At 40.2% G+C, this 72089-nt stretch overlaps 1 protein-coding gene across 1 annotated transcript; it reads right to left on the bottom strand.

Moving 5' to 3' along the window:
- Positions 1-17848: 17848 nt before the first annotated feature.
- Positions 17849-59842, bottom strand: MTMR8 (myotubularin related protein 8). Its single transcript, XM_059678682.1, is given in 10 exon segments — positions 17849-17875; positions 21577-21627; positions 23109-23234; positions 34360-34442; positions 34445-34468; positions 37438-37570; positions 42664-42844; positions 44120-44283; positions 50154-50276; positions 59693-59842. Coding segments are annotated over 10 exon segments (1062 nt in total).
- Positions 59843-72089: the final 12247 nt, after the last annotated feature.

Raw genomic sequence — 72089 nt, 5'->3', positions numbered from 1 at the left:
TCCCTTTAGGATTATGAAGTGGCCTTTATTGTCTCTTGTGGTCTTCACTTTGAGGTCTATTTTGTCAGATATAAGTATTGCTAGCCCAGCTTTTCTTAAAATTTCCATTTGCCTGATAGATATTTTTCCATCCCTTCACTTTCAGTCTGTCTGAGTGTCTTATTCTGAGGTGGGTCTCCTGTAGACAGCATATATATGCGTCATGTTTCTTATCCATTCACTCACTCAATGTCTTTTGATTGGAGCATTTAATCCATTTACATTTAATGTTATTGATAAGTACTTGTTTATAGTCATTTCTGTACTTTATGCCTGTGTTCCTTCTTCTCGTTCTATTTCTTCTTTTTATAGCATTCCCTTTATCATTTATTGAATTGCTGACTCGGTAGTGATAAACTCCCTTAGCCGTTTTTGTCTGCAAAGCTCCTGATTTCCCCTTCAATTTTGACTGGTAGTCTTGTTGTATAGAGTATTCTTGGATTCAATCCTTTGCTTTTCATCACTTTGTGTACCTCTTTACATTCCCTTCTAGTTTGATGTGTTTCTGTTGAGAAATTATTTGATAATCTGATGGGGGATCCTTTGTAAGTAACTCTCTGTCTCTCTCTTGCAGCCTTTAAGATTCTCTCTTTTTTGTTAACATTTGCCATTGTAATTATGACGTGTCTTGGTGTGGGTCTTTTGGGATTCATCTTGCTTGGGACTCTGTACTTGTGTACTTTCCCCACCCCCCCCACCCCCCATATTCGGGAAGTTTTCTGTCATTATTTCTTCAAATAGATTCTCTAATACTTCCTGCTCTTCTTGTCCTTCTGGCAGCCCTATTATACGTATGTTACTTCATTTTGTGTTGTCCCAATGCTCCCTTAGGCTCTCCTCCTGCTTTTTAATTTTTTTTTCCAGTTGCTGTTCAGATTGAGCTTGTTTCTCTACCTTATCTTCTAACTCACTAATTCGGTCCTCCACTTCTTCTAGTCTACTGTTGAAACCTTCCATAACGTTTCTGATTGTAGCTATATCACTTTTGATTTCTTCCTGATTTTTGAATAAGTTGTTGATTTTCTCATCCCTCCGGTGTATGAACTGTACGACCATTACTCTGAATTCTTTTTCTGTCATGTTGCATTCCTCCACGTCCCCTATTTCCTTTCTTGGCAACTCCTCATTTTCTTTCCTCTGGGGATTATGTCGTCTCCCCATTCTATCACCAGAAGGTTCAAATGTTGAGTTGTGAGGGCCTGGGCCATGTTCAGTGGGAGCTTCAATGGGAGCTTCACACCACTCGAGTGTCACTGAAGAGCTCCGACACCAAGATGTGTGGCTGCTGTGGGTTGGTGGCAGCCATGCTCACCCAGGATCAGAGTCACGGGCACTCAGTGTGGCCCTGTGTGTGCACCTAGAACAGGGGTGGGCAAACTTTTTGACTCAAGGGCCACAATGGGTTCTTAAACTGGACTGGAGGGCCGGAACAAAAGCATGGATGGAGTGTTTGTGTGAACTAATATAAATTCAAAGTAAACATCATTACATAAAAGGGTACAGTCTTTTTTTTTTTAGTTTTATTCATTTCACGGCTGACCTAGAATCAGGGACCTCACCTATGCTGCGCCAAAACAAAGACTCCGCTGGCATGTGCCAAAAATCAGAGTTCCCTAACGCATCCCAGGAGTCAGAGTTCCCCAAGAATCGAGTATCATAGTCTCTGTTGCTGGGTGCAGCCTCGCGCTAAGAATCAGGGTCCTTGTGTATGCTTGCTCTAAGAATTTGAGTCACTAGCTCTTAGTGCGAATGCATTGGGAATCCGGGATCCCAGGTACACACCATGAGAAACAGAGTCAAGTCACTGGTGCTCAGTGCTGCCTCTCGCATGGAGAATCAGGGTTCCCCTTCTGCTTGGGGGACTGGGTTGCCCAGTAGCACTGTGTTGGCAGGAGGTCCACTCCTGTGCTGTGGAAAACAGACTTCCGTGTGCACTTGCCCAGAATTGAAGTCAGGTGGCACTGCCGCCCTGCGTGGGTGTGAGGTTTGGTTGCCCGATTGCATTGTGGGGGAACAGATTCCCAGTGTCCGCATGTCTAGGCTCAAATTCCTGTGGTGGCGTTGAGGCCCTGTGTGAAGGGTGGGTCTAGCAGTTCCTATGGTGCTGCCAAGAGCCTACGGGGAGGGGGATGGGCTCTGTGACTCACAGAAATTTGCAGCTGGGATGTCTGGATTCTTGGTGTCTGTGGGTCTGCAGCTGTGGTCACAGGTCTCTGTCCCCAGTGGCTGTAGGGTCCCGGTTTTCATCTGAGACCAGACTGGGTAGTGCTGAGGCCAGGATCCTAGTCTCAAGCAGCTCTGTTTTTCAAGATGGCATGGTCTGTGCACCTGCGCTGACCGCCCCCGGAATGTCCGCGGTGGCAGCATGGCTCCGCCGTCTAAGACTGCCCGGTTTGGCCACCCTTTGGAAGACCTGCAGGATCTAACTGTCCGTAGCTCATACACACACATACCACACACATCCACACACTCCTCTATCGCTCCTTCATTCTCTCACACTCTCTCCCTCCCTACCTTCCTGCTGGTTGCCATCTTCCAACTCCTCTTAGTTTCTATTTTTGAGAGTTAATTATTGCTATATAAAAATGACAATGATTTCTGGGTGTCAAATTTGTATACTGCTACACTTTCAAAATAATTTATTAAGTCTAGCAGTTTTCTGGTGGAGTCTTTAGGGTTTTCTATATCAATATGGTGTCATCTTTGAATTGTGACAGTTTTCCTTCCTCCTTTCCAATTTGGATGCCTTTTATTTTTCTCTTGTCTGGTTGCTGTGACTAAGACTTCCAGTATTATCTTAAATAGCAGTGGTGAAAGTGCACATCCCTGTCTGGTTCCTGATCTTAGGTGAAATGGTTATAGTTTTGGTCCATTGAGTATGATGTTGGCATTTATTATGTTGAGGTATGATCCCTCTATTCCCACTTTGCTGAAAGTTTTTATTAAAAATATGTTTTGTATTTTGTCAAATTCTTTTTCTTATCTATTGATATGTGGTTTTTGTCTTTCAATTTGTTTATGTGATGTATCATGTTTTTTTATTTGTGAATATTGTACCAGCCTTGCATCTCTTGGGTTTGTGTCTCTATGTCTTAGGTAGATCTACTATGACTCCCAGTCTCTAGTGCAGAACAATATCAGATGCTGTTTGTGACTGGCCCTGAGTACCCTGTTTGGAGCTATCAGCAATTGACAATTTTTGGCTCCCTCTGCTGGGGATGGGTGCCTTTGGAAAGGACTAAGATGTGTACCAAGGTTTTTCCTTTTCCTGGGTCCAAAGGAAGACCAGGCAAGAACTCAAAGCCTCCAGAGATCCACCTCTGCCTATAGTCTGTTATGCTCAGTCTTAATTAGCCTCAAGCTATTGATCACAGCAAGGCATAGACTCCACAGGGTGGGGCAATTGTTTCCCACCCCAGGCAAAAGCTGCCCAGATGGTAACAGTCTGCCTGACAAAGGTCCTCTGTAGTATGAGGGAATGACTCAGCTCAGGAAACCAGGGCAGCTGGCTTCCCAGCTCTATCCCTAGAGCCCCAACCCTGGGTTCTCCTCACACAGCTCTAGTTAACTCTGCCCTTCCTCTGCTCGAACTCAAGGTAAGTGGCTGCACACCAAATTTTGTGCATTGGCCCTTTAAGAGGGTGCCTGCATTTCCAGCTGTCTCTCTCTGGCAGATAGCAACCCTGCTGCTTTTCACAACCAGATATTATGTGGGCACCTTTCTAAGTTCTTGTGTTCTGGGCTGGGGATCCCAGCTTAGGGTTTAGACCCCAGAGTTCTAGTGGGTGCCACCCATGCTGTGATATCCCTCCTTAACTTCAGCTGCTGTCTATGGCAGCCTAGCCAGCCCTTTCACACCTCTACACTTCCTACCAGTCTCTATGCTATCTCCACTTTCTGTCCTTGGTTATCAGGGTTCTCTCCATATAGTCTTCAGTTGATTATTCAGGATGTTTTTTCTGTATTTTAATTGCAATTCCAGTTTAGTCCTGGGAGAGTGTCAGTGTAGCCTCCACTTTCTCCACCACTGTTTAGGAACTCTTCTCTAAAAGAATTTTAAAATCTTAAGATGGATTCTCTTCATCTGAATGCCCAAATGACTTGTGAGACCAGATATTACTAAAGTTAGAGTAAACACATATACATATATAAACACTCTTATTATAACTTACATTCCAAAAGGACTAAAGTTGTTAGGTATTCCTAAACCCAAGGAACTGTTAACTATAATAAAGGACATGCTCTATATCAGAACTAAGATATGTGATCTTGTTCCTACTTGCATTCACAAAATACAAAAACAACCTTATCTGCAAATGTAGGTTAAGTGGAGACATGGAGAGACTTATGTGAATCAGTGTGGCCAATTGCAAGTGAGGAGGGATCAGAGACATGAGTCTTTGAACAGTGATCACCTAGTGACTTTAGTGTATATATTCCACCCAACTAATGAGTCAAATGATGTTTTAGCTACAAAGAAGGAGCTTCGTACTCATCTGCCTTATGGACATATTAAGGGGTGGAAATGTTATCCACCGTCCTTGACCCTTTAAAAGAAGAAGAAAAAAAACATGATCACATACCCTAGCTGAGAAAGTATTGACAAAGAAAATATGCAACTCAGAGCATTTTTAAGGAAAAATTTTCCATCAGTGTAAAGAAGTCTTAAAAGAAAATATATAAGCCATACTACTTCGTGAAAAAGAGAACCAAGTTTGGACCTTATTGGAGCACATGGAATCTTAAATAACTAGAATGTTCATCATCCTAAACTGGCATATATCCCTTTGCTTAATTGGCCAGATGCATATTGTATTACCTTCTTTTCCATCCTGCTCTTGTCCCACATCCTCCACAACTGGGATTCTGGATTTGTTAGAGAGCCCTACATCACCCCTCACAGAATCCCAGTTGTGGAGGGGTGATGTAGGGCTCTCTAACAAATCCAAAGCCATGAAAATGATTGAAAGGCAACACAACTTTGGAAGAGAAAGAGGCTTTTAGTTCAGCACCAAAACTTTAGAAAACACCAAGAAATAGGACACTGAACTTAACATGGAAGCTGTTGGTTTCATACAGGCCAACTTCTGAACATGTTTTTGTTTAGTCCCAGAAAGTCACACGGGCCTAAATTAAACAACTGCCTGCAAAATACACTTGTCTTTTGTGATGAGAAGTTACAAATCAGAGCATATAACATACTTTTATTTGCACTGACATCTCAACAAGATGTGAACTGCTGTGACTGGTGACAAAACCAATGCCTCCTATTTAAGGGCAAAGACAGACTTAGTCTCTCAGCCAGGGAATCAGGGAAGATATATTCTGTATGGCTTGAAATTACTTTTTTTGCCTTGGATAAACTTCTATGATGTCATTAAATGCTTTGAAAATAGAAATGCCTTTAAAAGGACAACCCCATCCTAGCCAGTTTGGCTCAATGGATAGAACATCAGCCTGCAGACTGAAGGGTCCTGGGTTCAATTCCAATCAAGGGCACATACCCAGCCCTGGTCTGGGCATGTATGGGAGGCAACTAATTGATGTGTCTCTCACATTGATATTTCTCTCTCTATGTGTCTCTTCTCCTCTCTTCCCCTCTCTCCAAAAAATCAATGGAAAAATATCCTTGGGTGAGGATTAACAAACAAACAAAAAGACAACCCCAAATATTTTTTTTTCCTTTTCCTTTGTCTGGTATCGTCTAATAGCAAGCCATTTTTTTCACTATATATATATACTAGATGCCCAATGCACGAAATTCGTGCTAGGGGCTTGGCCCCCACAGCCTCAGCCAGCGCTCGCAGGCCCTTGCAGCCCCTCGCAGCCTCGGCCAGCCCTTGCAGTCCTGGCTTCATCCAGAGGGTCGTCCGGACGGTCATCCAGAAGGATGTCTGGACGGTCCTTCTGCTGTCTGGTCTAATTAGCATATTAGCTCTTTAGTATATCTATATCTATCTATCTATCTATCTATCTATCTATCTATCTATATATAAATAACCTCACAGGAAAAACTTTAAAGCTAAATTCATATCTACTTATTAATTGTTTTTTAATATTTCTATTGATTTCATATAGAACAAGGGAGAGAGAGAGATAGAAACATCAATAATGAGAGAGAATTATACATTGGCTGACTCCCACATGCCCCCTACTGGGGATCAAGCCAGTCCCAGGCATGTGCCCTGACTGGGAGTCGAACCATGAACTCCTGGTTCATGGGTTGAGGTTTAATCTCTGAGCCACACCTGCCGAGCTTATTGTTTGTTTTTAAATGTGTATATCAAAAGACAGATCTAGATTGAGCACTTACAAGGAAGCAACTAGATTTTGTTGGAATCATATCTTCCTGTATCATACATAGAATTCTGGGAAAAAGAAGTCTGAGAGTGGTGGAAAGATTAGGTACAACAGATATCACTAAACAATACACATTGGGAATTAAGAGAGAAATTGAAAACAATCTTCCCAGGTATAAACCAATCTGAAGTATAGTATATCCCCTTTGAGAGAAGCATTTTTATTAAAGATAATTTACATTTCCCTATACAACTCTGAAAAAAAGGCCACTTTATAAAATTCTCTCATAGAAAGATTTCTCATTCAGATGGCAAATAGACAGATGAAAAGATACTCATCACTAATCATCAGAGAAATGCAAATTAAAACCACAATGAGATATCATCTCACACCTATTAGAATGTCTATCATCAATAAATCAACAAACAAGTGTTGGTGAGGATGTGGAGAAAGAGAACCCTTGTGCACTGTTGGTGGGAATTCAGATAGGTACAGTCACTGTGGAAAACTGCCTTTTGACCTAGCTACTATCCCACTTATGGGAATATATCCTAAGAATCTTTAAACACTAATTCAAACAATATATGCACCACTATGTTCACTGAACCATTACTTACAATAACCAAGATTTGAGAGCAGCCTAAGTGCCCATCAGTAGATGAGTGGATAAAAAAAAAAGCTGTGCTATGTTTATATAATGGAATACTACTAGGCTGTCAAAAAGGAAATCTTATCTTTTGCAACAGCATGGATGGACCTGGAGAGTATTATGTTAAGTAAAATAAGCAACTCACAGAAAGATAAATACAAATATGATTTCAGTTATATGTGCAATCTAATGAACAAAATAAACTATCAAACAAAATGGAAAAAGACATAGATACAGAGACAGTTGTCAGATGCGAAAGGTGTTGTGGGGGCTGGTTAAATAGTGAAGGGATTAAGCAAAAGACAACAAAAAAGAACATTTCTCAGTGGTATATCAAAGCTCAATAGCATCAAGAAAAGGTGTGTTTCATAAAAGCCAGCAAGTAACAAAGATCTGATACCATTATTAAACTTCTCTTTCTGCTAAATTCAGGCCACATTAAATATTTACCAATTTGGTTTAAAAAGCACTTCTTTTTTTATGATGATGCAAAACATATTACATACAATTCTCCATCTGTTTTTTCCATTATAGTTCACATTCAATATTATTCTGTATTGGTTTCATGTGCACAACATTGTGGTTATACAATCATATGCTTTACAGAGTGGTCCCCCTAATATTTCAAGTACCTCTCCTGGCTCGTACATAGCTATTACAATATTATTATTTTTTTTCCTCCATTGACTTCTTTCCAGCCACTCCCACCCCACAGCACATGCCCTCACTCCCCTAGTGACTGTGTCCATTGATAATGCTTATATGCATGCATACAAGTCCATTGGTTGATCTCTTACCCCGCCCCCTCCTCCCCCTCTGCCCCCCCCCCCCCACTGCCTTCCCTCTGAGGTTTAACAGTCAGTTCGATGCTTCTCTGTCTCTGGATCTATTTTTGTTCATCGGTTTATGTTGTTCACTTTATTCCACAAATGAGTGAGATCATGTGGTATTTATCTTTCTCTGATTGGCTTATTTCGCTTAGCATAATGACTCAATTCTTTCTGGTTGGAAGAGGTAAAGATCTTACTTCAGTGAAGTGTGAGGTGTGTCTCATACGAAAGTGTCCATGCATGGTGACAGCCAATGACAACAGACTTGGTAGTTATTGAACACAATTTCTGGAGTGACTTTCCAAGGATACATGTGTTTAATACATGCACCATAAGCTTTATATTCTTGCCATTTTAGTTCCAAATAGAGTTTCAGTTTTTCTTTCATACAGCAAACCCTATCCCTGAACTTCTTTGAAAAGTCAGACTATTAGCTGTTACTTAACTTTGTTATTTAGAATTGTTTTATTATTACCATGAGGAATTTGTCATTCTATTAACTGATTTAATAATTAATTGCCGAAACTGGTTTGGCTCAGTGGATAGAGCGTCGGCCTGCGGACTGAAAGGTCCCAGGTTCGATTCCGGCCAAGGGCATGTACCTGGGTTGCGGGCACATCCCCAGTAAGAGATGTGCAGGAGGCAGCTGATCGATGTTTCTCTCTCATCGATGTTTCTAACTCTCTATCTCTCTCCCTTCCTCTCTGTAAAAAATCAATAAAATATATTAAAAAATAATTAATTAATTTGTGAAAAGGTGTCCATACATAATTTCTCCCACACGCATGGCCACAAACACAGACACAGAGCCTGCCTCATGCTTAGAATATAATAAGCAATAATTCCAGGCCTGTGAAACTTGTGTTGGAAACAGGCAGATGTCAGATTACTGGATGAGAAAGTGACAGGTGGTTAAATGCCTTCCTATTTAAGTGAAGCTGTCACATTAGAATGGAATTTCTACTCAGTGAACTGGAAGGGTAGGACAGGGGCAGAGAGAGTCACATTTCTTTTACAGTCTAGGTGCTATATGAGGCTATGAAATGAAAGCCATTAATAGATATTTTTTTCTAGTACACCCAACAACTTCTTTCTATAGTTTATTCTCTGTCACTAGGCTCCTGACTAAAGACAGCTACTAGGTTTTTATAGTGCATAAATATTTTGATCCTACTGAACTTTTTTTCCTCTCTCATATTTTCAAATTCAACTGTAAAACAGGGTGGTATTAATGAAAAATGTTGAAAAATAAAATGAAAAACAACCAAACAAGTGACCTCACAGACATTTAGGCTGAAATTGATTCCATGGGGTTAGTTTGTCAACAAAATAAGATAGTATTTTTAAATTTTAGTAATATCAGTGTTGTTCCTTACCAATTCTCAGTTTGGAACTATATTGAGAAGACCTTGGCACAACTGCTTAATTTTGTTTTAGATCTAAGAAATAAGGTTTGGTACTCTGTACTGTCCTTGCTCATGTCTGTAAAAATACATTTGAATAGATCCAGAGACAGAGAAGCATCAAACAGACTGTCAAACTTCAGAGGGAAGGCAGGGGAGGGGGTGAGATGTAAGAGATCAACCAAAGGACTTGTATGCATGCATATAAGCATAACCAATGGACACAGACACTAGCTGGGTGAGGGTATGTGCTGGGGGGTGGGGGTGGCCAGGGAGAGGTCAATTGGGGGAAAAGGATACATATGTAGTACTGTATGTAATACTTTAAACAATAAATAATTTTTAAAAAATACATCTGAGACTCTTAAAGTATTTATAGGACTTTGAAAATTACTAAGTTTTGCCATTTGCCTTTTTCCTTTCCCTGAAGAAAAAAATTAACACACTGTATTTATAATATCATTCTGGTTAACTGACTGTAAAATTCATATTGAGATATAATGCAAGACCCTGGGTATAAGTAAGACACAGAATAAACTTATTTGTGGCAGATGATTGGTACTGTCACCCTCTTTGACATCTTCCTTCACAAAGCCAGATTAGATGGAATAGTCAAATCAAAATTACTTGTAAAAATCACATTTTTTCCCCCTAAGTAAAAAGTCAAATGAGTTAACTGGAAAAAAAATCTCCTGATTTAGGTTATATAAGCCAATGAACAAATTGTGGAAATGTAAGGACCAGAGAAGATACAATAGAAAATCACCTTGCTTTAAAATGACAGGAACAAGGCAACTACTGAAAAGAGGTAAAAATGGTCCCTACTTATAAATGGAAAAAATTAAAATGAAGTAGTTCTTTTAAAACACAGAATTTAAAAGATATCAAGAAGAAGTAAGTAAAAAGGAGACATTTACACATAAAAAAGAGGGTCAAAAGTATTTAGTGTTCTTTCTCTAAAAAGGAAGGTTGTTTGGGTCTATAGTTTATCTGTGTATGGTTAAGTAATCAAGGAGCCATAATGTCTCTTCTCTTCAACTTCTAACACTTAAATCAAAAGGCCACTCCTTCTTACAGAGAAAAGTAACTAAAAGGCAAGCCATTAGAAATGTCTGTGTTAGAGCTTAGAAGACAGAACCGAGAGAGACAGAGCCTAGGCAAGGAACCTACGGGAGCGTTCTCTGGAGACGGAGGAGCTTCGCTGGAGAGAGCATGGCAGGGGATCCTGGACAAAGGCTGGCCTCAGAGCCTGGAGATGGAGCCTAGCGAGAGAACATGGCAAAAGATCCTGGACTGAACCTGACTACAGAAATATGGCAAGAGAACCTGACTAGAACCTGGTGACCGAACCTGGCTGGAGATCTCAGACAGAACCTGGCTGGAGAACCTAGCAAGACAACATGGACACAGAACCTGGCTGGAGATCCTAACCAGGACTTCGCTGGAGATCCAGACCAGAACTTGGCTGGAGATCCTGGCTATAGATCCTGGCTAGGCTGCTGATCAACTGAACGCTGTCTCCATATCATTGCTTCTTCGCCGACTCCGTCCTCGCATTTGGGGACCCCTGGACCTGCTGGGGTTGGACCCCGGCAGATTTCCACCAAGAACATATACATAAATGGAACTGAGCCTTGAAGCAGCTTTATTTACTGGAATCACAAATATTTGCCTTTTCTAAATAAAGCTCCAAGTGTTTTTAAATGAAAAAAAAAAAAAAGAAAAGAAATGTCTGTGTTGACAACTGAATCTGGTAATACCAGAGATGACTCTTTCACTAAGATATCTCATTTTTTTAGCATAAACCAGGCATACAGTATTTGGAATAGACATCTTGGGTGAGGACCTGGTTTCTGTTGACAATGGGAATTCTGAAAACGCTGACGATATATATTACATGACCCAAACTGCCAGAGGCGTACCCTACCCCAGCATGTGAAAGTGGATAAACCATGACTGATTATCCAATAAGAAAATGTATAGCAAGTGTATCAATCTCAGGAGGAAAAAATCTGGTTTTTAAACAAGAAACACATCCTTTACCCAAGGAGTATTTAGGCCAGTGGTTCTCAACGTTCCTAATGCCGTGACCCTTTAATACAGTTCCTCATGTTGTGGTGACCCCCCAACCATAAAATTATTTTTGTTGCTACTTCGTAGCTGTAATTTTGCTACTGTTATGAATCATAATCTAAATATCTGATATGCAGGATGTATTTACATTGTTACAAATTGAACATAATCAAAGCATAGTGATTAATCACAAAAGAATATGTAATTCTATATTGTGAAATATTTATTTCTAATTACAAATAAATGAAATTTTGTCTTGAAGCATGGTGTAGTATGGGTAACAGTCTTAATATAACAACAGTAAACTACATTGCTACATTTTGCAACAGTATGCGTAAAAAGCCAACGTCAGTGCGAAGGTTGAGATTTCTTCTTTCTCACCAGATCAGAAATCCTTGGGGCAGTCTTTGCAAGAGCACAGTGAAGATCATCTTCCACAACAAGTCTACTTCTATATTTAGACTTGATAACCAACAAGCTGGAGAACCCTGTTTCACAAAGATATGTTGCTGGAAATGGAAGAAGAAGGCACGACACAGTCTCAGACAGAACAGGATATGACTGCAAACACTTGATCCAGAATTTTGTAACTGGCATTGTAGAGAAATCAGTTCTCACTGCATCATTGTTAATAAGCTCAATGAACTCCTCTTATGCTGTCTCAGGAACATCTTTGACTGTGAATGGGCTTCTGGCAAGTGCAAATGGGGTGTCAGGTAGAGTTGGAAAGTACGATGAAATTTCGTCTGCAAGCATGTGCTAGTGTTCTTTCACAGAAATTATCATCATAATCCTTTTGTCTGGTTCAATGTCATGTTCCTCAAAGAAAGCAGAAAAGGTAGGCAACATGTAAATTTTATTTTCATCCAATTTTTTTTTTTTTTTTTTTTTTGCCAAAGCTGAAGTTTCATTTGGAATGATTGGACCTTTTCAGACAAATCGAGGCATGTTGCATTTGGTCCTTGCAGTGATAAATTTAATTCATTCAAGATGGAAAAGATGTCAACCAAGTAAGCTATTTTCTGCAGTTCACTTTTATCGCTGAAAAGTGCTTCAAACTGAGGTCTTGCTTTCTGATTAAAAAACGTTTTGAGTTCATCACAAAGCTCAAAAATACGTTTTAAAATTTTTCCTCTCGACAACCATCTCACTTCAGTGTGAAATAGCAGAGCATTGTTCGGCGCATCTAACTCGTTGCACAGTTGCAAAAACAGTCAACTGTTTAAAGTATTTGCCTTTACAAAATTGACACAACTTATGACGCTTTTCATTACTTCTTGTAACTCTTGTGGCAGCATCTTCATTGCTAATATTTGCTGATGAATCATACAGTGAGTTCCGATGACTTTTGGTGACTCATTCAGTACCAAACGTTGCAATCCAGATCGACATCTTAGCATAGCTGGAGCACCATCTGTGCAAACACCACAAACCTTTTCCCAAGAGATCTTATGCTCTTTCAGAAATGAACCAACTGTGTCAAATACATCACGTGCAGTAGTTTTCATTTCAAGAGGTTTGCAAAAAAGAAACTCATCTTTAAAGTCGCCATCATTAATATACCTCATGTAAACCAGTAACTCTGAACAGTTTGCTACGTCTGTAGATTCATCAAGCTGGATACTAAATATTGGAAGTGGAGCAGATTTAATTTCCTGGATTACCTGATCAAGAATATCAGCAGACATGTCATCTATTCTTCTGCGGACAGTGTCGTTAGAGAAGGAAATTGCACTCAATTTCGTAACAAATTCGTCTCCGATCATAACTCGAACAATGTCTTTGGCTGCTGCCAACAGTAAATCCTCAGCAATGGGGGGAAGTTTCATAGCTCTGGCAATTCTGAGTGCCACCAAATATGAAGCTTCAACGGCTGCTACATTTTTTTTTTTGCAGTACTTGCCACCAGTGTCAAGTCTGGCTTCCTTGAGTCCATCAGCTTTGCTTTTAAAATAGTTGGTATCTTTGCTGGCAAAGCTCAGATGCTTGCTATCAAAATGGCATTTTAGTTTGTTCAGCTTCATAGATTGGGCTGATAGAACTTTACAACAAATAACACATTGCGGTTTCTCAATTCCTGCTGTAATTATTGAGGTAAAACCATACTGTAAAAAAACCCTCACTATATTTTCTTTTCTTAACATTCTTCTCTACAAGATCCATTGCCACGGGATGGTTTGCTAATGAAAATAATATATAACAATAGCTTTAATAATACAAAGGTTATACATGGCATAGTTCAGTCAATACAGTTCATTGAAGTTTCCTATGATTTACCATTCTCTGTATTGTTTTTTTACACACCTGTTACTATCACAAGGGGGCAGTATTCACATCAACCACAGCTGAATATAAAAAGACCAATTAGCATCCAGATTAAGTTCCCATGGTACAGATTTTTTTTTTTTGCAGTAGTTGATGATTTTATAGTACATGATTTTACATTTACCCAGTAATTATAATTCATGAAGTGCTGTTTTACCTCCAATACTGCTGCTTTCAACACAGTAGCTGCTTTCTACACAGTAGCTGCTTTCAACACAGCAGCTGCTTTCTACACAGTAGCTGCTCTCTACACATGTGTGACTGGTCTGCATAAGTACATTATGGTGCCAACCCTGTCACATACACCTGTATTTGTACAGGGTGTATGTGATGGGGTTGGCACAATGATGTCATCACACCGGCTACTCGTATGTGGGCATATCTGCATGTGGGCAGACCCGCCTGGAGACGGATAGAGGAGCGGTGTCTCGGTTCCTAAGACCATCGAAAATATGTGTTTTCTGATGGTCTTAGGTGACCCCTGTAAAAAAAGGTCATTCAACCCCCAAAGGGGTCGCGACCAACAGGTTGAGAACTGCTGATCTGGAGGTTTATGTGGTGATGGATTGATGCATTATGGCATGCAGCATGATGACTTGGAAATTCCAGAGGAGGAAATTCTGAGTCTATCCAGTTGTTTTTTGGAGGGGGTCTTTGGATAAGTATAAGTCCTCTTTATGGGCCATGATAGCTAATGCTAAAACAAGAAGTCATAGCTGCCCTATATTTAATAGAAACTCATGAAAGACAAAAACTTGGAGTCAAGTGTTGCTTATTAATTTTGTAAGCGATACTCCATTTGCCCTAAATTGAAATTTTTATCAATAGTGATTCCTCTCTCCTCTAGACCAAACAAAACACCTGCAACCAGGCCCCCACTTAAATGTGAACTATGAGATGAATGAGAAGTTATACTGAATCATAAGAGACAGGGATAATTCAAATTGGATGATCTTTGGTAAATTAGTAGAGAAATTACAGTATTTCCTAGGGTTAGATTACAATCCTCGGAGGGCATCACTTCAAAGACAGCCTCCCCTTTGAATCCTACCCCTGATCTTCTCCTGTGGCAGGTAACCTCTCCACATAAAGATCTGGCAGTCACAGAAGGGATGGTTGCAGAAGCTGGCCACTTCTAGCAGACAATCATCCCTTTAACCATATTAACTATAATTTGGGCACCCCCCAAAAAAATCACTGGCTGGCTCTGTTGGACATAGTTGCCGAAATCTCCCTAATGCTAGGAATCACACTCATGCTATTAAGAGACCCCCCACAACCCTCTCCACCCAGGAGGTGATCAGGTTGGAAAGAGTAATTAAATTAATTAAAGGGTTAATTACTCACTAAACTACTAAAATTGTCTTAGTTCTGCAAAAATATGCTTCTGTCCTGTTTGTAACCATTCCTCAGCCCCACCAAGACCATCCCTTTTCCCATTACTGGCTTGGACTCCTACGGTCAGCAAGTACCTTATAGAAGAACCTTAAGGCTTTTACACTATTGTCGGGCACCACACAGTGGAAACCAATTACCTTCTATTGTTGGTGCAGGTGGTAAATATGGCACAATACTGTCCAAGGCAAGATACTGAAGGATTATGGCCTACTGAAGATGATTTAGTTAAAGAAGGGTACTGATTCCTATTCTCTCACCTTTCAACTCCCTGGTATGGCCTAGGCTATAAAGTTACTACTAATAGGTGGAGATAAGCTAGAGAGAGTTGAAAAAGCCTGTTCCTTTTGTTAGAACACCTCTACCAGATATCTTCACTTTAACATCCAAAGCAACATATATAAATATTTTGGAATTACAGACTTGACTAACATGTTCTATTCAGTAAAAATTTTGCAGGACAGTCAACCACAATTTTTACCTTCGCCTTTGAGGGTCAAAGCATATCTTTTCTTGGTTGCCTATGGGATATGTAAATAACTCTGTGAGCATACATATGCTTTGAAGACAGGACCTAGATGACAGTTCCACATACCAGTAGAAACTCACTTTTGCCATTGTATTGATGACATCTTCCTCAGTGGATCTGACCAGGACTCTCTTTCACAGGCCATCACAACTGGGAATAAACCCCTCATGGACAGGGGATGGGAAAATGCCATGCATAAGGTACAAGATTTCTTCCAATCTGTTAAATTTTCAGGCTACATTTGGAACTCAGAAGGGTAAACTGGTATCCCCAATCTGGTAAAAGACAAGCTCCTAGTACTTCAACCTCCCACATTAGTACCAAAGGTCCAACATTTGATAGGAATATTTGGATTCTGGCTCCAACACATTACTCACATACTATTGCATTTAACAGGTCAAAACCCTGAGAAATGCCTCTGACTCTTGCTCAGTGGGGACTGAATGTGGGGTGGTCAGTACTCACTGAACAATAAAAGTAATAGTTTTTCTTCATTAATGGAGTGAGCACAGAATATATGGGGGCCAGACAATTCAATTTGCCTTTATTAAAACCTTCAATTTCTACCCAAGTGCCCATCAGTAGATGAATGGATAAAAAAGCTGTGGGATATTTACAGAGTAGAATACTATGCAGCTGTAATAAAGAGGGCTCTCTTACTCTTTGGGACAGCATGGATGGACCTGGAAAATATTATGCTAAATTTGAAATAAGGCAATCTGAGAAAGAAAAATGTAACATGATCTCACTTATTTGTGGAAGCTAATGAACAGAATGAATTGACCAACAAAATAAGACTTGAAGCATGGAGGCATGGAACAGACTGACATACCTCAATGTAGGGTTGAGGGGATGAGAAGAGATAAACCAAAGAACTTATATACTTATAGTCATAGCCCATGGACATGGGCAATAGGGTAGTGAAGACATGGGGGGTAGGAGCTGGGAGGAGGGGGGAAAAGAGGGGGGAGGGGAGATATCTGTAATACTACCAACAATAAAAAGTATATTAAAAGTACTTCCATTTCTATATAGGAATAGACCAAAGTACCCAATGGGCTGACCTTCATGCAATACTCATAACAATAGAGCATGACCTTGACAAACATTTTCCTAAGGTCCACATTTTCAATAATTCCTGGATTGTGGATAGTGGGCTATTTGGTCAGGACTTCAGCAAAATCAAGTCTAAAAAATATAAGAAATTTGTGGTAAAGAGATGAGGAGAGAAAATTACCACATTGGCTCCCTCTCTGTGCATCCTGGTGCACCATACTTTGGCTCATGCCAAACAAGACATAGAGGAGGTACAATATAATGTCAATGCTGACTAAAAACCACCACATCAGGTAAACATCTCAAAGAACAAAGAGTCTGCAGAACTTAAGAATGAACCACTCTACCACTTTTATTGGTAAGCACATCATAGGTCAACGCATTTGGGTATTATTGGTTTTCAGAACTCGATTGTTATAGAAAAGTCAAACCAGCAGAGAGACATTTACACAAATCCAGTAGAGACTGTACCATATGGCAGAAATCAAGACACTGGGACTACTGCATGAGAGGAGAAAGTTATAGAGAAGGACCACACCACATCACAAATGACAAATAAATTTCATTGGGCCCCTCCCTGCAGTAGACAGGTACATTAAATATGCCTTAACAATAGTAGATACCTACAGAAGCCTTCTGTTGGGTTATCTATGCAAGGGTTACATGATGATGTTATTGAGTGGCTTATAAACAGCTTTTACGGACTTTGGAAATTCTATAATTACATAGTCAGATCAATGTGCACATTTCATCACAAAGCAAATATTGCCGGGACTGACCAGCAGACCCTGAGAAATGGATGAAAAGATTACTCTCACGCAGTTTCTGTGAAAGAGAAGGCTAAGGGTCTGTTTGGCTTTTGGAAGGAAAACAGACTCGATTGCCTACCTTGTTAGGCTTTTATCATAACAACAGCTTGAACTAAAATTAACCTCTAGATATAATCAGCAGGGTAAGTATCCTTGAGAAAGCACATGCTTCTACAAGGTCGGGTCTTTAAAAACTAAACATAGAGATTCTAGCAGAACACCCAGGGGACTGGACTTGTTTGGAAAAGTCAAGGCAGGGGCTGCTGCCTTTGGCAAGGTCCCCCCAGAGGCCCCTGACCTTTCAGAGAATCCTCCTTACAGACTTTCCAACCAATTCCCATGCTTCCCCACATCTCCCCCACTTTTGTTTTTCTAGCTGTAGAAGACAAAGGGAGGCAGTGAGCTTTCTGCTTTGGAAGGTCGGGGTCTGTGAAGCACGTTCACTGCTGGAGTTCTGATTTTGTACACTATAAGAACAACAAAGAGAATTACAATGACAGAAATGGTAAATCCAATCAGGTACTAATTGATTTTAGGAAACCATGTGGTGGGGTCTAACCACTATAAATGCTCTTTTACCTTATTCCAAGCAGCAGTCTGTTTTTCATGTTTATTGATAGCAAGTAAGGACTCTCTAATTTGCCTTTGCAGCATGTTTACTTCTTCAGTAAGGTTATTATGAAAGACTCCCTATAGATGCTTTTTAACATCAATCCACTGATGGTGACTACTGTTCCATTTTAAAGGAGTGACACATATGTGTTTGTGCTCCTAATCACAATTAAGCACTTGCTTGTATGTTATGGCATCCTGTCTTTCCCCCAGATATTCAATGGCTGCCTCTATTGCCTGTAGTCTAGCTAATATTTCTTTTTACCTATGTGCTGTTGTATTGTGAATTTTTTAGTTACATTATAGGCCAGATAGTCTATAAATGTGGCCATCTGCACAGTGATGCTGGCAGTAGTAAGAATAACAACAGCCAAGGTGATGGCTGCAATGAGTATTCCCCAAAATCTTTTGGGCCGTAATTGACTGAATGCTCTTTCTAAGACTTCAATAGCTGATGAGCCTTGCCATTTCCTGGTGAGATTAACACAGTGGTTCTCAACCTTCTGGCCCTTTAAATACAGTTCCTCATGTTGTGACCCAACCATAAAATTATTTTAATTGCTACTTATAACTGTAATGTTGCTACTGTTATGAATCGTAATGTAAATATCTGATATGCAAGATGGTCTTAGGCAGAGGTCCTCAAACTTTTTAAACAGGTTGGCAGTTCACTGTCCCTCAGACATTCCACACATGTGCACTGCGGGCCCGGGACAAGTCTGCTGGTAAGCAGGACAGGCAGTGGCGGCAAAAACACCCGGCGGGCCCGATAAATGTTTTCGGCAGGCCGCATGTGGCCCACAGGCTGTAGTTTGAGGACCCCTGGTCTTAGGTGACCCCTGTGAAAGGGTCATTTGACCTTCAATGGGGTCTCGACCCACAGGTTGAGAACCGCTGGATTAACAGGTATTAGGATTTCTGCTTGTCTTCTAAGTACCATAATAGTGCTTATGTTCAATGGTGGTAATACAGGATGAAAAATAAGCTCCCTCTCCAACCTGTACTAGAAAAGATAAACTATGGTTTATTAATAGACTAGAAGCCCAATGCACGAACTTGGTGCAAAAGTAGGCCTTCCTTTCCCTGGCTGCCGGCACTGGCTTCCTAGCATCTAGGCCCTGGGCTTCCCTCTGGTCACCAGCAGGCACCCGGGATCCGGGCTTCCAATAAACAAACACAGTGAAGTTGACGGATATAAAATCAATGTACAAAGTCCACTGCTTTCCTATATACTACCAATGAAACTTAGAAAGAAAAATGAAAAATAACAACACAATTTCTTTTGCAGTTGCAAGAAAAAATAAAATACATAGGAATAAAATTAACAAAGGACATGAATGACCTATATACTGAAAATTATAGGTTGCTATGCTCCGCGAAATAAGTCTGTCAGAAAAAGCTAAGAACCATATGATTGCACTGATATGTGGGATACAAAACTAAAACTCATAGACACTGACAATATTATGCTGGTTACCAGAGGGAAGGGGATGGGGGAGTGGTGGGAGCATAAAAGGGTCAAATATTTGGTGATGGAAGATGATATAACTTTGGGTGTGGACACAATGCAATATACAGATCATGTATAATAGAAATGTACACTTAAGACCTGAACCATACTATTAAACAGTGTCACCCCAATAAATTTAATAGAAAATGAAATAAAGTCTCCATACTCAGCTAGAATTGTTCCCCCATAAGTTTTATGTATGTCCTTAACACTTTTTCCCCATCAACCTTACAGCTCTTGCAAAATTTAAGCTATCTTCTCAAAATCCTAATCTATTTCACTCTGGTGTCTATAGTGTCACTGAAAAAAATCAAGGCCACCAAGTAAAAATAGCTAACTTCTGCCTTTGACAGTCACACACTTAATTCCTTCACTGCCTGTCCTTCCATCCAGTCTCCATGGAAGAGGTGATCTTAGTTATAGCTTTAGCTAACCTTTTCATTTGAATTATAGCTTTCACTCCCTCTTGTCTCCTAAGGAATCTTATTCTATCAAACACCCACTGTCTCTTTCAAATCCGCAACCTATATTCTTGAATGTTCTAAAATGCCACCAATTTTAAGAAGCCTTCTGTGCCCCAGAATGGGTTAAGTTATTTTTTTTTATGTTTCCCTTCATCTTAACACTTATCAAACTAAACTGTCATCATTGATTTTCTTCCTATAAAAGAAGAGACAGAGACCATATGTGATTCAACATAGTCTCCTTAAAACCTGGTGTATTGCCTGGCCCAATGTTTGTTGATGAAGGAAAAGTGAATGAATAGAAACAAATGTCTAGGAATGGCAAACAAATGAAATTAAGTGGATATACACCAATGGAAGAAAATAGGTCCTGAATTTTAACTTCTTTAAAGGTAAAGAATTTTATGGGCCTTTAGAACCAGCTCAGTGTCTATAGAACATTGTTAGGTATTTGGTAGATATTTCTTGATTGTTCTGATAACATAGTTAAAGCCTCAGTGAGGCTGTCTACCTTGTAGTAGACACTAGATTAATGTCAGCCCTTGCACCACCCCTTTCTAAAGAACAGAAATCTGCACCTTTCTTTATTTTTATAAAAGGTTAAAGAGTGAATTTTCTTAGATGTTATTCCCTCTGCCTGGATGCCCTCCTCAACCCACTGTTCTGTCTAGCAAATTCCTATTCATCCCCCAAAATTCATCTTCAAATGCTGCCTATTTCTGGATGCCTGTCCTGACTTCTTCAAGCATAATTAAGCAATTTTTCCTCATCATCTTTGATACCTTGTTCATCCCTGAAATATTTAACAATTTGATATAATTATTTATACACTTTAAAGGTAGATATAGTATTCTAGTCACTTTTGTAGCCCTAGTTCCCTAGCACAGTATCTGGAATACTTATTTCCTGATGAAAAGAGATATATGCCATGTTCAACTTACTGTTCCTTTATACACAAGACCTTATAGTGTTTTGATAAACCTAACCTGCCGGAAGCCGGTCCATCCTTGGTGCTTGACACAGTTGCTGCAGGAAAGAAACATCTGCACAGCATATGTTTCAAGGGACCTGGCGTATATAGCATACTGTTCTTAATATGTTTGCTCCCCTTAGCACTGTGTGTTTTAACCAAGGTCACCTCTCCAAGAAAGGTTGTTTCCCCAGGTAGGGATTTTTCCCTGAAGTCAGGGAGGGGATGAAACTCCTTAACTAAGTGCCAGGTGGGTAGTTAATCACTTTAACTACAAACAATCATGCTTAAGCTACATAATCTTTACTCCCTGGAATGGAGATAAGAAACGCCCTAACCTTTGTAATAGAAATTGACAGGATTAAAATCAACTGGTATAAATACGGATGTAACAAGACAATAAGCAGCAGAACCTCTCTGGAGATCCAGACCAGAACTTGGCTGGAGATCCTGGCTAGGCTGCTGATCAACTGAACACTGTCTCCATGTCCTTCCTTCTTCGCCGACTCCGTCTACGCCTTTGGGAACCCCTGGACCTGCTGGGGTTGGACCCCGGCACTAACCCTAATGACCTTTTCTTAGTCTCCTCACTTAAAATTAAGATATTTTTACCTTTGGGAAAAACTTGTGGCCCATGGATATCTATTCCCTTTCAATCAGGATCTTCATTTTTATACCAAAAAAAAAAAAAGTTTGCATTAGGAAAATCATAAAATAAACTAGCCATCCTATATAATAAAGAGGTAATATGCAAATTGACCATCACACCCTCACACAAGATGGCCACCCCATGTGGTCACAAGATGGCCAGCAGGGGAGGGCAGTTGTGGGTGATCAGGACAGCAGGGGAGGGCAGTTAGGGGCAACCAGGCCAGCAGGGGAGGGAGGGCAGTTGGGGGGACCAGGCCTGCAGAGGAGGGCAGTTGGGGACAACCAGGCAGCAGGGGAGGGCTTTTGGGGGGGACCAGGCCAGCAGAGGAGGGCAGTTAGGGGTGACCAGGCCAGCAGGGGAGGGCAGTTGGGGGGGACCAGGCCTGCAGGGGAGCAGTTATGCATCAATCAGGCTGGCAGGGGAGTGGTTAGGGGGTGATCAGGCTGGCAGGCAGAGGCAGTTAGGGGCAAACAGGCAGGCAGGCAAGTGAGTGGTTGGGAGCCAGCAGTCCTGGATTGTGAGAGGGATGTCTGACTGCCAATTGGGTTGTCTGTGGGATCAGGCCTAAACTGGCAGTCAGACATCCCCCGAGGGGTCCCAGATTGGAGAGGGTGCAGGGACACCCTCCCCTCTCCAGTGCATGAATTTTGTGCACCAGGCCTCTAGTACAGATAAATCAAAGCACTTTGCTAAAATGGACTTTATGCAAGTTTAGGTTGAACTGATAATAAATAAAGTTAATTACCCAAATGATAACTAAGTGACTTGTATTTCTTTTAAAGGCCTGTACATTCTTCCTTCAAATTTCAAATGCTCTCAGGAAAAATTATTCTGGATGTGTATCCAGTATCACATTTCTTTTGGCTTTTACATGATGCGTGACAAGCTATTTGAGCCATAGATAAATGCAATCTTGATAAACATGATATTAAATTCAACCTATAAAAAAACAGAACTCCAAAATTAGTACTTGGGATGATATTATATTCAACCTATGAAAACACAGGACTCCAAAGTTAGTACTTGAGTTTGTACCAAGATTTGTTCTTGGTACAAACCTATTTTCAGCCTTTTTTAAAAAAGCATTCTTAAAAACCTATTTTTTAGAAAAATCAATTAAGAAGCCTTAGATTCAGAACCAGAAAACAATCATGAATCTGACATCCAATCAGCTGATATGTGGAAGATGATGAACCCATCTAACAGCCTATTTAACAGTCATCCTCTCAGCTTTGCAAACTTTTTAGTCTTTCCTACCATTTATAGCAGCCTATTACATACAACTGACCTTCTGATAGGTAAACTATGTTGAATATACAACAGAAAGCATATAGACTGCAAATGCCTAATTTAGTAGGAAGAAGCAAAGCTGAAAAAGAGATTTTGTAGATTTGGAACTTCTTGTAGAAAACAAATTGGTTGAAAGTTCTTTCTTATTTATCCATAATCTGTCATTTATGCAAAGTAAAATATCAATTGTTTACTCTCTTACCATGAGACCTTTGAATGTCCTATAAAATGGATATAAGAGGATGCTGGCCACAGAGCAGACTTGTGCTGTGTGGTCCCACCCATCAGAACAGTGGACTAAGACATTGGCCTTTTCTACCTTCACTGCCTATGAAGACAAGAGATAAAAAGTAGCATAGATAACTTTCACATAGCATGCTGGGTTAATAAGTAGGCCAAATAGCATCACTATAGCACAGAAAACCTGGTTTTACTGGGCTACATTAATTTATTCTCATAATATTGGCATCCTCTGTAGGGAATGAAATATATATATAAAGGAGTGCAACAAAAGGAGAACTTACCTAATGGGAAAAGAAAATCAAAACCAACACATGATTTAGGATAAAAAGAAAAATAAGTAAGTTCTAAATGCACCAAACTTTTGAAGAAGAGAAGGATCAACTCTAAGAGAGAGGAGTGGGCAAGAGAAACATTCATGCCCCAAAACATGCATTCTAGAAGAGTTTTGCATTCCAAACCTAGATCTGACAAATAATTAACTCTGAAGTCTTTAGACACTTAGTTTTACTAACATAAATTCTTCCAACTTAAGATGGAGAGGTTTACCTGTTTTAGCACAGTTTCTGTGCAATCAGAATGACGTAAAATCTGGGCAGTTACTCAATCTGGGTAATTTTGGCAATGATAGATAATGAGCATTCACTCATTCATTCTAACACTTAATTATGTATCTCTCTGTGCCACTTCTGTGTTATGTATTAGAGATACAAAGATGAGACTCAGTTCTGCTTTAAGGAGCTCACAAACTAGAGTGGCCAAAGATAGATAAATACAATATAGTGAAAAAATGCTGCTATAGAGAAATGCGTAGTAATTATATCCTTTTGTAGGATTCAGGGAAGCTTGAACCTTAAAGAAAGAGTAGGATTTCCTCAGGTGATAAAAGAGAAGAAATTAATTTACTCACTCATTCACTCCTCCACACATCTAACCAATAATTACTCTGTGACTATACAAGAAACACTATGATGTGCACTGGGGATACAAAGGAGTCAAACACATGGACAACTACAAACCAATGGTAACTAAAACAATAACAGTCCATACCAAGTACAACAGGCACAAAATAACCAAAGAAGAAGAGACAACTAAAGTGGACTTGTCAGATGATAGGCTTTTGTCATATTGAAAAGGACATTCCAGGCAGAGTGCACAACATGACAGCATGTAGAAAGGCAAGGAGGTATGACATTGGTGAGAAATTCTAAGTAACTTGATTGAGGCTAGGTGTAGAGTGAGGAAGTGGGGAGAGACAGGCCTGCACAGGAGGGCAATGGTCAGACTAACAAGTGTGCATTTCATCTGGTGACAACAGGGAACCATTGAATTGTTAAAAAAAAAAAGGAGTTCCATGATAAGATGTGCTCACTGTGGTGGCAGTAAAGAGAATGGATTGGGTGGACATGAGTTTGGATTTAGGAAGACCAGTTAGAGAGCTACTAAAATTGTGAAAAGCAAAAAGGCCTGAAATAAGATAGTAGTATTGGGGCTAAAAAAGGAGAAGGGGGAAGTTAAGGATGATTCTGAAATGTGTGGATAACAGCACCATTAGTCTGAATAGTGAACAGAGAAGGAGAGACAAGTTTTAGTTTGTGTAGAGAGTTAAGATTTCAGTTTGGGCCATGGTGAGTCTCAAGCAGTTAAGGGACATCTAATGGAGAGTTCAGTGGATAATTGGATATGTGGGTCTAAAGTTCAGTAGTGGGCTGGAAACTGGGCCTGAGTGTAGATTTGATCATTATATAATTAGAGATGGTAGTGGAAACTGTGGGTATGGCTGGTGCTGTCTAGGCAGAGACCAAAGTAAGAAAAGGAAAGACCTGAAAAAGCAGTGACCTTTAAAGGGAAAGTAGAGGAAAGGGGGTTATACAGGAGTAAGCCTGTGAAAAATCAGCCTGAAAGATAGAAAGAGAACCATGAAGGAATAGTTTGGTTAAAGTCAGGACTAGGAAAGAAGAACAATGTTGGAGGGAGCACAATACCAGATATCAAGCTATACTACAAAGCCACTGTCCTCAAAACGGCCTGGTACTGGCACAAGAACAGACATATAGACCAGTGGAACAGAACAGAGAACCCAGAAATCAACACAAGCCATTATGCTCAATTAATATTTGACAAAGGAGGCAAGAGCATACAATGGAGTCAACACAGTCTCAATAAATGGTGTTGGGAAAATTGGACAGATACATGCAAAAAAATGAAACTAGACCACCAACTTACACCATACACAAAAATAAACTCAAAATGGATAAAGGACTTAAACATAAAATGGAAACCATAAAAATCTAAGAAAAAAGCCATAGACAGCAAAATATCAGACATTTGTCATAGCAATAACTTTACCAATACAGTTCTTAGGGAAATGGAAACTAAGGATAAAATAAACAAATGGGACTACATCAAAATAAAAAGCTTATGCACAGCAAAAGAAACCATCAACAAAACAACAAGAAAGCCCACTGCATGGGAGAACATATTTGCCAATGATATCTCCCCTAAGGGTTTAATCTCCAAAATTTACAGGGAATTCATACAACTCAACAAAAGGAAAATAAACAATCCAATCAAAAAATGGGCAAAGGACCTGAATAGACACTTGTCAAAAGAGGAGATACAGAAGGCCAAGAGACATATGAAAACATGCTCAAAGTCACTAATCATATGAGAGATAAAATCAAAACAACAATGAGGTACCATCTCACACCTGCCAGAATGACTATCATCAACAAATAAACTATCAACAATTGCTGGAGCGGATGGGGAGAAAAAGGAACCCTCCTTCACTGCTGGTGGGAATGCAGACTGGTGCAGCCACTGTGGAAAACAGTATGGTGTTTCCTCAAAAAATTAAAAATGGAACTGCCATTTGACCCAGTAATACCATTTCTAGGAATATATTCCAAGAAAACACAAACACCAATCAGAAAGGATATATGCACCCCTATGTTCATAGCAGCACAACTTACAATAGCTAAGATTTGGAAACAGCCTAAATGCCCATCAGCAGGTGAGTGGATTAGAAAACTGTGGTACATCTACACAATGGAATACTACACTGCTGTAAAAAAAGAAGAAATTTTTACCATTTGCAACAGCATAGATGGAACTGGAGAGCACTCTGCTAAGCAAAATAAGCCAGTCAGTGAAAGATAAATATCATATGATCTCACTCATTTGTGGACTATAAAGAACATTATAAACTGATGAACAAAAATAAATGCAGAGGCAAAGAAGCATCAAACAGACTGTCAAACTACAGTGGGAAGGCTAGGGAGGGTTGGGGGGTGATTAAGAGATCAACCAAAGGACTTTTATGCATGCATGTAAGCATAACCAATAGACACAAGACCCTGGGAGGGGGTGAGGGCATGTACTAGGGGGCAGTGGAGGCCGGGGGTAGGTCAATGGGGGCAAAAGGAGACATATGTATTACTATTTGTAATACTTTAAACAATAAAATAAAAAAGTAAAATCAGGACTGGAAAAGTGGTTCAAAGAGAAAGGGGCTCATACTGTCAAATGCAGCAAAGAGGTCAAAATAAGAACAAATATTAAGGAATGACCCTTAGATTTGACAGGTCGGGGTCATTAGTGACCCCAGCAAGAGTAGTAGTAATGGTATGAAAATAGGATCACAGTGAACTGAAGACTGAAGGGAGATCAGGAAATGCTAATAAGGAAGATCAACTACTTTCAAGAAAGTTTTAACCAAGAGGAAAGAGGACAAGAGGACAATAGCTAGAAGAGGATAAGAAAATGTAGAAGAAAGATTCCTTGAAGAAGGAGGGGATGGGATTTAGAAAACAGGTAAAGAGATAAATCTTACACAGAAGATATACCATTTCCTATGAGAGAGCAAGGAAGGAGACACAAAAAGAGTTGGTAAGTATAATAGTAGAAGATGAGAACTATCCTTCATTTTTTTTTCATGAAGAGACATGCTTACATGTTGCTTATGGAGAGGGGAGTAAGAGTGGAGTAGCCAGCATGAAAGGTAAAAATTAGGAATACCTGCTTGGTGGACAGCACTCAAACAGAGACACATAAAATGATTGCTAAATGGCTTTAAGACTACATAACTACAGCTAATATTATGGAGCATAAACCTGTGATAGTACCAATCAACATAGTTATGGGATCTATTTCTTTGTAGCAATGTTTAGTCATTAGGGTGTAAGCATCATCTATAATACTGGCAAACATGTAAAAAGATTGATGAGTCCAGCCAGTATTGTTCAGTGGTTGAGCATAGACCAGGAGGTCACAGTTAGATTTGTCATCAGGGCACATGCCTGGGTTGCGGGCTCAATCCCACAGTAGGGGGGCATGCAGGAGGCAGCCAATTAATAATTTTCTCTCATCATTGAAATTTCTATCTCTCTCCCTTTCCCTTCCTCTCTGAAATCAATAAAAAATATACATATTTTTAAATTAAATAAATACATAAATTGATGATAATCATTACTGGCAATGTGGAGAAATAGGTATTGTTGGTAGGAATGGAAACTGATGTGACCTATTTGGAAGGCAATTTGGCCATGTCTAGTTAAAGTTCGAAGTATTCATACTCTTTGACTCCGAAAATCCACTTCTAAGAATGTTTACGCATATATGTTCAAGGGAATTTTGTGCAAAAATGTCTGCATTTGTTAAAGAACTGGGAATAGCTGAATTGCCCATTATCAGGGAACTATGGCAAATTCACATAATGAAAGATGGTATAGTCTTTGAAAAGAATGTACTGACTAAACTGACCTGGAAAATGTCATTATACCTTAAGTATAAAATATCATATGCAGAACAATATGCACAGCATAATCCCATTTTTACAAAGTAGTAATAATAGTATGTAAGTCTGTATGTGTAAAAGCTCTAGAGCTGCACTGCCCAATATGGTAGTCACTAGACACAAGTGACTATTTAAATTAAAATTCACCAATATTAAATAAAATTTATAATTCAGTTTCTCAGTTTCACTAGCCAAATTTCCAGTATAAAATTTCCACATGTGGCCCTGCTGGCATGGCTCAGTGGTTGAGCATCAAGCTATGAACCAGGAGGTCACGGTTTGATTCCCGATCAGGGCACATGCCCGGGTGGTGGGCTTGATCCCCAGTGTGGGGCTTGCAGGAGGCAACCAATCAATGATTCTCTCTCATCATTGATGTTTCTATCTCTTTCCCTCTCCCTTTCTCTTTGAAATCAATAAGAATACCCTATATAATAAAGAGGGAATATGCTAATTGACCATCACACCCTCACAAGATGGCAGTGTCCACAGCCACAAGATGGCAGTGCCCACAGCCACAAGATGGCGATGCCCAGTCCCCTCAGCCCCACCGGGGGCCTTGGGTCCTCCTGCACCCCCTACTGACTGAGGCTCAGGCAAGCAGGGCTGGCCAAGGCGCAGTGAAGCCTCAGATGACAGCTACCAAACCGCCTGGGGTTGGCCTGAGGTGCAGGCAAGCCTTGGATGGAGGCTGCCTAGCCTCCCATGGCGGCCTGAGATGCAGGTAACCAGGGCCGGCTGAGGATTGTGCTGTCAGCAGTGGCAGCAGCAGAGGTGTGATGGGGGCACCGCCTTCCCCTGATCACTGGGTTGCCTCCTGCCCCTAAGGACTCCCAGACTGTGAGAGGGGGCAGGTGGGCTGAGGGACCCTCCACTCCAGTGCATGAATTTTCATGCACCAGGCCTCTAGTCAATATATATAAAAGCCTAAGCGACCAGCTGACCCACTGACCGTTCAACCAGCCTACCGGTAGCTATGACATGCACTGACCATTGGGGGCATACGCTCAACATAGGAGCTGCCAAGCTGCAGTGACATGGCAGCTGTGGTTCTCCGGTTCTCTGGTGATGCACCTGGAACTAGAGAAGAAGGAGCCTGACTCCAGTGTACGTCACCTGAGAACTGCCCTCTCACAATTCGGAACCCCTCAGAGGATGTCAGAGAACTGATTTCAGCCCGATCCCCACAGGTCAGGCCGAGGGACCCCACTGCGTGCATTGGTCCTCTAGCCCATTGGCTCCCCACTTCAGGTCTGGCTCCCCACCAGGCCTCTAGCCCATTGTAGAGGTTGTGGGTTTGGCCCTCACAGAAACTTTTTGTCTCCACTAGCTAAATGATGAGATGTGCAGAACCTACTGGCTGTGGCCTGACATCTGGCACCCACACCGGCCCATATGCTTAATATTTCTAGTGGAGGCAGCGAATTTTCCTGCTACCACTCTTGGATGGGAAACCTGCCCTGCCGCTGCTTCCCTCCTTGTGGGAAGACAGTAGCCCTAGTGGGCAACCTCCAGGGAGATAGGGAGGCGAAAGAGCAGCTCAGGTGGGAAGAAGGAGGTTCCCACTGCCAAAGGACTCTGCCTGGGAGAAAGGACCTAGGTGGGAGCCTGACATTGAGCAGGATCCTGCCCTAGGCCAATTAGATTCCAGGCTAAGTAAATCCTGCTTGCTAAATAATTGCATTTTGCAGCGAAATGCTCACAAGTTGTCAATTACTGCTAAACTTAGGGTAAAGTGAGATGAAAGAAACGAGACAGATACAGAGAGCAAGTGACATAATATTGGGAGAAGAGAGGAGGGAGCCGAATTCCAGGGTGCGTCACCCGAGAACTGCCCTCTCACAATCCGGGATCCCTTGGGAGATGTTGAAGAGCTGGTTTCAGCCCAATCCCTGCAGGCCAAGCTGAGGGACCCCACCAGTGCACAAATCCATGCACCAGGCCTATCTATCTATCTTATATATATAAATATATATAAATATATATAAATATATATAAATATATATAAATCTATATAAATCTATATAAATATATATAAATATATATAAATATATAAATATATATAAATATATATATAAATCTACACTAATAAAAGAGAAAAATGGTAATTGGCGTACGACAATAGCCTTTTCATTGGCTAATCAGGGCTATATGCAAGTTAACTGCCAACTAAGATTGGCAGTTAACTGCCAACAAGATGGCGGTTAATTTGCATATGTAGGCACAATCCAGGGAGGCGAAAAGGAAAGCAGGAAGAAGCCCCCTGCCACTGAGAGTGATCGGAAACCCAGGGGGGAGCTAAGAGCTGGGGGGCAGGACAAAGGCGGCCCTGGGGCCGCCTTTGCCCTGCCCCCCAGCCATGATCGGAGAATCAGGCGCCTTTGCCGCCCTGGCCAGTGATAGCAGGAAATAAGGGTGGAGCCAGCGATGGGAGCTGGACACTGTCGAAGCTGGCAGTCCCGGGAGCTAGGGGTCCCTTGCCTGGGCCTAAAGCGGAGCCCACGATCGCGGGGCCGCTGCAGCTGCGGGTCCCCGCTGCCCGAGCCGGACGCCTCAGCCAGAGGCATTAGGCCTGGGCAGGGGCGGAGCCTGCAACCACGGGGAGCTGGGGGTCCCCTGCCCAGGCCTGACACCTCTGCCGGAGGCCTCAGGCCTGGTCAAGGAGCCGATCCGGTGATTGGTGATCGGAGGGTGATGAGGGTCAACTCCTCTGGCCGAGGCATCAGGCCTGGGCGGGGGGCTGAGCCGGGGATTGGGGGGATATGATGGTCCCCTTGCCCAGGCCTGAAGCCTGGGTCAGAGGCATCAGGCTTGGGCGGGGGGTGGAGCAAGCGATCAGAGGGAGATGGGAGTCCCCTGCCCAGGCATGATTCCTGGGCCAGAGGCCTCAGGCCTGGGCGGGGGCCAGAGCCAGTGATCGGGGGGAGATGGGGGTCCCTTGTCCAAGCCTGACACCTCTGGCGGAGGCGTCAGGCCTGGGCAAGGGGCCAATCAGGTGATCAGAGGGTGATGGTGGTCTACGCCTCTGGCCGAGGCATCAGGCCTGGGCAAGGGGCAGAGCCAGCAATAGGAGGGGTCTGGGGGTCCCCTGCCCAGGCCTGATGCCTGGGCCAGAGGCATCAGGCCTGGGCTGGGGGCAGAACCAGTGATGGGGGGAAATGAGGGTCCCCTGCCCAGGCCTGACACCTCTGTCAGAGGCGTCAGGCCTGGGCAAGGGGCCGATCCTGCGATTGGAGGGTGATGGAGGTCAACGCCTGAGGGCTCCCAGGATGTGTGAGAGGGGGCAGGCTGGGCTGAGGGACACTCCCCCCCTACACACCCAGTGCACGAATTTTGTGCACCGGGCCCCTAGTATATATATAAATATATATAAATATAAATATATATATAAATATATAAATATATAAATATATAAATATATAAATATATATAAATATATATACATATATAAATATATATAAATATATCTAAATATATCTAAATATATCTAAATATATATATAAGTATATATATAGATATATATATATAAATATTTATAAATATATATAAATATATATAAATATATATAAATGTATATATATACTAGAGGCCTGATGCACGAAATTCGTGCAAGAGTAGGCCTTCCTCTCCCCGGCTACCTGCACTGGCTTTCCTCTGGCACCCAGGACCTGGGCTTCCCTTGCAGAAGGTTGTCCGGAAGGACATCCAGTCTAATTAGCATATTACGCTTTTATTTTATATGGGTCAACTGGACAGGAGGTTGGGTGAGCAGCATGGGGGGCAGGGCGGCAGGGGCCTCCCTGATGCCTGCGCTGGAGAAGGGCCTCATCAGCAGTAGCTGTGGCTGCTTCAAGAGCGGGAGAGGGAGGCAGGGCTGGACTGGCAGCAGCCGTGGCTGCTGGGGAGCGAGGCAGGGCCAGACCAGCAAGCTACTGGGTCCAGGGAGTGAGGCAGGGCCGGACCAACAGGCTGCAGCGCCCGGGGAGCAAGGCAGGGCTGGACCAGCAGGCTGCAGGGTCCAGGGGTCCAGGGGTCCAGGGGTCCAGGGATCCAGGGGTCCAGGGATCCAGGGGTCCAGGGGTCCAGGGAGTGAGGCAGGGCCGGACCAGCAGGCTGAGAGGCCAGGGATCGAGGCAGAGCCAGATCAGCAGTGGTTGCAGGGGCTGCTGCACTGTGGGCCCAGGTCAGGGCTCATGGAGGAGGCAACCAATTGATGTGTCCCTCTCACATTGATGTTTTTGTCTTTCCCTCTCTCTTCCATGCTTTCTAAAAATCAATGGGAAAATATCCCTAGGTGACTCGAGGGTGGGTGGCACCGCGTGATTTCCAATTGCGCACTGGGCTCCTATATATTAGGATATGAATATATATATATATATATATATATATACATATATATATACACACATATATATATGTGTATATATATATATTTGCAGAAAGTTCAAATAGTGCTGATCTAGAGGCTTACACATTAAACTATTATAATAATTATGTGTATGTTGTAGAGCAAACTACAGGAATCATTCACATTTGATGTTATATATTTCTGAAATGATTGCTTCTTTGATAATTTACATGTACAACTTTTGTAATGAGAAAAAAAATAAAAATAATAAAAGAGAAAGAGAGGGGCACTCTATGTTTTTGGGAACAATAAGAAGTTCACTATTGCCAGGGTCTTTGGGGAACCTTTGGAGCATTTGAGCTTAAAGTGACATTATCAAATGTGCTTTTAGAAGTAATTTGGTAGCCAAGTTGGGGAGTAACTAAGAAAAATGCAAACAAGTAAACAAATTAGTCATGGGGATATAAAATACAACATAGGAAATATAGTCAATAATAGTATAATGACTATGTATGGTGACAGTTAGGTACTGGAAATATGAAGGGGAACACTTTATAAAGTGAATAATTGTCTAATCACTATGCTGTACACCTGAAACTAATACAAGATATTTAATGTAAACTTTAAAACTTAAATATTTTAAAAATAATTTTAAAAATATAAAATAAATGTGGCAAATAATACAAAAGTAAACAAGTTAAGTAGTTATTATAGTAGTTTAAGCAAGGAATGATAAATGTCTTAACTAGAGAAGTAGCAGTTGAGGCTGGGAAGAATGAATAGATTTGAGAAACACTTCTGAGGTAGAACTGATAGGAGTAGGCAATTGCCAGGTGGAGGGGAAGAGAGAGAATTCAAGGCTGAGTTTTCAAGCTTGGAATAAGGGGCAGGTGGTGCTGGAGATGGGGAGCACAATATAATTGTGCAATCTGAAGCATATCTTTTTCAACCACACATTCTAATTCAACCAATATTTATCAGGTTGTACTGTCTATCAAATTGATCCCTCTTCTCCATCCTCACTCTCTTTGGCATAATCAAGTTAGTTTCAGAAAGGGAATGCAGATGTACAGGTATAGGGCATGTGAAAAAGGATCAGTATGAAGAATGGTTAGAACTGGGCTTAAAACAACCAAGAGGTCACATAGTAAACATTAATAACATAATATAATAAAAAGTATACACAATAAGACTAGGACAGTGAAAAGCATTAGGGTTGGATATTTAAGGCTGTTAATTACATATACTCTTCAAACATTTTAAGCCAGAGACTATATATCTCATTACTTTTAACTGAGAAAATGACATTAGAGGGGTGAAAAGCCATTCTCTCCTTTACTTTACTTCTACAAATAACAGGGTAGGGTGAAGAGGGAGAGTTCTCATGTAGGAATACATATAAACAAAACCTCAAAATGAGAAAATGTACACTCCCAATTTCTTCTTCTTCTTTTTACATCATTGTAAATGATACAGAGGCCAGGGTTCTGGAGTTCAGAAAATAAGTAAGTCAGCATGAATGAGTAATGAAGCCTGCCTGGACTGCATTCAGAGGCAGACTCTAAAAGGAAGTAAAAAAGGGTCTGCTTCATACTCAGAGCTCTGAATACATTCTGCATTTATTTTACACTCACTCTTATTTCCACTTGTTACCTTAGAATCAATACAAAAATACAACAGAGTATTTGAGCAGGAAAGACCATTAGAGATCATTTAAGAGTTTTTAACATGAGGTAAAAGGCTCTGTGAAATCATTGACATTAAGACTATTTTCTGCATGTATGGCCATATGTACTTTTTTTTCAGGAGGAGAAAGTCAATACTATTCCCAAAGAGTTCTGTGGATCTTACAAAAATTATAACTTTAGATTCTAGTCCAACCACCTTGTTTTACAGATGAAGAAACTGTGGCCTGGAAAAGATTTGCCCAGGGCTCACAATGAATTAGTAGCAGAGGTGAATCTAGAAACTAAGTTTCTTTTCAGTATTCTTTCCACCATGATACAATGGCTACCCTAAGAGATCCCATAGTTAAAGTCAGTACAAGTTCTTAAAAGTCCTGATTCTTACCTTTGCAGTGAAAATTCCAGCATCCATAATAGTTTTAATGTGTCTCAACCACCTGGAGCTCTCCAGGCCACTAAGAAACTCCTCATTGTTGGAGTTTTCAATTCACAAACTAAGGTAGACAGGGAAATGTCAGGGGCAGAAATAGAATATTGGGGACTAGCTACAATTATAGGAAATACTAATCATGCTCTGTTAACCATGATGGTTCTGTTCTGATTAGAAAGCACATTTTCACTTGGCTGGGAGTTGTACGCCCTGGGACGTGGGAGCTAATATGAGAATGCAGTCCACCTTCCTGTCCTGAGAACTGCCTATCATTATGCAAAGATTTACAACCTTATTGCTGAGACAATCTAGTCCTGGAGGCACCTGCTCTTTACAACCCTAGCCCCTGTAATCTGTTCCTGGAACACCTGGGGGCGCCCGCCCTCTGTGACTCCCTATCTCCAGCCCACATGACTTGTAACCTGTAATGAATATTCCATGCCCACTTTCCCATACCTATAATTTCTACTTTCCCACATAATCTTTGTTCTTCTACCCGATATAAACAGCTGGTTTATGGTGGGATGGAGAGCAGATTTTTGTGAATTACCTGCTGCTATCCCATAATGCCAGCATTATTGGAATAAACGCTCATATACGATTCAACTCTGTCTCTGCTTAATTGGCTGAAGTAGTGACAGGCAGCCTGAATTCCTTGGTTGTCCTGTTACAGAAGCAGAAATTGAAATTCACAATAACCTTTATTTATTCACCAAGAAAGGTGAAAAAGTGGATCTTAATTTTGTAAATGAGGAAACTGAGGCACAGAAAGGTGAAATGATTAGTTAGAAACCACACAGTGAATCAGGGACAGGATTAGGGCTAGAGTCTACCATAGCTTCCAGATCCAGTCCCTTCTTTCTTGAGTTATACAATCTACCCTCAAGCCAACAAAAATCTCTAAGAGAAGAGCCAGAAGAATGAGTCAGTATCCAGAGGAAAACACTCACATCTCCTCTTATTCAAAAACACATTTATTCCTATGCCCTCACCCTGGCTCTCAGTCATCTGTTTTTTACTGTGCATGTGGCAGCATAAGAATTTCCCCTCCTGCCTCTCTGCTAATTTAGTACTTGCCTTGCAGCATCCCTGGGGAGATTTTCCTGTCCATTGTGAGAATTAGGTCTCCTAGTGGCAGTCCCCTGGAATGAGTTTGTTTACTCTATAGTTTCCCAGCAAACTAGATGGAATGATGCCCTGCTAACTGCTTCAGCTTCCTAGTTTATTAAGCTTAATAGAGGCCCAGTGCACGAAATTCATGCACAGGTGCGGTCCCTAGGCCTGTGCAGCGATCGAAGCGTGAGCGTCTGGCGTGGAAGAGCAGGTCCCAGATGACCTCTGGGCCCTGGGCAGCACCTGGACCCCCAGGCCCTCACACGCTCCCCTCTGCCTGAGTCACAGAACCTGAGTCCCCACATGGAAATGTGGTGAGCATAGCCAGACACCGTGGGCCAGGGTGCAGCATGGGCCTCTGGGCCACCCAACAGCTCCACATGGAAGCCAGGCAGGCCCTGCGCAAACCCACGGGGTGCTCAACCGGCCACTGTGATCCCAGTGGCTGCAGCCTGGCTCACCCAGAAGGTGCAGGGGTGGGCTTCTCCCGGGTGCCTGGCACCTGAGTGGGGGGTGGGGGGGAAGGGCCCTTCCCCAATGCATGAGCCCTGGTGTCCTGGGGGAGGGTAGCAGGGGGAGTGAGCACAAGCTTGGCAGACACCCTGCATTCTCACTGCACCTCTGTCCCCATCACCCCCGTCCCCAGGTAGCCAGTGAGAGGTAGCAGCCGATTGCTGAAACCCGCCATGCTCCACGCCGCCTTCTGGTGGTCAGTGCATATCATAGCAAGTGGTCAAACTCCCAGTCTCCAGGTCGAACTCCCTGCCTGAGGGGACAATTTGCATATTAGGCTTTTATTATATAAGATTATTTAGTTCCCTTTTGTGCTTTACCTTATATTAATTAATAACTAGCTTTCTTATATTAAAAACTAGCTACCTACACTTACACACTCACTCATCCTAACTCTGCAGCCCCCTAACATCTGTCTGTTCTCCCACACCCTCACCTACTCCTTGCATCCTTGTGCAATCTCAACACATTGGGGAGGGAAAAGGTTAATTTTCATGAACTTTGCACTGGTTATCCAGCAGAGGGCAATCTTTTGCTTCAAAAAAATCAGTAAGAAGTCCTGTTCTCTGCTACACATATTCTGGGACAAAGAGAAAAAAAGAAAAGATTTAAGGAAGAGGAACACTAATATCCTAAATAGGATGCAGACTGCTGAAACAGGATCTGATAAGGGTCATGTAAGGGAGAGGTCTTGGCCTATAACATAAGTATAAAATTGACAAAAAGAGAGGAAGAACAGAGAGTTCACTAAAGAAGGCAGATTTTCACCATCTCTTCCTGAGTTGACATAACACATCATGGAATCCTGGGTAGTGGCTTTGAGAGAAATGTGTGAGACTCAAGAGTCCTGTAAGGCCCCAATCTCGCCTTGCCTCTACTTTGACCCAAATTATTTTTCAGTGATGACAGATGACCCAAATTGTATGACATTAGCTTCATTCTGTTGAAGTCTAAATTAACCCTTTTCATCAGCACAGTGATGAAATCCGAATGACTCCTTACAGTAGGTTAAATGAGGTGATTTCTCACCCCGAGAATGATGCAATGAATCTCCAATTCATTTAAATTTATGTTGACTTACACTCCTAAACACCAGCCTCTATAATTCTATAGAGATGAATTATTTACACAGCAACTAAACCCAGATGGACTCCACCAATTTATGAAACTGAACATCTTAGCTCCTCTGCCAGATATGTAAGTTGGATTCATACTATAGTCAAAAACCTTATCACCTATTGAACCTGCTCATCTGGTTGCTTTTATGGTCTACACCAAATCAGGCATATAAATATATATATATATATATATATATATATATATATATATATATATATATATATATATATATATATATATAAATGCAAAGCTCAGGCCTCTGGCCTATTCAAGGTGAAATCCTCCTACCTTCTAAGAGTTTCTGCAGGCTGCTCCACATCACATGGATGTTCTCAGTGACCATGAACCTGAAGCGAATGTTGGCATAGTTGTTTTCATTTTCATACCCCTTCCCAGTTGCTCTGTTGGCCAAGGCATTCAACTGTAATAGTTGAGTAATAATAGAGCAGATTGGACAGATGATAAAGTAACAGGATTCATCAATCTCAATACCTTATTCTAAACAGTTTTAAATCTTACCCATTTAAAAAGATGTTAAATCAGACAAGGCACATTCTGGGATTGAGAGAATTTCACTGGTTTTTAGGTAAGGTTACATTGAGTAACAGAGGAGTATAGAGGGAGATTTAGTGTTTTGTGTTATTACTAAAACCCTGCTTAAGAGGTTGAAGGTTATTGAAGCTATGAGGATATCTGTTCTGAATAAATGAAATTATTTTGAGCTTCCTATCACAAACAAATGTTTTCTCAGCTGAAGGGGCTTTATACTGGGAAACATGTGAAAGTTAAAAAATCTTTACATCTGAGAAGTTCTAGGAAGAAGTCTAAGAACTTCAGGGACAATGAATTTCAAATAGCTATTCTAGAAAAATGTCTAAAACATGCATGAGATAAATAACTCATTCACTGATAAAATTGACCCGTGTTAACACTATGTTCAGCTTGTGGTAATCAGAATATTTATTTCTAGGTCATAAGAAGAATGTTGGGCAGGGTAGGGAGTAAATGAGATGTAATCGGGAGACATTAAAACAATAACTAGAAAAAAAAGCCAAAATATTCCATGATGATAACCATCTTACTAATCAAATAGTTTTCTTTGTCTGGGCCTGTTTTCTCATCTCCCAGTATTTTCCATTTCAAAAGACAAGAGGAGCATGTATGTGGACAGCATGTAGTTTCTGTATTAATAGAAAAGAATGCCATTAAAACCTCGAAAGCACAAATAGTTCATATTAACACATTAAGGGAAAATAGTCTGGGTCAACATATTCTGTTTACAATGCAAGATACTTTTAAACAGAGGTGGGGAACCTTTTTCTGCCAAGGGCCATTTGGATATTTATAACATCATTCACTTAATATACATTTATGTTGCTATGAAAAAAAGCTCCTACATTTATTGAATTTTGAGTCCTGCCTGCAGTTGCCTTGGCGGGGCCAGATGTTCCCCACCCTTGTTTTAAAGGGAGAAGCATGAAGGTAATTTTGATTTCTTATCACACAGACAATGCCACTGATATTTCATTACATTAATAACAATGTCAAAGGGACATCTGTGGAGGTACAAGCAACAGCCATCTTGTAGCAAGTAAATTTGCTATGACTGATAAATGTTTCAGCAAACAAAACAATAATTATAGTAGTCCCTATCCAAGTCTGGGCAGCAGTAGAAAGACCAGCTACTGCAGATAGTTAGCTACATGGAATCACTATAAAATCTTTGAGAATATGTCTGGCAGAGTTAAGGTAGAGCTACATATTAGCAGCCTAATGTTCAAGTAAGGAAGAAATATAACATTTACTGACCTCCTAGTATGTACCAGACACTGTGCTAGATCCTTTACCTATATTATTTCATGTAATCCTCACTTAAACCCCTCAAGATAGGTACTATTATTATTCCCATAAGAAAATAATCTCAGAGAGGTAAACCAATTTCAACCAAAATCATACGGAAAAGGACTGAAGACAAGATCTGATTCCAGGTTTATCTAACTCTTAAAAATGTATTTTTGTACAACTACATTACAGTTTCTACTAAAAGTATAGATCTAGCCATCCAGAAGACAGAGGCTGCTAGATAGTTATTGCTAAGCCTTCTAAGAGAGAAAAAAGGTACCTGTTAAAAGGGCTTTTTGGTCTTGGGTTTGGAAAAAAGGCACCGATCCTTTAGTTTTTCAAAAGCTTGGTATGTTTTCAATTACCATTTTAAGATATTTAATCTGATGAAAAATAGAGATTTGATTAAACTCTTTCCAATGTGGAATGGCACATGCAGTTACAGTTGAAGCAAGACAGCAAACTTCAGAGAAACTCAAAGACAGTGCCTGAGCAGAAGGGGAAATTAGTTTCTCTCTTGAACCCAGACAGTCTTAGAGCTCTGGAGAATGGCCAGTGAAAGATCCCCAAAATGCAGGAAGCTGTCTAAGGCCACTATCTGATTTCATGCACAGCCAATTGCTCAACTGTGATGCCACAACCTTCTGGCTTAGGCTTAGATCTAAATCACTGATTTAGCCATCACTAGTTAGTAATGGAACCTCCTAGTTTGCTACACTCCACACATCAAAATACAAGCAAAATTATTTCTGGTGTTGTAATGAAACCTCCTCGTTAGCCATACTCCACACATCAAATTACAAGCAAAATTATTTCTATCTGGGGCTGTTTGTATTAAAAACAAACATATTTTAAGAAAAGTGAATCTGTTTTTTATTTGCCTTATTGGGCACAATTAACTCTTTGACAATCCCTTACAGAGCTATACAAAATGTAGAAGGTCAAAGAATTAATACAAAGAGTTTAGGGCAGGGGTCCTCAAACTACGGCTCGCGGGCCACATGCAAATACAAATATTGTATTTGTTCCCGTTTTGTTTTTTTACTTCAAAATAAGATATGTGCAGTGTGCATAGGAATTTGTTCATAGGTGTTTTTTTTTAAATTATAGTCCGGCCCTCCAACAGTCTGAGGGACAGTGAACTGGCCCCCTGTTTAAAAAGTTTGAGGACCCCCTGGTTAGGGTGATACTTAGGTTGCTCTGAGGATCCTCCTTTCTGTGACATTCACATGTGAAAGAGACAGAGCCTGAGAAAATACATTATAACAAATAATGCAGTACCTGGCTCTTGGAAAGATGAAATAATTTCACTAGGCCTGTGTCCACTGCCAAAATCCATGGTAAATTATGTTCCTGTTTTTCTCCCCTCTGAGGTCAAGTTTTAAACTTGACTTCATTGAGTTGGGAAAAATCTAATCAGTTAATAGTGCTAAAAAATCACTGCTACATAAACTAAAGAATTTTTGTTAGTCATATAACAGTCACATTTGTGAACCCAACTCCTTCAGGAGACATCAAAATATTATTAACCCACTGTGGTTTAAGACATTACTTACAAAAAAAGATATGTAGGTATTAATGTTTCCAGTGTTAGGTTTAAATGCTTTATCTGATAGTAAATTTATACCACAGAAGAAAAAAAACTGAAAATTCTGATTGATGAACATATTTAGTAAAAAAGATGAGGGAACAACAAAGAGTCTTTAGGCATTCAATACAGAATTCAGATGTCACAATTTCAGGAAGCGGCAAAGCCAGGTTGTTCAAAGTACCTTCAAAAAATTCAAGAATATATCACAGTCTTGCTTGACAGTGAATGGCATGATACAATAACAGGAGCTCCAAATGGCTTGCTCAAATGATTTTACACAATGTCTGACACAATAAGCCCATATACACAAACCTAATTTGCCTGCATTTTGGGAATCTTTCACTGGTAGATTAGATTGAATGTTCTCCATAACTAATTAAAATCAATGTCCTCAGAATGCAGAACTGAAAGAGACAAAGTCTACACTCATCCTCTTACCTCGACTTAAACTTTGGAGAAGTGGGTCATACAAAGAAATGGAGCTTCTCTTTCAACTCGGAAGTGCCAACACAGATATTTCAGAGCTCATTTGGGGGAATTAGACACATATTAGAATTGGAAAGAATTCACTTTATCCCTACCCATTCCTGTCAAGTATGATCCTAACAAGCCATTTCACAAATGGCACTGCTAAATGACACCTCATCAATCTTCCTATCTAGCAGATATTCAAAACTGTGCTATCAGAAAAGCATTACAATTACTATATTTTTATGATAACAAAAAGCTGTAAATAAAGACTCAATAATTCAGAGATACCACTTAAGCACCAATAAATCCCTGTGCAGAAAAGTTATCATAGCAAGCCTGACTGCTTGGATGGGTTCCCTCCATCCGTTAACTGATAAGAGTGACTACTTGTGCCTAAACTGTTTGAATAAACAATGTAGTTTATACCAAGCACTTTTTTCCTGCTGGGCATCTAAAACTTTGGTATACTAGTACACTAGGCAAAGAGTGCTTACATGACCAGCTGCCAATAAAAATCCTGGGCACTGATTCTCCAATGAGCTTCCCTAAAGATATTCTCTACACGTTGTCACAATTTGTTGTTAAAGGAATTAAGCATGTCCTATGTGACTTCACTGGGAGAGAACTCTGAAGCTTGTGCCTGGTTTTCTCTGGAATTTACCCCTTTTCCTTTGCTAATTTTGATTTATATCTTATCATTTTAATAAATCACAGCCACAAGTACAACTATATGCTGAGTCCTGTGAGTCCTCCTAGTGAATCCCTAAACCTGAGGGATCGTCTTGGAAACCACCAATACATTCCCAGACCTCTTTCTTAAGATCCAGACTTAAATACTTGATATCTTTTGAATCACCTTAAACTCTGTCTAAAACTAAAGACACTGGTGTCTTCTCATGCTCCTTATTTTGGTTACTAGTAACATATCAATTACCCACTTGGTCACCTAAGCCAGAAACCAGGAAACCTGTGTTCCTATGAAATTCTCCCTCCTTATCCCAGCTACATTAATCTGTCACAGGTTCTTTCAATTGTACCACTTAAATATCTCTTAAAACCATCTCCTCCTCTCCACCCAAAGTCATTGCCTTAATTCAGCTTCTCATATCATTCTTCTGCATTCATAGCAAACCAATTCTTCACACCACTACCAAAGTTATCTTTCTAAAATACAAATATACTCACATTACTCTGGCTGAAAATACTCTGGTGAATCCTGTCTTCAGGATAATGTTCAAATTCCTTAATGTGGCCATGAAGCCCTTCATAATCTCACTTCACTTCCTGACTTCTTTCCTTCTCTCCCTCTATAAATTAAGACAGATTTCTTTCTCAAAGCTATTCCTGAAAGTGTCAAGCTGTTTCTGGCTTCCCAGTCTCAATTCCATATCCTTCATCTATGTTTCCACAGGATCTTCTGCTTTAGACTATGAGAACTCTTATTCAGTGTCTTGAATGCAGTAGATACTTAATAAATGCTTGTTGCATAACTAAATGTTGAATGAAAAGGAGAGATTATGACTGATTTTTCTTTTTTCAAAACCTTGTTTGCTAACATTCTTCTGTTTTAATTAAATAGACCTAAAGGAAAACAACAATGACAAAATTACCTCATAGTTTCTGTTGGCATCTGTTATGGTACTGGACCACACGCCCATATCTGGACCATATCTGCTGGGTATTCCCATATGCCCAAAGTCTGATATTGGGTCAATCAGTTTACATCCATTTTCCCTCATTTCTTTTGAAGATTTTGGAGTATAAGGAAAAGCATACAAATCTTCAGGTAGATAAACATGGAGAGGGAGATAAACATGAAAGCAAAGAATAATGAGTGAAACTTAAAGAACAATAGATAATGCTAAAAAATGCTAGACTTCCTTTCTCCCAAATGAAATGATTTTCAAATAGCCCCAGAAAAGGACAATGATCTGTGTAAAATGGTACCTTTATGTAAGGAATAAGAACTGGCACATAGTTTTCGAGTCTTCTTTTAAAAATGATTTAATTTTTTCTGATACCAATATAAGCAGGAACATTCTGTCTGGCTTCCTATGGATTGCTAGATAATGGACTGAAATGAAGCTTCAAGGCTTCACATGTTTGGGAAGTGGTCCTTACAAAAGTTTTTGTTATTTTTAAATTGAGCTCCAGTGTCTTAAGGGCACTGTTTGTTGTAACAAGTTGCAAAATATTAATATTGTTCTTAAAATCTATTTATCAGGCCAATACCTACTTCTGGATGGTGAATGGCTATTTCTTCTTTTATTCCAGTCAACCTCACTTCCTCCCTTCACAAGATGCAACATGCAACCAGTAACTCATTTGACTAATTTATGTGGTAACAACTCTTTCAGAAATGGATGGAATCTGTCAGAGTCTTATCAAGTATTGGGCCAACTGACAGATAAGCTCCGTTAATAAAATACCAGCAATTCTCAGAAATTATTCTGGGTAGAGGGTGGAAGAAAGTGAAAGAGAACGTGTAAAAACATGAAAATTCCACAGATTAAAAGCAGAGAAAGCTAATGTGTTAGACACCTAGAGAAGGGGCTAGGGTATGAAACAGTGAGGCTGGAGGAAGCAGAGATAATCAATTATTAAGGATGCTCATAAACCATCCAAGTCTTCTAGCTGGCACTGAAGGTAGGGTTGGGAATAGTGGGCCAAAAATAAAGCTTACAGGACAACAGAAATCAGATTTTGCTCCAAAGTAGACTTCCTTCCTGAACTGATGAAAAAAATTCACAAATTAATACTTAAAAGGAGGGAGGGAAAGATAAATCAATGACATAGATTAAATATCTACTATATATAGCAAGTACAGAGTAAAATGCACAAATACACTTAAACCTCAAAACAACCCCTTTGGGGTGCTTGTACTATCACTACTTCTACAGGTGAGGAAGCTGTGTTCAGAGGTTATATAACTTGCCCAAATAGCATAGAGCAGAAATCAGATCCAAACCCTGCCCTGTTTAACTTCATAGCCCGTGATCTCTCCAGTCTGCCATATTTTGGGGAAAAACTCTAAAATGGTGTCAGATAAAAATACTATCATACCTACCTGGCTGAGAAAACTTGAGCAGTGAAATATAAACCTCATGGCACACAGTGTCAGAGTCTAAAACACAGTGGGCCACCTGTAAGTTCTTGCCGCTGAGAATCAGTGAACAGCCCAAGCTAGTAATGGTCAACTTCTCCACATTGGCAATGTGATGCAGTGCAATCTACAAAACAGAAAAGAACCAAAATAAATTCATAGGCATACACTAGTTCTGGTGTAATCAGTGTGCCTGACTCTCAATAATGGTAACAGAATAACCAGAGATGTGATCACATCTACAGCCATCAACCATCCTTTGTAAGGCACAACTGGGTTTCTTTCAACAGAAGTAAATAGTGGTAAAGCAATAAGAAGGAAATTGCAGTGTTATAAAACTTCTCCCACCTTAGGGATATAAGGCTACCAGGTTTGTGGGGCAATTTGTGGTAAATTGTCTCAGTACAGATGGCTTCTAGCATTCTATGGTGACATGTACAATCATAGTAGAATAAGTAGAACTTTCTTTTGTTCTACCAAATGACTACTTAAAATTAATAACTAGTATTGTGCTTTATTTCTCATAAGGTCATCCATGACCATTATGATTAACTATTTAATCCCTACAAGAAAACTTTGAGGTATAATCATCCCATTTCAGGAATGAAGAAGCCAAACTTCTGAGAAGTGAATTCCTCATCAGAAGTCACACAACCAAGAAGTGGCACAAACAGGATTTGAACCATGGCAGTCTAACTCCAAGTCCAGAGTTTTATTTACCTAAGAATTCTAAAAACTAATCCTGGAATTAGGCTTTAACTAGAAATATTAGGGGGAAATTTTCTCTTCCACATTTCAGACTCTAGTGACAATAAAGCAAAGAATGAGATGGGGGAAAAACTGACCTATGTAACTTAGGAAATGAGTAGATACTATAAGACTAATGAATGGGAGAAACTAAGATGGCGGCATAGATAAACACCGGGAAATTGCCGCCTCCCACAACAATTGAAAAACACCGCAAAGGACAGAGCAGACATCATCCAGAACAACAGGAATGCTGGCTGAGTGTAAATTCTACAACTAGAAGGAAAGAAAAGCACACTGAGAGCCAGAGGAGCTGCGGAGGTGAAGTGCAGAGGTACGGAGGCTCGCGCGAGGAAAGGGGGTGGCACCTGAAAACGCGGCTGTCTTTTTGAATCACAAGCTCCCGACTGCTCTGAACTCCGGTTCCAGGAAGTCTCTGGGGACCCAGGACTCATACGGGGAGAAGCTGCACTGTCGGGCAGCGGGCGAACTTGAGGGCAGTTTTCCCTCAGAGGTGCTTGCAGTAATTATCGGGTCACTGAGACGCGGGACTCCTTAGGGCTGGGCGGAGAATCAGCCATAGCTGCTTGCTACGCCCTTTGATTCCCTGAGACCCCGCCCCACCCAGGCTACGGCAGAGGCTTTTGCATGTGAATGTACCGGCCCTTTGCAAACTGATAATTACCTAACTGCAGCTGAGCCAGGCAGACCCGGAACTTCCAAGAGAAGGCCCAAGGCCCCGCAGCGGCTTGCATTGCTTCACAGCTGAGCCTCTTCGTGGCTCCTGCTGTGTGGCCTCAGGCAGAGGCTGAATTAGCACCTCCTTAGATCCAGGAGCCACTGTACCCAGTGGTCAGAGGAGGACCATCCAGATTGCAACCCCTCAGATCCATAAGGGACACACTCAGGGAGCAGACTCAGTGAGCACCAAAGCCCCACTGAAGCAAATCTTGCCCCAAAAGGGTGTCTTCAGCACAGAAGTTCTCCCACTTCAGACACAGCTGATTCTCACAGCCAATTGGCCTGGAGGTCAATTCCTCCCAGTGATCCTACAACAACCAAGGCACCAAGAGTGCACCAAGATTGTCCACCTCAGGTAACTGGGGAGGCTGAGCCACTGGGCCCTACAGGACACCTGGCGCTCAGGGCCACTCTATCAACACAGGGAAGCAGCCAAAATGCGGAGACAAAGAAACAGGTCACAAATGGCAGAAATGGAGGAAAGCAAACAACTGGATATAGAGTTCAAGGCCACGTTTATAAGGTTTTTCAAGAATTTTATGGAAACCGCCGATAAATTTAATGAATCCCTCAATAAGTATAGTGAGACCATGGAGGACATGAAAAAGGACCAACTAGAAATTAAGCATACACTGACTGAAATAAAGAATAATTTACAGAGATCCAACAGCAGACAAGAGGATCCCAAGAATCAAGTCAAAGATTTGAAATACAAAGAAACAAAAAATACCCAACCAAAAAAGAAAAAAGAAAAGAGATTCCAAAAATATGAAGATAGTGTAAGGAACCTCTGGGACAACTTCAAGCGTACCAACATCAGAATTATAGGGGTGCCAGAAGAAGAGAGAGGGCAAGATATTGAAAACCTTTTTGAAGAAATAATGACAGAAAACTTCCCCTACCTAGTGAAAGAAATGGACTTACAAGTCCAGGAAGCGCAGAGAACCCCAAACAAAAGGAATCCAAAGAGGGCCACACCAAGACACATCATAATTAAAATGCCAAGAGCAAAAGACAAAGAGAGAATCTTAAAAGCAGCAAGAGCAAAACAGTCAGTTACCTACAAGGGAGTACCCATACGACTGTCAGCTGATTTCTCAACAGAAACCATGCAGGCCAGAAGAGAGTGGCAAGAAATATTAAAAGTGATGAATAGCAAGAACCTGCAACCAAGATTACTTTATCCAGCAAAGCTATCATTCAGAATAGAAGGTCAGATAAAGAGCTTCACGGATAAGAAAAAGCTAAAGGAGTTCATCACCACCAAACCAGCATTATATGAAATGCTGAAAGGTATTCTTTAAGAAGAGGAAGAAGAAAAAGGAACTCTTACCATTTGCCACAGCATGGATGGAACTGGAGAGCGGATAAATACCACAGGATCTCACTCATTTGTGGAATATAATGAACAACATAAACTGATGAACAAGGACTGATCCAGAGACGGAGAGGCATTGATTGGACTGTCGGGCCTTGGAGGGAAGGTAGGGGAGGGGAGGGGTAAGGGGGAAAGATCAACCAAAGAACTTTTATGCAAGCATATAGGCCTAACCAATGGACACGGACAACGGGGGGGTGAGGGCATGAGCGGGGGGGGGGGGAGGGGGTAAAGGGTAACGTGGGGACAAGGACACATATGTAATATCTTAATCAATAAAAAATATATTAAAAAAAGACTAATGAATGAAGGAACTATACATGTTATATGTATAGTGCATCACCCATGATAAATACTATTGAATAAGTATAAAATTGAATGTACATATGCAATAAATACAGTTGATACTATATTATAATTAATAAAGTTGTTTCCTATGATAGTACAAATTAAGGATTCTGATTTTTTTAAAGGATGACTAAATCTTTAGTTGTATTACTCCTGCCCATGCTGATGCTAGCAAAAAAGATATTTGTGGAAAGTAAACTGGTAAAAATAAATTGTATTTAAATAATATAATTCTTGCTTTATAGACTCAGAAATCTATGGAATCTTAGTTTTACATGTTAGTCTTTGGTGTTCTCCTATCTATGTCTCTGATGTTTCCTGCAACTAGAACCTGGGTGTAATCTTTTCATTCTTTGGACTACTTGTCCTGTGCCTGGAATGACCTTCTGGTTATCATTGTCTTTTCTTTTTCTCTATCATGCACACTTTTGGGGGGTAAATAAGCCTCCTTTGATATGTAGATATAATTAACATAAGTTCTCCCTTCCAGATCTAGTCCCTTGGGTTTGAAATAATACCCAGTAGGAACATATGTGCTGTCTATAAATATAGGTTAGCAAGGAGAAAGGCTCATGGCAAAGTACTAAAGAAATGTTTCCTAAACTGTTAGAAATGGAAGAATCTCACCTAATTATATACTCTAATCACCTCATTTTACAGATGAAGAAATTAAAGCCCAGAGAGTAAAGGTTACTTACTTAAGCTCATACAGCCAGTTAGTGCATAGTTGAGTCAAGCTAAAACCAGGTCTCCTGATTCCTCTTTTGGCATTACTTTCATCACACCAAAAGGAGCAAGTACAATATCAAATGAGAAAAGCTCATGTTGTTTTAAAAAGGAAGTATTAAAATACAGTTAACCCTTGAACAATGGGTTTGAACTGTACAGACCCACTTATACATGGATATTTTTTCCAATAAATATACAGTTAGTCCTCTGTTTCTGCAGGTTTTGCATCCACAGATTCAACCAACTGCATATCACAAACAATATTTTCAATCCATGGTTGGAAATCTACAAATGTGGAGGGCCAACTGTATGTTTAAGTCCTTTATATGGCATGCATCAAAAGATGTTGGTATTCATAGGGGATTCTGGAATCAATCATTCATGAATACTGAGGGAGTTTTGGGGAGTCAAAAGTTATATGAAGATTTTCAACTGCACAGGGGTCAGCACCCACTAACCCCCACATTGTTCAAGTATCAACTGTATTTATTTCATATGTACATTCAATTTATTTTATACTTATTCAATAGTATTTATCATGGGTGATACACTGTTTTAAGCAATTATAACAACTTTTTAATTTTCATAATAAGGTTATTATTACTATCCCTATTTTATAGATGATGGAAGTGAGACACAGAGAAGTTAAATAATTTGCCCAAGGTTATAAAGGTACTAAATGTTGAATCTGGGATTGTAACCTGAATAGACTGGCTCTAGAGCCTGTGATCATAATCACTATGCTATGCTGTATACCAGAAGCATGTGATAGTTCTTATAAAGCTTCCGAAGAATAAATCTGGTTAATGATTAAGTTAAAATTAAATGATACTTTAGGATGAGGAAGGCAAAAAGTAATGTTAGGGATACTAAGCTAATCAGAAAACATTGTTTAAAAAATAGAAAACATTGTTTAAAAATGTAACAGGTCACACACACACACACACACGATCCTCATCCTGTATTAGGTCATAAAGATGGTCTAAATCATTGATAGCCAAGGTCAGCATCATCAGCATCATCTGTGAGCTTTTTAGAAATTTAAAATGTTAAGCCTGAGATTCTGCATTTTTACAAGCTCCCAGGTAAAACGGATACTGCTAGGTATCCACATTGTATGGGTAGCAAGGCTTTCAATTACTTCCAGTTGATAAGGATGCTTATCAACTACTAGAGGCCTGGTGCACGAAATTTGTGCATGGGTGAGGGGAAGTCCCTCAGCCCGGCCTGCACCCTCTCGCAATCCAGGACTGCTGGCTCCTAAACACTGGCCTGCCTGCCTGCCTGAATGCCCCTAACCGCCTCTGCCTGCCTGCCTGCCTGATTGCCCCTAACCACTCACCTGCCTGTCTGATTGCTCCTAACCACTCTCCTTCCTGCCTGATTGCCCCCAACCACTCGCCTGCCAGCCTGATCACCCCTAACCGCCTCTGCCTGCCTGACTGATTGCCCCTAACTGCTCACCTGCCTGCCTGGTTTACCCTAACTGCCTCTGCCTCAGCCCCTGCCACTACAGCTTTGTCTGGAATGACATCCAGAAGGTTGTTCAGCTATCTGGTCTAATTAGCATATTACACTTTATTATTATAGATACACAGAAAATGAAAAGAGGCTATTAAACTAGAATTATTAAAGAAATAATTAAAATAACTAAGATGTCCCTGTCTGGTTGGCTTAGTTGGTTGGAACATCATCCCATACACTGAAAGGTTGCGGATTTGACTCCTTGTCAGGGCACATACCTAGGTTGGGGGTTTGATCCACTGTCAGGGCATGTATGGGAGGCAACTGATTATTGTTTCTCTCTCACATCAATGTCTCTCTCTCTCTCTCCCTTCCTCTATCTCTAAAAATCAATGAACATATTCTTGGGTGAGGATAAAAATAAATAAATAAAATTATTAAGATGATTATACTTAATAACTTGAGATATGAGGTTCTTTGAAGAAAGGTTTTACAGAAATGTAACTGTTACTTGAAATTTTAAGAAACTACCATATTAGAAAACATACACACAACTCTTCAAGATCATTTGAAACTTCTCATGAACATACCCATGTTTCTTTCCTGGCTGCACCAGAAGCCTCCACATAGATCAGGTGAGTTTCAGTAAGATACAGAATCCCATTAGCTGGTTTCTTACCCATATAATAATCCGGTAATGTCACATTTTATACCTGTTATTTGGGAGGAGGGGGGAAACTGATTAAATTATCAACTCAACATTTATGAATAAAGTGAGATAATTCAAAGACAGATAAATGCTGCTAATTTAGTAATGAACTTTGTTTAGGTCTTCTAGTTCCTGCCAAGGTATCAAATTAATATGATCTATGTTTCTTTTTCCTAAATCAGCCCTAGACAAACTATAACCATAAGAAGGAATCATGTATAATAGGAAGGATTAACATTCTACATGATTTCACCATGATGGGGCAGGTGTGCATGGATAATAAATAAGACATAGAGCCTTTTGAGATACTTACCTTGTTGGAGGGATGTTGTAGTTATAACTTGTATAAAATATCAATAAGGGTAAATAACATGAGGTAGGACTTAAGTTAAAGGGCAAGAAAATATAATATTTAATCTTCCACAAGCAGGAGAAAATTTGACCTATCTATTCAAGCAGGAATTGAAAAAGAAAACACAAAAAAAGAGAGTGCTATAAGTGGAAAGTATAAAATGAAATGGCAGAAATAAGTCCCAATGTAAGTAATTATAATAAACTAGAGGCCCGGTGCACGGATTCGGGCCAAAAACGGCTCTCTGACATCCCCTGAGGGGTCCCTGATTGCGAGAGGGTGCAGGCCAGGCCGAGGGACCTCACCAGTGCATGATTGTGGCAAGGGAGGGACTGTAGGAGGGCTCCAGGGCATGTCCAACCCATCTCACCCAGTCCCAATCAGGGAGATCAGGACCGATCAGGGCCGGCCAGGGAGAAACTGTGGGAGGTTGGCTGGCTGGGGAGAGACCACGGGAGGGCACCAGGGCATGTCTAGCTCATCTCACCCAGTCCCAATCGGCCGGACGCCAGCAGCAAGTTAACCTAACAGTCGGAGTTTCTGCCCCCTGGTGGTCAGTGTGCATCATAGCGACTGATCAAATGGTCAAACGAATAGTCAGACACTTAGCATATATTATATAGCTTAGCATTTATTATATAGGATGTACATAAATTAAACTTACCAATTAAAACACAGACTTACATTTTTTGGACTATCTGTTCTAGTTCTCTGAAATACGCCACTGGTATCTTGACAGGAATTGCATTGAATCTATAGATTGCTTTGGGTAGTATGAACATTATAATGATGTTAATTCTGCCTATCCATGAACAAGGTATATTCTTCCACGTATTTGTATCTTCTTCAGTTTCTTTCTTCAGTGTCTTATAATTTTCTGAGTACAGGTCTTTTACATCTTTGGTTAAATTTATTCTTTTTGAAGCAATTGTGAATGGGATTGTTTCTCAAGTTTTCTTTTCTGATAGTTCATTATTGGTGTATAAAAATACGACTGATTTCTGGATATTTATTATGTATCCTGTTACTTTACTGAATTCATTTACCAGTTCTAGTAAATTTTTTGGTGGAATCTTTAGGGTTCTCTATATACAATATTATGATATCTGCAAATAATGAGTTTTACTTCTTCCTTTCCAATTTGGATGCCTTTTATTTTTTCTTCTTTTCTGATTGCTGTGGCTAGGACTTCCAGCCCTATGTTGAGTAAGAGTGGTGAAAGCAAATATACCTGTCTTGTTCCTGATCTTCAGGGGAACACTTTTAGTTTTTGCCCAGTGAGTATGATGTTAGCTGTGGGTTTGTCATATATGGCCTTTATTATGTTGAGATAGGTTCCCTCTTTCCTCACTTTTTTAAGTTTTTATCATAAATGGGTGTTGGATATTATCAAATGCTTTTTCTGCATCTATTGATATGACCCACAAAAGACCAGAATAGCAACAGTGGTAATGACAAAGGAGAACAAAATTGAAAGATTCATGTTACCTGATATAAAACTATACTACAAGGTCTTGGTAATCAAAACAGCCTGGTACTGGCATAGGAACAGGCATATCAACCAATGGAACAGAATAGAGACCCCAGAAATAAACCCAGGCCTTTATGGTCAATTAACATTTGAAAAAGAAAACAAAAACATATAATGGGCTAAAGACAGTCTAGTCAATAAATGGTGCTGGAAAATGGGAGAGATGCATGCAAAAAAAAATGAAACTAGATCACCTTCTTACACTACACACAAGAATAAACTCAAAATGGATTAAAGAGAAATGTTAGACTCAAAACCATAAAAATTTAGATGAAAACATAGGCAGTAAAATCTTAAACATTTATTGTGGCAATATTTTTTCTAGTATTTTTCCCTTGGGTAAGGGAAATAAAAGAAAAAATAAACAAATGGGACTATACCAAACTAAAGATTTTTTTTTTCACAGCAAAGGAAACCATCAACACAATGAAAAGACAATACACTGAATGGGAGAACATATTCACCAATGATACATCTGATAAGGGGTTAATATCCAAAATTTATAAAGAACTTATAAAACTCAGCACCAAGCAAACAAACAAACAAAAACAATCCAATTAAAAATGGGCAAATGACCTAATAGACAATTCTCCAAAGAGGACATACATATCACCAAAAGACATATGAAAAGATGCTCAACATCACAAATCATCAGAGAAATGTAAATTAAAACCACAATGAGATATCACCTTCCACCTGTCTGAATGACTAGCATCAATAAATCAACAAAAAGTGCTGGAGATGATGTGGAAAAATGGGAACCCTTGTGCAATGTTGATGGAATGCAGACTGGTGTAGCCACTGTGGAAAGAACTATGAAGTAACCTCAAAAAATAAAAAAAAGAAACTGCCTTATGACCTAGAAATTCCACTTCTGGAAATTTATCTGAAGAAGCACGAAACACTAATTCAAAAGAATATATACAGCCTAACCGGCGAGGCTCAGTGGTTGAGTGTCAACCTATGAACCAGGAGGTTATGGTTTGATTCCCAGTTAGGGCACATGCCCAGGTTGTGAGCTCAATCCCTGGTAGGGAGTGTGAGGGAGGCAGCCAATCAATGATTCTCTCTCATCATTGAAGTTTCTATCTCTCTCTCCCTCTCGCTTCCTCTCTGAAATCAATAAAATTATATGCACCCTTATGTTCAATGCAGCGTTATTTATAATAGGCAAGATTTGCAAGCAGTAGATGAGTAGAGAAAACAGCTATGGCACATTTATACAATGAAATACTACTCGGGCATTAAAAAGGAAGAAAATTTTACCTTTTGCCGCAGCATGGATGGACCTTGAGAAAATGATGCTAAGTGAATTAAGGCAGTCAGAAAAAGACAAGTACCATATGATTTCACTCATATGTGGAATTAAATGAACAAACTGAAATAAGCAAAATAGAGACAGATAAAGAAAAAAGAACTCATAGACATAGAAAACAGTGTGGTGAGTGCGGGAGAGCAGAGAAGTGCTAGGCCGATGGAGCTGACAGTGGGTAGAAGAAAGATAAATGGTGATGGAAAAATAAAATAACAAAATAAAATTTACAAACTACAAAAAAGACAGAAGTGCAGACTGGATTAAAACAAAGGACTCAACATTATTCAGTCTAGAAGATATACACTTAAAATAAAGAGATATAAACAAGTTGAAAATAAAGGGTAGAACAGATATACTAGCCAAATATGAACCAAAACACAGGTGAAGTAGCATTCTCAATATGTGACAAAATAGAATTAAATGACAAAGGACAATAGAACAAGAACATATATGCATATTACAATACAATTTCAAAATATATCTTGCTTGATGTACTTGCCTGAAAAAAATTGCAGAGAGAAAATGAACACTCTAATTAGCAATTGATAGATCAAGATAAGAAGTAAAACCAAAATATATATAAATATAGAACACTTGAACAGTATAACTAAAAAGCTCAGGCTATTAGATATACAGAGTAAAACTCTATATCCAACAAAAAGATAATATATACTCATTTAAGACAACAAACAAAACACTGCCAAAACAACATGATAATGACTACAAAGAAAGCCTTCAATACTTATATCGGACAAAATAGACCTCAAAGTGAAGGCCATAACAAGAGATAAGGAAGGCCACTTCATAATACTAAAGGAATCAATACAACAAGAAGATATAACCCTGGTAAACATATATGCACCCAATGCAGGAGCACCCAAATTCATAAAAAAAAAACTCCTGGAAGATATCAAAGGAGAGATCAACAACAATACAATCATAGTAAGGGACTTTAATACACCACTGACAACACTGGATAAGTCCTCTAGACAAACAATCAGCAAAGAAACAGCAATCCTAAATGACTCACTAGATCAGATGGACTTAATAGACATCTTCAGAACACTCCACCCCAAAGCCAGGGAATATACATTCTACTCAAGTGCTCATATGACATATTCAAAAATAGACCATATATCGGGTCACAAGCAAAGTATCCCCAAATTCAAGAAGATTGAAATCATAAAAAGCATCATCTCAGACCACCATGGCATAATATTAGAAATAAACTACAATAAAAACAACCCAAAATACTCAAACACCTGGAAGCTGAATAGCATGTTATTAAATATTGATTGGGTTACCAATGAGAGCAAAGAGGAAATTAAAAACATCCTGGAAAGGAATTACAATGAAAACACAACAATCCAAAACCTATGGGACACAATGAAAGCAGTCCTGAGAGGGAAGTTTATAGCTCTACAGGCCTATCTCAAAAAACAAGAAAAAATGGTAGTAAATCATCTAACTCTACAACTCAAAGAATTAGAAAGACAGCAACAAGAAAACCCCAGAGTGAGCAGAAGGAAGGAGATAATAAAGATTAGAGCAGAAATAAATGACATAGAGACCAAAAAAACAATACAGAAAATCAATGAAACCAAGAGCTGGTTCTTTGAAAGGATAAACAAGATTGACAAACCTCTAGCCAGACTCACCAAGAAGCAAAGAGAGAGGACCCAAATAAACAAAATCAGAAACGATAGAGGCGAAATAACAACAGACCCTACAGAAATACAAATGATTGTTAAAAAATACTTTGGACAGCTCTACTCCAACAAACTAGACAACCTGGAGGAAATGGACAAATTCCGAGAAAAATACAACATTCCAAAATTCAATCAGGAAGAATCTAATAATCTCAACAGGCCAATAAGTATGGAAGAAATTGAAGCAGTCATCAAAAAGCTTCCATCAAACAAAAGCCCAGGACCAGACGGCTTCACTGGGGAGTTTTACCAAACATTCAAGGAAGAACTAAAACCTATCCTCCTCAGACTACTACAAAAAATTCAAGAGGAAGGAACACTTCCAAGCTCATTCTATGAAGCCAGCATCACCCTAATACCAAAACCCGGTAAAGGCAACACAATGAAAGAGAATTACAGGCCAATATCCCTCATGAATATAGATGCCAAAATCCTCAAGAAAATCTTAGCAAATCGGATCCAGCAGTACATCAGAAAGATCATACACCATGACCAAGTAGGATTTATCCCAGGGATGCAAGGATGGTACAATATCCGCAAATCAATAAACGTGATACATCACATAAACAAATTGAAAGAAAAAAACCACATGGTCATATCAATTGATGCAGAAAAAGCATTTGACAAAATTCAACACCCATTTTTGATAAAAACTCTCAGTAAGGTGGGAGTAGAAGGATCACACCTCAACATAATAAAATCCATATATGACAGACCCACAGCCAACATCATACTCAATGGACAAAAACTAACACCATTTCCCCTAAGAACAGGAACAAGACAGGGATGCCCCCTCTCACCACTCCTGTTCAACATAGTACTGGAAGTGTTAGCCATTGCAATTAGGCAAGAAGAAGAAATAAAAGGCATCTAAATTGGAAAAGAGGGGGGGGGGGAAAAAGAAAGCCTTAATAAATTCCAAAAGCTCAATAGCACACATTGTTCAACAATTAGAAATTATTAACAAAATAATATTTAAAAATCAACATACATTTTGAAACAAACTGGCATTGTTATTAAAATAACTGTGAGTTAAAGAAATAATAAATAAAATTAAGAAATATTTTAAAGTGAAAAGGAAATCATCAATAAAATTTTAAATTATTTAAAAGTGAAAGAAGAAAAACACATCTGTGGTACACAGCTGAAGCAGAAATAAAAAGGAAATGTATAGTTTTAAGTATATTTATCATGAAACAATAAAATTTAAAAATAAACCAGTTAAGTATTCAATGCAATGAAAAGAACAAAAGTCAGACAAAGGATTTAAATTAATAAATAAAGAAACCTCCCACACACATACACAGACACAAATAACAGCAGAAAAGATTAACAAAGTTAGAATCTGATTCTTTAAAAAGGTAACAGAATAGGTCTATGACAAGACTAGTCAGGAAAAAAGGGGGGGAAAGGCAAAGAAACAAAATACAAAGGGAAAAATGTAACAAAAATTTTAAATAAAAAATATGCTAATAAATTAAAAAACTTTCACAAAGTGAAAAAATTCCAAGTAAAATGGCAATGATAGTCAAAGATGTTCCCTACCAAAAAGACTCAGGCCCAGATGATTTTATATGGGAATTCTAAGAAACTTCGAAAAACAGCTAATGAATACCTTATCTAATCTTTCCTCTAATTAGAGAGAAAGAAGATAGTTACTTAATCTATTTTGAGACGAATTTATCCTTGATTCTAAAACCAAATAGATAACTATAAAAACACAAAATTTAGGCCCATTTCACTTGTGAAATGTAGATGCAAAAAATCCAAAAAAATTAGTTAATAAATCAGAAGTATATTTTATTTTTCAAGCAGTTTACATTCAATGTTATTTTGTATTAGTTTCAAGTGTAGAGCATGGTGGTTAGATAATCATATACTATACAGAGTGTTCCACCTGAAATTTCTAGTACATACCCAGCACCACACATAGGTACTGCAATTATCATTGACTATATTCCCAATGCTGTACTTTACCATATCATCATGGCTATTTTTTACTACTACTTTGTACTTAGTAATCAATCACCTTTCACCAAGTCCACCAACGCCTCTCCCATCTAGCAACCAACAGTCTTTTCTCTGTGTCTAAGAGTATGATTCAATTTTCTTTGTTTGTTTATATTGTTGTTTAGTTTCCACATATAAATAAAATCATATGGTATTTGGCTTCCACTCACTGACTTACTTCACTTTGTATAATACCCTCCAGGTCCATCCCAGAAGTGGAATTACTAGTTAATAAGGCAATTCCATTTTTAATTTTTCAATGAACCTTCACACTATTTCCACAGTGGCTGCACCAGTCTGCATTCCCACCAGCAGTGCATGAGGGTCCCCTTTTCTCCACATACTCTCCAATACTTTTTGTTTGTGGACTGATTTATGATAGTCATTCTGATAAGTGTAACCTGATATTTCATTGTGGTTTTAAAGTGTATTCCCTTCAATTAGAAACATGGTGGCCAGCAGGACTGGAGTGAGAGAGAGGGTGAGTCAGTAAGGGAATGAGAGGGGAGTATGTGAACATCTTTGGTATGGGTGTGTGTGTGAGGGACAGTTAGATCTCACAGGAGTCTCGGGACTGGCAGATCAGGCTCTCCTGGACAAAGAGGCCCTACTACCACTACAGGCACTACCAGGGTGGGTGTGGCTCTGGCAGGGAAAGCATGCAATCTTGAAGGTGGAGCAGCGACAACTATGAGCACAGCCTCACCACCACCCAGACTGGCCTTGGATACCACCCTGGATGCAGGAAGTGAGCTGCACACTAGCAGGACCTCACAAGGGACTGACCTCTCACCATGGGCTTCTGGATCCCCATAGTGAGTCACATGCCAAACCCGCCACAGCTTCCTGGTCACAGAGGCCCATGCCACCCATGTTGCGGACTCCAGGACAGCACAGTGAGTCTCACCCCAGTGGGACCTCACAGGAAACCCTCACCAGGGGAGGTGGGACCCCAAGCACATACACAACAGCTTGCATAACAAGGTCAGGGGTGAGCCCCATAGCCAGACAACCTGTGAGGAGACTCTATCCACAAATGGGGCAATAACATTCAAGAAACAACTACATCAGGAGGACCCAAATAACTTAAGTATGGGGCTTTCCTAGAACACCCAGCTCAGGAGATCTGAGAGACAGCACCACTGGGTCCCACAAAACACTGACTACATAGGACCACCCCCAAAACCTGGGTGGCATAGCAGTTTGATCTAAGACATAGAAACAAATTCAAAGGGTCAGAAAAAATGGGGAGACAAAGAAACAATACCCAAAGGAAACAAAAGGAGGAATCACTAGAAAAGGAAGTAAATGAAATGGAGGCAAGTAATTTGTCATATAAAGAATTCAAAGAGGAGAAGGAAGATGGCAGCCAGTAGGAGAAAGAGAGTATGAGAGAGTGAGGAAGCGAAGGGGGAGTGTGTGGGCATGTGGTGTGTGTGTATGTTTGTAAGCGAGGGATAGTTAGATCCTGCAAGACTTTCTGGGGCTGGCAGACTGGGATCTCTGGGCTCTCACAGATGGGGACCCCCTGCTACCACTCCAAGCACTCCCCTGCGGCAGCGCTGGCACAGAAACCACTCTATCTTGAAGGGCAGAGCTGCTGTAACTAGAAACCCAGCCTCACCACCACCCAGACTAGCCTCAGATGAAAACTGAAACCCTATAGCCACCCTGGACAAAGACCTGCTACCATAACTACAGACCAACGGACACTGAGACTCAAGCCACCCTGATCTCAGGCTCCTGTGAGTGTGTCCTGGAGGGTGTTCCACTCCCTCCTACCCACCGCTGGGGCATATAGGTCACATGCATCTCAAGCCACCCCTGACTGTTGGTAGGTATGGCTCCCACTGGCCCGTAACTGTCAGTGTGTGACTCCCACAGGACTGTAGTGGCCACGGTCTCCAGTGCACTTAAGCCAGCCCTGACTGTTGGCATGCGGGTTCCTGCTGGCCACAGCTCCTGGGCACCTGAGGCAGGTGTACAGGGCTTGCACTGGCCACACATCCTAGGAACCTGAACCAGGTGCGTGGGGCTCCCACTGGCCATGCTTCCTGGGCACTCAAGCCATTCTTGACCGTCAGCGCACTGGGATCCCACCGGCCGTGCTTCCCAGGCACCCAAGACAACCAAAACTGTCAACATGAGGGTCTCCCACTGGCTGCGCTTCCCAGGCACCTGAGCCAGCCTTGATTGTGGGTGAGCGGAGCTCCCACCAGCCTGGCTTCCCGGGCACCCAAGCCAGCCCTAACTGTTGGCATGTGGGACTCCCACTGGCCAAGCCTCCTGGGCACCTGAGCCAGTCCTGACTGTTGGCGCACAGGGCTCCCACTGGCAGAGCCTCCTGGGCACCCAGGCCAGGCTTGTGGGGCCCCTGCTAGCCTCGCTTCCCAGGCACCTGAGCCAGCCTGACTTTGGGCACATGGGGCTCCCTCCAGCCATGCCTCCCAGGCACACAAGCCAGTACTGACTGTCTGCGCATATGCCCACGCATGACTCTCACCAGCAGCACCTCCCGGGCACCCGAGCCGGTCCTGACTGTTGGCATCCATGGCCCCCATTGGCCATATCTCATGGACACATCAGCAGGTCCCTGACTATCAATGGCCATATCTCCTGGGCACTCGAGCCAGTCCTGAATGTTAGTATCCATGACTCCCACTGGCCAGCTCTCACAGAAGCCCCAGCCGGCCACTGACTATCAATGGCCACATCTCCTGGGCACCTGAGCCAGACCCTGACTCATGGTGCACGCAGAGCTTCCGCCGACCTGTGTGGCTGGGCCTCCCAATAGCCTGAGCCTGCCTTTGACTGTTAGGGTATGCCACACTCCTGCCAAGCCTGCCGCAGAGCTTAGGTCCAGCGCAACTCGGTGATCGGACCCTTCAACGGCAGTAAAATGGGGAAACAAAAAGCATTCCCCAAAGGAAAGAAAAGGAGAAATCACCCCCCCACCACCATGCCACAGGAACTAAATGAAACAGAGGCATGCAATATGTTAGAAAAAGAATTCAGATCATAAACCAGATGGACAAGAAAATCAACAACCTATGTAAGAATCAAGAAGAAATCAAAAGTGATATAGCTATAATAAAACACATGATAGAAGGTTCCAACAGTACACTAATAGAAGTAGAGGACTGAATTAGTGAGCTAGAAGATAGGGTAGAGAATCAAGCCCAATCTGAACAGCAACTGGGAAAAAAAATAGAAAGCAGGAGGAGAGCCTAAGGAAGCTTTGGGACAACGTGAATGAAGTAACATACATATAATAGGGGTTGCAGAAGGACAAGAAGAGCAGCAAGGATAAGAGAACCTATTTGAAGAAATATTCACAGAAAACTCCCCGGATACGGGGAAGAAAAAAGTGACACAAGCACAGAAATCTCCAAATAAGTTGAACCCCAAATGACCCACCCCAAGTCACATTGTAATTACAATTGCAAATATTAATGACAAAGAGAGAATCTTAAGGGCTGCAAGAGAGAAACAGAGAGTTACCTATAAAGTGTATCCCATTAGATTACCAGTATCAAATGATTTGTCAACAGAAACACTTCAGGTAAGAAGGGAATGGAATGAAGTATACAAAGTAATGTAAAGCAAGGGACTGAATCTAAGAATACTCTATCCAGCAAGGCTATCATTCAAAATTGAAGGGGAAATAAGGAGCTTCACAGACAAATTAAAAAAAAAAAAAAACTAAGAGAGTTTATCAATACCAAGCCAGCAATGCAAGAAATGCTAATGGGACTGTTGTAAAAAGAAGAAAAAGGCGGGGCAGGGGGGGGGGGAACGACACACAGGCACAAAAAATAAAAATGGCCACAAAAAATTACCTATCAATAATAAATTTAAACATAAATATACTAAATGTGCCAATCAAAAGACATCAAATGGCTGAATGGATAAGAAAATATGACTCATATGCAAGAGACCCACCTCAGAACAAAGGACTCACACATACTGAAAGTGAAATGATGGAAAAATATCTTTCAGGCAAATGGAAATGAAAAAAAAAGCTGGGGTAGCAATACTTATATTTGAGAAAACAGACCTCAAAGTGAAGGCCGTGAGATAAGGAAGGCCACTTCACAATACTAAAGGGATCAATACAACAACAGGAAAGAACTCTGGTAAACACTTACGCACCCATTGCAAGAGCACCCAAATACATTAAAAAAATTCTGGAAGAAATTAAGGGAGAGATCGACAACAATACAATCATAGTACGGGATTTTAATACCCCACTGACATCACTGGATAAACCCTCTAGACAAAAAAAAATCAGCAAAGAAATAGCAATCTATTTCTAAGTGATCTAAGTGACTCATTAGATCAGATGGACTTAATTGACATCTACAGGACATTTCACCTCAAAGCTACAAAATATACAGTCTTCACAAGTATACATGGGACATTTTTAAAGACAGACCACATATTGGAGCACAGGCAAAGTCTCTCCAAATTCAAATAGATTGAAAACATATCAATAATCTTCTCAGACCACTATGACATAATATTAGAAATCAACTACAATAAAAACAACTAAAAAATTCAAACACTTGGAGGCCCAATAGCATGCCATTAAACAATTATTGGGTTACCAAAGAGATAAAAAAAGAAATTAAAAAATATCCTGGAAACCAATGACAATCAAAACACAACAATCCAAAACCTACGGGACACAGTAAAAGCAGTCCTGAGAGGGAAGTCCATAGCTCTACAAGACTATCTCAAAAAACAAATAAAAGCAGTAATGCATTATCTAACTCTACAGCTAGATAATGAGAATTAGAAATAATTAGAAAGAGAGCAACAGGAAAAGCCCAGAGTAAGCAGAAGGTAGGAAATAATAAAGATCAGACCAGAAATAAATGACATAAAAAAAGTACAAAAGATCAATGATGAAACCAAGAGCTGGTTCTTTGAAAGGATAAACAAGATTGATGAACCTCTAGCCAGGGTCACTAAGAAGCAAAGAGAGAGAGTACCCAAATAAACAAAATCAGAAATGAAAGAGGCAAAATAACAACAGACCCCACAGAAATACAAAGGATCATAAAAAACTATTATGAACAACTCTATTCTAACAAACTAAACAACCAAGAGGAAATGGACATATTCCTAGAAAAATATGACCTTTCAAAATTCAACCAAGAAGAATAAAAAAAATCTCAACAGACTGATAACTAAGGAGAAAATTGAGGTAGTCTTAAAAAAAACTTCCAGCAAACAAAAGCCCAGGGCCAGACAGCTTCACAGGGGAGTTTTACGAAAAATTCAAAGAAGAAATAAAAGCTATCCTCCACAGACTATTCCAAAAAATGCAAGAGGAAGGGACACTTCCAAGCTCTTTCAGTGAAGCCAGAATACCCTAATTCCAAAACCATACAAAGAAACCACAAAAAAGAGAACTACAGGCCAATATCCTTGATTACCATAGATGCTAAAATCCTCAACAAAATTCTAGCAAATCGGATTTAGCAATACATTAGAAATATCATACACTATGACCAAGTGGGATTTATTCCAGGGATGCAAGGATGGTACAATATCCATAAGTCAATAAATGTGATATATCACATAAACAAACTGAGAGACAAAAATCACATAATCATATCAATCAATGCAGAAAAAAACATTTGAAAAAATCCAGCACCCTTTCTTGATAAAAACTCTCAGCAAAGTGGGAATACAAGGATCATGCCTCAACATAATAGAAGCCTAATATGACAAACCTACACCCAACATCATATTCAATGGGCAAAAACTAAACTCATTTCCCCTGAGAATGGGAACAAGACAGGGTTGCCCATTTTCACCACTCCTGATCAATATAGTACTGGAAGTGCTAGCCATAGTGATCAGACAAGAAGAAGAAATCAAAGGCACCCAAATTGGAAAAGAAGTAAAACTGTCCTTATTCACAGATGACATGATACTGTACATAGAAACAAAAGACTCCATCAAAAAACTTACTAGACCTAATAAATGAATTTGGCAATGTAGTAGTACACAAAATTAACACCCAGAAATCTATGGCCTTTTTATACACAAATAATGAACTCACAGAAAGAGAAACTAAAAAAAAAAAAATCCCATTTACCATTGCACCAAAAAAAATTAAGATACTTAGGAATAAACATAACTAAGGAGGTAAAAGACCTGAATTGGGAAAACTAAAAGACATTGAAAAAAAGAGATAGAGGAAGACATAACAAATAGAAGAACATCGCATGTTCATGGATTGGTAGAATCAACATCAATAAAATGTCTATAGTACCCAAAGCAATCTACCAGTTCAATTCAATCCCCATTAATATACCAATGGCATATTTCAAAGATCTAGAACAAACTCTCCAAAAATTCATCTGGAATAAAATAAAGACCACAGGTATCCTGAGAAAGAAGAACAAAGTTTGACGGATCACAATACCAGATATCAAGCTATATTACAAAGCCACAGTTCTCAAAACTGCCTAGTACTGGTACAAGAACAGACATATAGACCAATGGAACAGAATACAAAACCCAGAAGTTGACCCAAGCCATTATACTCAATTAATGTTTAACAAAGGAGGCAAAAGCATACAATGGAGTCAAAACAGTCTCTTTAATAAATGGTGCTGGGAAATTTGGTCAGATACATGCAAAAACTGAAAGTAGATCACCAACTCACACCACACACAAAAACAAACTCAAAATGGCTAAAGGACTTAAATGTAAGATAGGAAACCATAAAAATCCTACAAGTCTCCATAGGCAGACAAATTGCAGACATATGTTGTAGCAATATTTTTACTGACACAGCTCCTAGGCCAGGGGTGGGCAACCTTTCTGTGAGTGCGTGCCAAAACCAGCAAAATCTCTGACTCAAAATTCTTCTGCATTCCAACCCTAATTTTTTGAGAACATGTTACAACTACTTGATATCTCTTAAGGTGTACGTATGTGAAGAACGTTGAAGAAATAATAAAATTCATTCGAGCGACAAAAACACAGTATATGATGACGAAAAATACATTTATTTTTAATGTATACATGTACACTGATAGTCTGACAGAAAACTTTATGACTCCATTTGATATTATCAGTGGGACTTTTGCTGCTGCAACACTGATGACAGAGATTTTACATCAGGTTTATATTTCGTGACCTTCAGAGATATGCATGAGCTACTACTTTCATTCGTCAGGCTACTCCTATTACGAGACTTAACAAAATTCATCACTGAGAACAAAGATTCACAAGCGTATGTGGATGAAAACATGGAGAGTAATGATGTTGCAAAGTTTTTTAAACAGAAAAAATTTTCTGGAATGACATTCCAAGTCCTCAATAGTTCATTTTCGACACTTTTCTCTGGTATTCCTGTCTCGCTTTCTTTCAATGTTTTCCAAGTCAACTCTAAGGTCAATAAATTTCTGCTTCCAAATTGAGCTACTCTGAAATTCAATCAACTGCATTTCAAAGTCAGCCATATCTATCCATGAAAACCTTTGTAAATTTAGTTCCTCCAGTTTCATGCTGTCTGGAAACCTCATGAATTTTGCTGTCTCTTCCAGCTCTCTGAATTTCACAAATCTTGAGAAGAACTACTGAATAGTTGACTCGATGATGTTTAAAAACAGCTTTTGAAGGCTTTGACAGTCTGTTCTGTCATCTTTTTTATTGCTTAAAGTATTACAAAGAGTATTACATATGACTTCTTTCCCCCCTACCCCCCAATTGAATTTCCCCTGGCCTCCCCTACCCTCCCCCCAGTGGCTTGTGTCCATTGGTTGTGCTTATATGCAGGCATACAAGTCCTTCAGTTGATCTCTTACCCCCCACTCCCGCCCCCAAACCCTCGATGGCCTTCCTGCTGTAGTTTGACAGTCTGTTCAATGCTTCTCTGCCTCTGTATCTATTTTTGTTCATCAGTTTATAATGGTCTTTATTATCCATAAATGAGTGAAATCATGTGGTATTTTTCTTTCATTGACTGGCTTATTTCACTTAAGATAATGCTCTCCAGTTCCATCCATGCTGTTGCAAATGGTAAGAAGTCCTTCTTTTTTACAGCAGCATAGTATTCCATCATGTAGATGTACCATAGTTTTTGAATCCATTCATCTGCTCATGGGCACTTCGGCTGTTTCCAGATCTTCGCTATGGTAAATTGTGCTGCTATGAATATAGGGATGCATATACCTTTCTGATTTGTGTTTCTGGTTTCTTGGGATATATTCCTAGAAGTGGGATCCCTGGGTCAAATGGGAGTTCCATTTTTAACTTTTTGAGGAAACTCCATACTGTCTTCCATAGTGGCTGAACCAGTCTGCATCCCCACCAGCAGTGCACAAGTGTTCCCTTTTCTCCACATCCTCTTCAGCACCTGTCGTTGGTTGATTTGTTGATGATAGCCAATCTGACAGGTGTGAGATGATACCTTATTGTTGTTTTGATTTGCATCTCTCCGATCTCAACACCTGATATCAAGCTGTATTACAAAGCCACTGTTCTCAAAACTACACAAGAACAGACATATAGATCAATGGAATAGAATAGAGAACCTAGAAATTGACCCGAACCAATATGCTCAATTAATATTTGACAAAGGAGGCAAGAACATACAATGGAGTCAAGACAGTCTCTTCAATAAATGGTGTTGGGAAAATTGGACAGATACATGCAAAAAAAAAATGAAACTAGACCACCAACTTACACCATACACGAAAATAAACTCAAAATGGATAAAGGACTTAAATGTAAGACAGGAAACCATAAAAATACTAGAGGAATCCAAAGGCAACAAAATCTCAGACATATGCCAAAGCAATTTCTTCACTGATACTGCTCCTAAGGCAATGGAAACTAAAGAGAAAATAAACAAATGGGACGACATCAAAATAGAAAGCTTCTGCACAGCAAAAGAAACCATCAAAAAAGAAGAAAGCCCACTACATGGGAGAACATATTTTCCAATGTTATCACTGATAAGGGTTTGATCTCCAACATTTATAGGGAACTCATACAACTTAACAAAAGGAAGATAAACAATCCAATCAAAAAATGGGCAAAGGACCTAAATAGACACTTTTCAAAAGAGGACATCCAGAAAGCCAAGAGACATATGAAAACATGTTCTGTCATCTTTTGGGAGGTCTTTGATGTGCCTCTTGAGGTTTGGGAAATATCTAAATCTCTCACCATCCACATACCTCTTAAAGACTTCCAGTTTCTTTTCAAAAGCCTTTATGTAACCAAACATAACATCAAGTGTCTTGCCAGTTCCTTGTAATATAACATTTAAGTCATTCAAATGTTCACAAAAATTATAAATGGAAGATTATAAGAGAGGGTTTCGCGTGCCAGCAAAAGTTACTGGCGTGACATGTTTGTCATGGATTGCCCACCCCTGTCCCAGGCCAATGGAGACTAAGGGGAAAATTAACCAATGGGACTATGTCAAAATAAAAAGCTTCTGCACAGCAAAAGAAACCATCAACAATACAACAATAAAGACCACTGCATGGAAGAACATATTTGCCAATGCTATTTCAGATAAGGGTTTAATATCCAAAATTTAGAGAGAACTTATACAACGTAACAAAAGGAAGATAAACGATCCAATAAAAAAATGGGCAACGGACCTAAGTAGACACTTTTTGGAAGAGGACATACAGAAGGCCGAGAGGCATATGAAAACATGCCGAAAGTCACTAATAATCTAAGAGATGAAAATCAAAATAACAATGAGGTACCATCTCACACCTTTCAGAATGGCTATAATCAACAAATCAACAAATGACAAGTGCTGGCAAGGATGTAGACAAAAAGGAACACTCCTGCACTGCTGTTGGGAATGCAGACTGGTGCAGCCACTGTGGAAGACAATATGGAATTTCCTCAAAAAGTTAAAAATGGAACTCCCATTTCACCCAGTAATCCCACTTCTAGGACTACATCCCACGAAACCAGAAACATCAACTAGAAAGGATATATGCACCCCTATATTCATAGCAGCACAATTTACAATAGTTAAGATTTGGAAACAACTTCAGTGCCCATCAGCAGATGAGTGGATTAAAAAACTATGGTACATGTACACAATGGAATACTATGCCGCTATAAAAAAAGAAGGAACTTTTACCATTTGCAACAGCATGGTTGGAACTGGAGAGCATTATGCTAAGCAGAATAAGCCAGTTGTAGAAAAATAAAATATCATATGATCTCACTCATATGTGGGATATAATGATCAACATAATTTGATGAATAAAAATAGATCCAGAGACAAATGGCAGGGGAGGTGGTGAGGTTAGAAAGTAACCAAAGGACTTGTATGCATGCAAATTAGCATGACCAACGGACACAGACACTGGGCAGTGGAGGCTTGCCCAGGGTGGGAATGGTTGGGGGGGTCAACTGGGGGAAAAAAGAGACATATGTAAAACTTTAGACAACTAACTAACTAAATAAATAAGTAAATAAATAAAGAAAAGAAAACAACATCACTTGCTATTATAAATATAAGATAAGGTACCTAGGAATAAATTTAACTAGGTAGGTAAAAGACCTGTACTCATAAAAGTATAAGACATTGAAGAAAGAAATTGAGGAAGATACAAATAAGTAGAACCCTGTATACCTTACTCATAGAATGCAAGAATTAGCATCATTAAAAAGTCCATAATACCCAAAGCAATCTATAGATTCAACACAATTACTATTAAAATACAAAGGCATATTACACAGATTTAGAACCAATATCCCAAAAATTTATATGGAACCTAAAAAAATTTCAGAATAGCCTCAGCAAACTTGAAAAAGAAGAATTAAGTTGGAAGGATCACAATATCTGATATCAAACTATATTACAAAAGCGTATCAATCAAAACAGCATGGTACTGGCATAAAAACAGGCATACAGATCAATGAAACAGAACAGAGAGTCCAGAAATAAACCCATGCCTTTATGGTCAATTAATATTTGACAAAAGAGGCAAGAACATAAAATGGAGTAAAGACAGTCTTTTCAATAAAAGATGTTGGAAAAATTACACCATACACAAGAATAAACTCAAAGTGGATAAAAGACTTAAATGTAAGACATGAAGCCATAAAAATCTTAGAAGAAACGATGCAAAATCTAGGACATTTTTTGTAGCAATATGTTTGCGGATACATTTCTTAGGGCCGTGGTCGGCAAACTGTGGCTCGCGAGCCACATGCGGCTCTTTGGCCCCTTGAGTGTGGCTCTTCCTAAGCCTTAGGAGTACCCTAATTAAGTTAATAACAATGCACGTTGTACTGTTGATATTTGGCTCTGTTGACTAATGAGTTTGCCGACCACTGTCTAGGGTAAAGAAAACTAAGGAGAAATAAACAAATGGGACTACATCAAAATAAAAAGCTTCTGCACAGCAAAAGAAACCACCATCAAAATGAAAAGGGAGCCTGACTGGTTTGGCTTAGTGGGTAGAGCGTCAGCCTGCGGACCGAAAGGTCCCAGGTTCGATTCCAGATAAGGGCATGTACCTTGGTTGCGGGCACATCCCCAGTAGGAGGTGTGCAGGAGGCAGCTGATCGATGTTTCTTTCTCATCGATGTTTCTAACTCTCTATCCCTCTCCCTTCCTCTCTGTAAAAAATCAATAAAATATATTTTAAAATAAATGAAAAGGGAACCCACTATATGGGAGAACATCTGATAAGGGGTTAATCTCCAATATATACAAAGAACTTATACAACTAAACACCAGGAAGACAAACAATCCAATTTAAAAATGGGCAAAGGACCTGAATAGACAGTTCTCCAAAGAGGACATACAAATGGCCAAGAGACATATGAAAAAATGATCGTCACTAATCATCAGAGAGATGCAAATTAAAACCACAATGAGATATCACCTCACACCTGCCAAAATGGCTACCACCAATAAATCAACAAAGAACAAGTGCTGACCAGAATGTGGAGGAAAGGGAACATTAGTGCTGCTGGTGAGAATGCAGACTGGTGCAGTCACTGTGGAAAACAGTGTGGTATTTCCTCAAAAATTAAAATGGGAACTGCCTTTTGACCCAGTAACCCCACTTCTGGGAATATATCCTAGGAATATGGAAACACCAATCAGAAGGAATATATGCACCCCTATATTCATTGCAGCACAATATACAATAGCTAAGATCTGGAAAGATCCAAAGTACCCTTCAATAGATGAGTGGGTAAAAAAGGGTGTACTATATTTTCACAATGGAATACTAAGTGGCCATAAAAAAAAGAAGAAACTCTTAAGTCTTGTGACAGAATCAACTGACCTGGAGATTGTTATGCTAAGTGAAATTACCAAATCAGAGAAAGATGAATACTGTATGAGCTCACTTATATGTATAATCTAATGAACAAAATAAACTGACAAACAAATTAGGTCCAGAGGCATGGATACAACAGTCAGAGGGGCAGGAGGAGGAGTGGATTAGATGAAAGAGGTGAAAGGATTAGCCAAAGAAAATACATATATGCATAACACATAGACACCAACAACAGTGTTATGATGGCCAGAGGGAAAGAGGGATGTGGGCTGAGTGGAAGGCAATGGGGAAGGGGAAATTGTGACATCTGTAATCGTGTCAACAATAAAAATAAAGAAAATAAAATAAAAGGTCCTAACTTTTATATTCTACACTAGAGGCCCGGTGCAAAAAAATATGTGCACTTGCAGGGGGGTCCCTCAGCCAAGCCTGTGCCCTCTCACAGTCTGGGACCCCTTGGGGGATGACCACCTGCTGGCTTAGGCCTGCTCCCCGGGGGATTGGGCCTAAGCTGGCAGTCAAACATCCCTCTGGAAGCCTGGGAGCCCTCAGGGGATGTCCACTTGCCAGCAGGGAGCAGGCCTAAGCTGCAGTCAGACATCCTTAGCGCTGCTGAGGAGGTGGGGGAGGCTCCCACCACCATTGCCGTGCTGGCAGCCATCAGCCTGGCTTGTGGCTGAGCAGAGCTCCCCCTGTGGGAGCACACTGACCACCAGAGGGCAGCATTGAGCATCTGCCCCCTGGTGGTCAGTGTGTGTCATAGTGACCAGTCATTCCCAGTGGTTCTGCTGTTAGAGTCAATTTGCATATCACCTTTTTATTATATAGGATTTGTAGTCTTACAAAACTGTAGCAGTTCTTTGCTATCTATAGAACCAAATTCAAATTCCTCAATGTAACAATCAAGGTCCTCTACATTCTACAAAATTTAACTCTCGAACTTAATTCCTTGAAACATTCCTCTCACTGCCTTACCCTAAGTTACTTGCCCCTGAGTTTATTCTGTTGCAGTTCCCTTGGTAGGGAGTCCCCTTCACCTTCCCAATCTCTGAAGAGTAAAATCCTATCAATTATTCAGTCTCCACTTAAATGCCACTCCTTCCGTAAAGCTTTCTTCATTTCATACTCCCCACACTCATCTAGAACTGGATCTTATTTGCCTTTAAAGTCCAGCAGTATTTCATTCATGCCTTCCATTTGTCCCTCTCATAAAAGTTATCACTTTCATTTTTGGATCTTATGCTGGGTATCTCATCACTTTACTTGATTAAGAGATCCTAGGAGGCAGTTGCTATATCTAAGACAAATATGTATTCCTAACAACTCCCAACATGGGGTTTTGTAAATAATAACTAATAATAGTTATAGTAATTGGTAGCTAAATTAAGCATCATTGATGCACCAGGCACTGTTCCCAGCACTTTTACAAATATTGACTCATTGAATCCTTACAACAACCCTGTGAGATGGGTAGTATTATTATTACCACCATTTTACAGATGAATAAACTGAGGCACAGAGAAGTTTCATACTTGCCACGGTTACAAAGTTAGTTAAGTAGCTGAGTAGAGATTTGAATTCAGACAATCTGGCTCCAAAGCATACACTCTTAACCACAACAGTAAATTTCCAAGCCAGTTGAAACTCTATTAATGTTAACTGAAAATACTAATTAATAAGGTTCTATTCTGAAACAGAAAGTTAATTAAGAATTCTAGATGATAACTGACACAGCAGTGATGGGGGGGAGGGAAAAGTACAAAAACCAAATTCTTGTTCAGACAGAAGAGTCACTTAACTTTTGGTGTGTTTGATATGTTACAAAAATCATTGTTAAATCCTAAGGTTATAACTTAAAAAGACAGTTCCTTTCTCACACATAGATAGTGTGAGTGAAAAATTGGCAGTATCTACTCTACCTGAATGTAAGCATATCTTATGATCCAGAAATTCTACTCTATGTATATTCCAACAAAAAAATGTGTATGTATATCCATCAAAAGAATGTTCTATTTGTAACAGCCAGAACTGGAAATACCCCATCAACAGAGGCCTGAATAAATCAGGATAACATGTGGCATCTTTCTTTTTTTAAAATATATTTTATTGATTTTTTACAGAGAGGAAGGGAGAGGGATAGAAAGTTAGAAACATCGATGAGAGAGAAACATCGATCAGCTGCCTCCTGCACATCTCCTACTGGGGATATGCCTGCAACCCAGGTACATGCCCTCGACCAGAATTGAACCTGGGACCCTTCAGTCCGCAGACCGATGCTCTATCCACTGAGCCAAACCTGTTTCGGCAACATGTGGCATCTTAACAAAATGGAACACTATATAGAAATGAGAATCTTACCTAATAATAGACAAACATGTAAATTGACCGTACCTTTGCTACACTAACCAGCCAATCAGGAAAGTATGCAAATTAACCCAACAAAGATGGTGGTTAATTTGCATACGTAGGCTCCGAGCCGCGGAGCAAAGTCTGATGGCTCCCGGACCAGAGCAGCAAAGCCTAACAGCTCCGGGGCCGGAGCAGCGAAGCCTGATGGCTCCGGGGCCAGAGCAGCGAAGCCTGATGGAAGCCCTGTGTGTT

Source organism: Myotis daubentonii, chromosome X (assembly GCF_963259705.1).
Source record: "Myotis daubentonii chromosome X, mMyoDau2.1, whole genome shotgun sequence".
NCBI classification, from domain to species: Eukaryota; Metazoa; Chordata; class Mammalia; order Chiroptera; family Vespertilionidae; genus Myotis; species Myotis daubentonii.
This window is presented reverse-complemented; position numbering and strand designations above follow the sequence as displayed.